This window comes from Trichomycterus rosablanca, chromosome 22 (genome assembly GCF_030014385.1).
Source record: "Trichomycterus rosablanca isolate fTriRos1 chromosome 22, fTriRos1.hap1, whole genome shotgun sequence".
In the NCBI taxonomy this organism is placed as follows: Eukaryota; Metazoa; Chordata; class Actinopteri; order Siluriformes; family Trichomycteridae; genus Trichomycterus; species Trichomycterus rosablanca.
The window spans coordinates 16,279,280-16,341,320 of NC_086009.1; the positions used below are offsets into that span (position 1 = coordinate 16,279,280).

Genomic DNA, 62,041 nt, shown 5'->3' on the forward strand with positions numbered 1-62,041 from the left:
GATACTCTTGTATTAAATGTATCCAAAAGTTTACACTATGCATAATGCACATAAAAAAAAAAAAAGTAATCCATCCAATCCTTATCAACCCTGTAACACATGCTCCAAGCCCTGCCTGCTGAACTGCACGTTAAATAAACCAGCACTGCACCCACACAAACACCCCCTGTACCTTCCCTTGAACCCCTAGACCTCTTACTCCCTGACCTTTTGAGCTCTCGCCTGCTTAACTTACTAGCCACAGCTGCTTCCCAAAGAACAGAGGAGTCAAGACAAAGAGTGGAAGCAGTAACCTTCAACTCCAAGCCTTTAATCATACAACCATAAAAGAACATGAAGTATAATAACAGCAGGAATAAACTGCCAAAAAACTGCATAAATACAAAATGCTTCGTCGCCATTGCCCTTTGTACCTCATAATTGGGCTGGATAAGGAAAATAGAAAGCATAGCAAGAGAGACAATTCAAGAGAGTTTGAAGCTCCAGCTGTGAGGTCAGCTCTTCTTGAGGACAATGTGAGGATATGAGTGTTGACGAGATCTGATAAGACTCTGGAGGTGAAGGGCGGAGGGAAAGAATGAAGGCTAGATTCTTTCAAAGTTCTGTTTTTCTTTTGACATGATCCTACGTCTTCACAGCAATGTGACAAATACTGGAATTAATTATATGTTTGGCCTTGACTGCTGTGAGTCTTTTGTGAATGCCTTTACAGTCACTGATGATCCCATCATGAATCATTTTTACAGTAACATTTGCAGTTAAAAGTTTACAAACACTTGTAATGGGTGTGTCTTGAGATTTTGATGACTTCTACATTTAGTTTCTGTGACCGAGTGATTGTAGCACAGATTTGTCTTCAGTCAACTTGTCTTCCACTGCTGGGGGATCCCTGATTGTAGTTGAGGTGGGTATATTGCTCCTTATGCCTCCTCCGACCAGCATGCAACCCTTTTTCACCTATGCACCCTGCACAGTGCCTCACTATCTGCTAATCAGGGTCCTTATACAGTGTTTGAAGACCCCACCCACATAGTCCAGTCATCCCGCCCTAGCAGAAACATGCCTGCTGCAGGCACTGGCAATTATGCCCGCTAGATGGCGCCCAGCTGACCGGTGGCAATGCCGAGTTTCGAACCGAGGAGTTCTAAATCTAGCAGAATATCCCGCTGCGCCACCTGCGTGCCATTTCAGACTAATTTTAATATAAGATAAAGACAACACAAGTACAGCAGCAGTAAATATTTAGTCAAAACCTATATCACCCATGTGAAAAATTTATGGCTGCCCTTGGCAATAAGGGCAATCAAACTTTTGTAAAAAAAATTAAGGTATTTACATCACTGTGTAGGAATGGCCCACTCTTGGCCCACTTGTCTTTCGAAACTGTGTTATTTTGACTATATTGGAGGGTTTTTAAGAGTAAACTGCCCGATTAAGGTCTTGCCACAGCATCTCCACTGGATTCAAGTCAGGACTTCAACTTGGCCATTCAAAGATGGTGTGACTCCATGTATTTGGAATTTTGGAATAGCGCAGTGGTTAAGGTACTGGACTAGTAATCAGAAGGTTGCTGGTTCAAGCCCTACCACCACCAAATTGTCACTGTTGGGCACTTAACTGCTTCAAATCAGTGTTCATTCATAATTGTAAGTCGCTTTGGATGAAAAAATGTCTGATAAATGCTGAAAATGTGAACAAAAAGCTCATAGGCATGTGTCCACATATACACGTCTCAACAAAGACTTTACTTTAGTCTTTTCTTTCAACTTCTTCAGAGCTGACATGGACCAGTACTTCTTGTTTTTAAATATATGTGTGTCTCTATTATAACGGCAGGTATTTTGAAACTGGTTTATCCGGAAACACAGTAACAATAAAGAGCCACAGTCTTTAGTTAAACTGCAAAGTGGATGACTGAAGAGGTAAAACCTGGCCAATAGTGGCCTGAGGCCAGCGAAAAAAACAATCACCTCTGTTGCACTCTGTTTCCTGAGACAGTACATGCAGTGAGCAAACACACTGCATGGATCCCAGAATTTTTTTTATCAGCTCTTGAATGCCTCATCAATGCCTTTATCTGTTCTATCGGACAATAGGCTCTGGAGTCCTGCTTTGTCTAGTGAGGATTAGCCAGTCATTAAGATAACCATATCTTAGTGTCTAGACACATAGGCAAAGCTCCTGGCCTGACAATGTCAGTTAGTGAAACAGAGCAGCCCTGTTTGGCCGTTGAGTTTTTAGGTAACTAAGGCCAGGATAAATAGTGTGTGATTTTATTGATCTTGTCAGATTTTTAAAGACAGGCTGTGATATCATGTGTAGATTATAAGAGTTTTACAGACAGGCCTGCCACACCAAATACTGTCACACCATCAATTACAAAATATATGGCTGAAATTTGGCAATGTAAAATCTAGACAAAACATGATTTATAAGGCAAAGGTAACAAGGATACTATGCCTTTATAAAAGGCCTATAAGAAGCCTATGCATAATAGTATACACCAATCAGCCATAACATTAAAACCACCTCCTTGTTTCTACACACATTGTCCATTTTATCGACTTCGCTTACCATATAGGAGCACTTTGTAGTTCTACAGTTACTGACTGTAGTCCATCTGTTACTCTGCATGCTTTGTTATCCCCCTTTCATGCAGTTCTTCAATGGTCAGGACTCTCCCAGGACCACTACAGAGAAGGTATTATTTAGGTGGTGGATCATTCTCAGCACTGCAGTGACACTGACATGGTGATGGTGTGTTAGTGTGTGTTGTGCTGGTATGAGTGGATAAGACACAGCAATGCTGATAGAGTTTTTAAACACCTCACTGTCACTGCTGGACTGAGAGTGGACAGTGAGTGGACACGGTATTGAAAAACTCCAGCAGCGCTGCTGAACCTCAAAGAAGTCACAACAAATCCATATGTGGGAGGGAAAAGTGTGGGTAATTTTTTTTACATGGACCCAAGCCAGCAGTTAAGAAAGAAACAGAGTTTCCTGGAAATGAAAATGAAATACGTGAGCAGCACTTTTTGTCATACCCTCATCAGCTTTCCTGCTCTTCACACAGATACTGAGGGTTTCCCCAGCATCACAGCTCAGCAGGGGTGTATTTCTCACCACAGGACACTACGTCCTATAATTACGGGTCTCACTCTACAACTCCCAAACCCACAGGGCTGAGCCAAATGTAAAAAAAACGAGGATGGCGAGGACAAGTCAGATAAATGAGTGGGTGGATATGGTTGGAAGGCTGCACCTTTAACACAACAGTGAGATTTGGGTGGTGGGCTGCATAGGGCTTAATTTTAGGGTGTAACTGAATGTGAGTGAGTGGTGCGTAATTTTGTAAGGGTGTAAACTCTTTTAAATCTGCATTATTTAGCATATAGCCGTAGGCACTTCTATGCTAATACTAGTATGGCATTAATTTTAGCCTATAATATGTTTAGGTGTGATGCAGTGATCTAAGGACAATTGGAAATTATACACTGATCAGCCATAACATTAAAACCACCTCCTGGTTTACACTCACTGTCCATTTTATCAGCTCCACTTACCATATAGAAGCACTTTGTAGTTCTACAATTACTATCTGTTTCACCCTGTTGTGCTGGTATGAGTGGATCAGACACAGCAGCGCTGGTGGAGTTTGTAAATACAGTGTCCACTCACTGTCCACTCTATTAGACTCTCCTACCTAGTTGGTCCACCTTGTAAAGTCCGAAACGATCGCTCATCTATTGCTGCTGTTTGAGTTGGTCATCTTCTAGACCTTCATCAGTGGTCACAGGACACTGCCCACAGGGCGCTGTTGGCTGGATATTTTTGGTTGGTGGACTATTCTCAGTCCAGCAGTGACAGTGAGGTGTTTAAAAACTCTATCAGCATTGCTGTGTCTTATCCACTCATACCAGCACAACACACACTAACACAACGCCACCATGTCAGTGTCACTGCAGTGCTGAGAATGACACCCAAATAACACCTACACTGTCATGGTCCTGGGAGAGTCCTGACCATTGAAGAACAGTATGAAAGAGGGCTAACAAAGCATGCTGAGAAACAGATGGACTACAGTCAGTAATTGTACTGTAGAACTACAAAGTGCTTCTATATGGTAAGTGGAGCTGATAAAATAGACAGTGAGTGTAGAAACAAGGAGGTGGTTTTAATGTTATGGCCGATCGGTGTACCTAAGTATTTAATAATCCAGCAAAACATGATCCATTTATTCATATACACAGAAACAAAAGGCCGCCCTTCTGTACTTTCTGGAAATAATGTTTCTTGTGTTTAATATCAAGTTCAATACCTATATGCAATGATTCAGCAATAAAAAGGAGCATGGAACATGCCATCAATCCACCAATAGGCATCTCGTGCCTCACTGGTTAAAACCCAGTAATGTAGCGTGTCATCCTTCTTGGCAATTTGCACCAACTAGTGAGCTCCAGTGATTGAGTGACATAGGGTAAGCCATGTGGTAAAAGTTTTTTTTTCAATTTATGTAACTAGCTTTGGGTGAAAAAAAAATATCATTCTAAAGAAGTGCATCTATTTACAAGAATAACAACATCCCCCTGCAGAGGTGTGAAAACCAGCAGCATGCTCAAAGATGTAAGTATGCAACCTCATTAACCAAACCAAACACCGTCAGCCCAAACCATACTAAGCAGAATTTCAGTTGCAGATATGTACACTACATGAGTAAAAATGCTAATAAAATAGATTTACATGGTGTGTTAGTGTGTCTTGTGCTGGTATGAGACGATAAGTTCCACCACCTAAATAATACCTGCTCTGTGGTGGTTCTGTGGGGATCCTGACCATTGAAGAACATGAAAGGGGGCTAAAAAAGCATGCAGAGAAACAAATGGACTGCAGTCAGTAATTGTAGAACTACAAAGTGCTACTATATAGTAAGTGGAGCTGATAAAGTGAACAGCAAGTGTAGAAACAAGGAGGTGGTTTTAATGTCGATCGGTGTATACACAGTTATAGAACTGATGTTATGAATTACTTACAGATAGTGGCATATAGTATATTATGAGTGTTCTTAAGTATTGTTAAAACACTCTGTACATTATACATCAGAACCACCATTTCATAACAATAAATTATTGAATACACACATTTCAAATAATGTGTTTCAATAACAGCCAGAACCAGCTGAAACTTTAGGAAACGCGGGGGTGAGAAAACACCCAGTAATGAGAACAGCAGGGTCAAATATCAATCAGGCCAAGATAAAAAAAAGAACCGCTGCAAATACGAAACAAAACATAACAGGAAATTCTGATCTGATAACAGATGTACAGTAGTGCTGGCGATGCTCGGGTTTAGCATTATTATATCAATAGGTTGATGCTATCTAAACCCCCCAGTTTCCTGTTGTTGAATAAGAAAAAATAATGAATTATCCTCTTCTGTTTACCGTCCAGAGAGATGTGCATAAAATTTAAATAAACATATTCTGTACAGTCCTAATTCTAAAGGCTTGCTGTCCTGAACACTAGCTAGTTCACATCTCAACTTCTGTGCAAATGCCATCAAACATAAAGTTCACAGCTGCTCCACCCAAGAAACCACCAGCTTTAAATTGTGTTGCAGGCCTCAGAACTCCACATTCTTACAATGATACTCCTACTTCTGGTCAGCATTTTAGATCAGCCGTCAACTACAAACCAAGTTTCAAAAAAGTTGGGACAGTATGAAAAATGTAAATTAAAACAAAGAGCAATGATTTGCAAATCTATTTTTCAATCTGTGTTCAATTAAAATAGTACAAAGATAAGAGCTCAAATGGCAGTGTCACCATAATAATACTCTCAATTACGCTAGTTCACCACTGAGATATGGGTGAGAATATTAGTGGTATGGGAGATGGGGGTCTGATGCTTCCTGATTAGGATAAACTGGTAGATAAAAATAAAATTAATTTCAACAGTTCTTAATTTGGCTGCAACAAATATCAGCCCACAAATATCACATCAAATATATATATGTATACACGGATCAGCCATAACATTAAAAAGCTGCCCATGGGGCGCTGTTGGCTGGATATTTTTTTCGGTTGGTGGACTATTGTCATTCCAGCAGTGACAGTGAGGTGTTTGAAAACCCCAGTAGCGCTGCTGTGTCTGATCCACTCATACCAGCACAATACACACTAACACCACCACCATGTCAGTGTCACTGCAGTGCTGAGAATGATCCACCACCTAAATAATACCTGCTTTGTAGTGGTCCTGTGGGGGTCCTGACCATTGAAGAACAGGGTGAAAGCAGGTTAAAAAGGTATGTAGAGAAACAGATGGACTACAGTCAGTAATTGTAACTTCAAAGTGCTTCTATTTGGTAAGTGGATTCCAGCCAGCCTTTGTGTTTTTTAAAACATATTTGGGTAAGGTTTACAGTTACTGAGGATGAATAATAAAAATAAATCTCAGTAATTAACAAGCAAATTGCATTGTGGCATATATAGTAAAAAAAAAGTTTGCCTTTAGCTCTTTGCTGTTTCCTTTTTGCAGACAATGGTAACCTGTGACAGTGGTTTGCATAAAGATCCCACTCTAACCGCAAACAGTTCACATTTTAGTACTGTTTAGGGTTCACACACCTGAGATGGTTATAAAGGTCATAAAATGGTAATTACCTGTTGCCAATATGCTGATACCTAAAACAATTAGGGGGGGTCTGGAGGACCTCAGATAACATTTTTGTGGCCTGAAGGCAAAACCTCTGAGACTGAAATAATGGCTTGTAAAAAGATCCTATCATTCAGTTAAAGCTCAGCTGGACTCTAACACAGAAGCTTTGTTAGTGCTCACTGAGCCACATCTCTATACAGAACAGTGTGATACATTGCTGTGAATGGCACTCAGGTGGGAAAGTCAAACCCTGATTGCTTACAGTTTCAGTATAGAAAAAGTAAAAGGTGTGAAATTAATGTGACGTGTATGTGACAGCCACTGACAGTATCAGTCAATCATTTTTTTGAAATACTGCCAAGGGGGTTTTAACCTAGAATTTTAACATGTTTTCCTGAGGGTTGTGGGAATAGTTCTTTAATATTATAGGTTATATAGGCTCAGTGGGTAGCACTGTCGCCTCATAGCAGGAAGGTGCTGGGTTCGATTCCCAGGTGGAGTGATCCAAGTCCTTTCTGTGTGGAGTTTGCATGTTCTCCCTGTGTCTGTGTGGGTTTCCTCCAGGAGCTCCGGGTTCCTCACACAGTCCAAAGACATAAAGTCAGGTTAATTGAAGATACAAAATTGTCCATGACTGTGTTTGACATTAAACCTGTGAACTGATGAACCTTTGTAACAAGTAATTACAGTTTCTGTCACGAATGTAACCAAAGTGTGTAAAACATGACGCGAAAATCCTAATAAAGGACTGAAGTCTCTTGGATGAGTGACCAACGTATCACCACACAAACCCTTGTGTCCAGATGAACTGATTTAACTTTGTGAAATAAATTAAAGAAAATAAAAAACAGCATGATAGGGATGATTAAGACCCCATTTTTATAATCAATGTTTTCAGAACCTAGATACCAGAACAAAAATTAGTAGACTTTACTTAACATAGAAGACAATTTGCAACTCTACACGACCCTGACGCCATGCAGACGCGATGCTCACACGATGTGGATGTGTCCGGTTTATATTTGGAGTCTTACTAAGTAGACTTACTGCGTCTAGAACACTTTTTAATAAGGTCCAACCATGTCATTAAGCGGTTGAGCTAGCAATTTGATGGTTTTTACTAGACCGTAACATTTTTACTAGTGTGCGCGCGCGTGTGTGTGTGTGTGTGTGTTAGGTTTGCATAATGTTTGCACAGTTAAAAAAGGTTTCGAGAAAATGTAACAGCCCCTAGATTAATCTATATCTATCTATCACAAATTGTATTAATTCACACAGCCTTGTAATAGTGTTAAGAGAGTTAAGTGTTGTTTTCATACACTCCTATACCAAAGAATCTGTCAAAAGAGCATGGTTTATTACCAAAGTATGAGGTTTGACGCACAGCCACTTCCCCACGTCTCAGTTAACAGTAAAACAATAAAAACAGAAAATAACCAAAGAAGGAAAGAAAAAATACATATCAAAACAGTTTTTTAGTATTTTTAAAATCTCTCATCAACTGCCTATGTATATTTAAATAGTTTAAAGTGTACAGCTATAAGGGTCTTAAAATGGCATTACGGTTTACCCTATTTAGCTTATGTCTAGTTAAATAGCTATAATAGCAGATGGCCCACCAATGTAGTCATTTCTATGGTGTATCTAAAATAAAGAAGTAGATTTATTTTTTTTTTAGTTGAAAATTGGCTTAGTGGGTAGCACTGTCACCTCACAGCAAGAAGGTCCTGGTTCGATCCCCAGGTGGGGCGGTCCGGGTCCATTCTGTGTGGAGTTGCATGTTCTCCCCTTGTCTGTGTGGGTTTCCTCCGGGAGCTCTGGTTTCCTCCCACAGTCCAAAGACATGCAAGTGAGGTAAATTGGAGACACTGAATTGCCCTATAAGTAAATGTGTGTGTGTGTATGTGTGTCTGCCCTGCAATGGACTGGCGTCCCGTCCAGGGTGTCTGGACACAGGGTTACTGTGTGCCTTGCACCCATTGAAAAGCTGGGATAGGCTCCAGCACCCCCCCCCCCCCCCCCCCCCCACATGACCCTAATTGGACAAGCGGATAATATAATGAATGAATGAATGATCTATTGATCATTTGCCATGTTTTGAGTTTTAGGTTTTTCTCTTTACACTGTTGATTTAATGAGGTGAAAGATTGCAAATAATCTTAGTTACAACAGGCCAAACTATCAATGTGTGAATGATTTCATATTTGAAAATTTTTCAGACTGACTTGGAAAAGGGTAAGAATACCAAGTTAAGAAACCACCAACAATGATATTTAAGAGGAAGGTTTCGTTAACATGTGCTGTGGCTTCTCCTCCTCCCCAAAAGCTGGCACAGTCTCAAGGTTGCACATTCAGTATCAATTACTCTGCATTTCCTCAGGAAAACCTCAAAGGTGAAACGTAGCTGCCCAAGGTAGTGACCAGTGCTGACGAACAGGAAACAAATTCCAGTAACATTACCAGGCTTTTTTTCTTTTCCTAACATGACTAATATGGAATTGTTTGTATACATTTTTGCATGTTAGTGAACAGCACGACAGTACTGAACCTGGGTGTCAAATCAAAGTCAGATGGCATTACTGGTACACTCTTATGTAAAGGCTTGGGCACCATTGTTAAAAAAATTTTTAAAAAAAAAAATTACCAGCACTTTTGAATGTACAATTACTGATTATTTGTTGAATTTAACATTTTGTAGAACATATTTAAACATAAAATGTAGCAAGTCGAAACATTGTTTAATACACAGTATTATTTTAACATGGCAGATTATCTAGCTAAATCAGCTATTATTATGTAATAGTTTGGGTTATGTATTTCAAAAGGAATCAGATATCTCACACCATTGCACCACAAGCAGCATGAACCACCCAGATTCTAAACCTAGTATCTGCAGATTACAACAGAAATTCATCAAATCAGGTGAGTCTGTGCTGAGATGTGGTTTTCTGCGGTTGTAGCTCATCTGTCTTCAAATTTTACTAAACAAGGGGTGCGTCACCACAGTACTCAGGTATTATTAAGTCAACAAGACCTGCTTGTCCTATCTATAGGGTAATGGCAAAGATGGGAAACATTCCAATGTTGTATAAACCTACACTGTAACAAATTTCTGTAGTTTTTACAGTGTTACTACTGTAGAATGATAAAATTCTTACTGTAGAACCTGTACACAGCATTTTACTGTAGATCTGCAAAGGATCATGGTCAAGATTCAGTGGTGGGTGAATTCTACAGTAAGCATATTTCTGCTGTAAATCACAATACGGTAAGTTTAAGCGGGATTTTTCTTTTTCTGTCAGTTTAAACAATAATCCGTCTTTGATAATAGTACAGTTTGCATTATATCTAACACAAATACTAGTTTTTTATCACTCAGACAGAAAGACGTCTTTATATCATCAGTAACAGGTAAGAAATTAGAATTACTTGATATTACTTGATACTCTTTTAAAACGCTATCAAGACAGAAAGCGAGCTAGCTCGCTAAACATAGAACTAATCGGCCACTTGATAAACAACTAGCTAAAGCCAAATGTGATACACTAGAGAGCCAGCGTTCATAACATTACCAAAATAAGCTATTTGTACATGATATTTAGTTATCTGGTGATATTTAGTTGATAACGCCATCAGTTGAATGTATGTAGTAACAACACTGTTTATAATGTTTGTGTGTATATGTGGCTGTGCTGTAGCTCCATGTTCTATGTGGTGAAACTTGTCACTCGTTTTTTTGTAGTTACCGTGAGGCATGTGTAAGTAGCCTACTGAAGTGGACAGAGCCCCAAAACAGGTAAGAATTTTAAACAGCACATTTTTAATAGTAGAATGTGTTTATTAATGTGATATCTCTAATGAGAGGTTAGGAATAAACAAAACTGTCATAGTCTCCAGTCTTGTATATACATTTCTACAGCAGTAACAGTAATTCCTTGTTTTATCTTTACAGTGCAGGGAAGAAAACTTTAGTCCAAGATGTGGATTCCAGCAAATGTAAAACAAAGCACTTGCACATTTTTATGTTTTTGTTCAGAACAGCAGTGTTTACAAAAATATGAATGTATTTATTTATTATCTATGTATTTTGTTTTAAAATGTTGAAATTCAATAAATGATTTTTTTGTTACAAATGCAGTGTCTTAATTTTTACAATGTATAGTTATTTTTCGAATATTATTTTAGTGTTAAATGCTGTAATGCCTTTAAAGTAGTCTGATATTTGCTGTAATTAAAAGGCTGCATTACTGTGATAACAATTACAGTAAAGTGATTACTCCTGTAATAAGTTACAGTAAGGTGAAATTACTATAATAAGAGCTACAGTACTGTGATTATTACTGTAATAAATATTACAGTATTTTAAAATTACTGTAATTAAATTTGCAGTATGCGTACTGTAAAATGTATTACAGCAACTTACCGGCTAATTGCTGCCAGCAAGTTACTGTACATTTCACAGTCTCCTTTTTACAGTGTACAGCATCTGATTATGCTTTATATATATATATATATATATATATATATATATATATATACAGTGTATCACAAAAGTGAGTACACCCCTCACATTTCTGCAGATATTTAAGTATATCTTTTCATGGGACAACACTGACAAAATGACACTTTGACACAATGAAAAGTAGTCTGTGTGCAGCTTATATAACAGTGTAAATTTATTCTTCCCTCAAAATAACTCAATATACAGCCATTAATGTCTAAACCACCGGCAACAAAAGTGAGTACACCCCTTAGTGAAAGTTCCTGAAGTGTCAATATTTTGTGTGGCCACCATTATTTCCCAGAACTGCCTTAACTCTCCTGGGCATGGAGTTTACCAGAGCTTCACAGGTTGCCACTGGAATGCTTTTCCACTCCTCCATGACGACATCACGGAGCTGGCGGATATTCGAGACTTTGCGCTCCTCCACCTTCCGCTTGAGGATGCCCCAAAGATGTTCTATTGGGTTTAGGTCTGGAAACATGCTTGGCCAGTCCATCACCTTTACCCTCAGCCTCTTCAATAAAGCAGTGGTCGTCTTAGAGGTGTGTTTGGGGTCATTATCATGCTGGAACACTGCCCTGCGACCCAGTTTCCGGAGGGAGGGGATCATGCTCTGCTTCAGTATTTCACAGTACATATTGGAGTTCATGTGTCCCTCAATGAAATGTAACTCCCCAACACCTGCTGCACTCATGCAGCCCCAGACCATGGCATTCCCACCACCATGCTTGACTGTAGGCATGACACACTTATCTTTATACTCCTCACCTGATTGCCGCCACACATGCTTGAGACCATCTGAACCAAACAAATTAATCTTGGTCTCATCAGACCATAGGACATGGTTCCAGTAATCCATGTCCTTTGTTGACATGTCTTCAGCAAACTGTTTGCGGGCTTTCTTGTGTAGAGACTTCAGAAGAGGCTTCCTTCTGGGGTGACAGCCATGCAGACCAATTTGATGTAGTGTGCGGCGTATGGTCTGAGCACTGACAGGCTGACCCCCCACCTTTTCAATCTCTGCAGCAATGCTGACAGCACTCCTGCGCCTATCCTTCAAAGACAGCAGTTGGATGTGACGCTGAGCACGTGCACTCAGCTTCTTTGGACGACCAACGCGAGGTCTGTTCTGAGTGGACCCTGCTCTTTTAAAACGCTGGATGATCTTGGCCACTGTGCTGCAGCTCAGTTTCAGGGTGTTGGCAATCTGCTTGTAGCCTTGGCCATCTTCATGTAGTGCAACAATTCGTCTTTTAAGATCCTCAGAGAGTTCTTTGCCATGAGGTGCCATGTTGGAACTTTCAGTGACCAGTATGAGAGAGTGTGAGAGCTGTACTACTAAATTGAACACACCTGCTCCCTATGCACACCTGAGACCTAGTAACACTAACAAATCACATTACATTTTGGAGGGAAAATGACAAGCAGTGCTCAATTTGGACATTTAGGGGTGTAGTCTCTTAGGGGTGTACTCACTTTTGTTGCCGGTGGTTTAGACATTAATGGCTGTATATTGAGTTATTTTAAGGGAAGAATAAATTTACACTGTTATATAAGCTGCACACAGACTACTTTTCATTGTGTCAAAGTGTCATTTTGTCAGTGTTGTCCCATGAAAAGATATACTTAAATATCTGCAGAAATGTGAGGGGTGTACTCACTTTTGTGATACACTGTATATACAGTGTATCACAAAAGTGAGTACACCCCTCACATTTCTGCAAATATTTCATTATATCTTTTCATGGGACAACACTATAGACATGAAACTTGGATATAACTTAGAGTAGTCAGTGTACAACTTGTATAGCAGTGTAGATTTACTGTCTTCTGAAAATAACTCAACACACAGCCATTAATGTCTAAATAGCTGGCAACATAAGTGAGTACACCCCACAGTGAACATGTCCAAATTGTGCCCAAATGTGTCGTTGTCCCTCCCTGGTGTCATGTGTCAAGGTCCCAGGTGTAAATGGGGAGCAGGGCTGTTAAATTTGGTGTTTTGGGTACAATTCTCTCATACTGGCCACTGGATATTCAACATGGCACCTCATGGCAAAGAACTCTCTGAGGATGTGAGAAATAGAATTGTTGCTCTCCACAAAGATGGCCTGGGCTATAAGAAGATTGCTAACACCCTGAAACTGAGCTACAGCATGGTGGCCAAGGTCATACAGCGGTTTTCCAGGACAGGTTCCACTCGGAACAGGCTTCGCCAGGGTCGACCAAAGAAGTTGAGTCCACATGTTCGGCGTCATATCCAGAGGTTGGCTTTAAAAAATAGACACATGAGTGCTGCCAGCATTGCTGCAGAGGTTGAAGACGTGGGAGGTCAGCCTGTCAGTGCTCAGACCATACGCCGCACACTGCATCAACTCGGTCTGCATGGTCGTCATCCCAGAAGGAAGCTGACGCACAAGAAAGCCCGCAAACAGTTTGCTGAAGACAAGCAGTCCAAGAACATGGATTACTGGAATGCCCTGTGGTCTGACGAGACCAAGATAAACTTGTTTGGCTCAGATGGTGTCCAGCATGTGTGGCGGCGCCCTGGTGAGAAGTACCAAGACAACTGTATCTTGCCTACAGTCAAGCATGGTGGTGGTAGCATCATGGTCTTGGGCTGCATGAGTGTTGCTGGCACTGGGGAGCTGCAGTTCATTGAGGGAAACATGAATTCCAACATGTACTGTGACATTCTGAAACAGAGCATGATCCCCTCCCTTCGAAAACTGGGCCTCATGGCAGTTTTCCAACAGGATAATGACCCCAAACACATCCTCCAAGATGACAACTGCCTTGCTGAGGAAGCTGAAGGTAAAGGTGATGGACTAAACCCAATTGAGCACCTGTGGCGCATCCTCAAGTGGAAGGTGGAGGAGTTCAAGGTGTCTAACATCCACCAGCTCCGTGATGTCATCATGGAGGAGTGGAAGAGGATTCCAGTAGCAACCTGTGCAGCTCTGGTGAATTCCATGCCCAGGAGGGTTAAGGCAGTGCTGGATAATAATGGTGGTCACACAAAATATTGACACTTTGGGCACAATTTGGACATGTTCACTGTGGGGTGTACTCACTTATGTTGCCAGCCATTTAGACATTAATGGCTGTGTGTTGAGTTATTTTCAGAAGACAGTAAATCTACACTGCTATACAAGTTGTACACTGACTACTCTAAGTTATATCCAAGTTTCATGTCTATAGTGTTGTCCCATGAAAAGATATAATGAAATATTTGCAGAAATGTGAGGGGTGTACTCACTTTTGTGATACACTGTATATATATATATATATATATATATATATATATATTGTGATTACATTAATTACATGATAGACCAAATTACCTGACATATTTACTTTAATATTTAATATTACTACTAGTCATTTAACATCTACATTTAAATATGCTAAGACCACTGTAAATTATGTCTAAAAATATTAGAATTAATGTCCTTAAATAAATATATGCTGGGCAGCACGGTGGCTCGCTGGGTAGCACTGTTTCCTCACAGCAGGAAGGTCCTGGGTTTGATTCCCAGATAGAGTAATCTGGGTCATTCTGTGTGGAGTTTGCATCTTCTCCCCATGTCCATGTGGGTTTCCTCTAGTTGCTCTGGTTTCCTCCCACAGTTCAAAGACATGCAGTCTGGTTAACTGGAGATACTAAATTGCCTCTAGGTATGAGTGTTTTGGTGTGTTTGCCCTGTGATGGACTGGCGACTTGTCCGGGGTGTTTCCTGCCTTTCGCCCAGTGGATTGGACCCACTGCAGTCCTGAATAGGAGGTAGTAAAACAGACAATAAATGAATAAATGTATGCTTGTCGATCTCTTACTAGCAGATTATTAAACAAAAAATTATTATATAATGGAACTAATAAAGTGTACTCGTCCACTAAATTAAAGGTACTATTTAAAGCAAATATCACACAAAGGTCTGGAATTTATTTCTGTAGAACATAAAAAATCTGAGAACGTCTTCTGACATGCTTCAACCATGTGAAATCTCCCACTGAGACGTGTGGCTCTTTTCCAGGAATTAAGTGCAGAAGTTCAGACAGAAGTATGGAAAGAATATACATCTTGTCTCTACAGTGTATTTTACACTGAAATGCTTTAAATAGCTCAGTTTTTTTAGTTCTCCTATAGGGATTGTGGGTGACAGGGAGTTAAGTCTTAAGGCCATATGTTGAGACATGTCAACATTAAACTATTCAGATTTATATAATGGACCCTCACTCTCTGCCATGCTAGATCTACACAGCTGTTTAACTTTGAAACTTGCCTATGTTGAGCTTTTGTATGTGTTGACACCAAATATGATTGACATCCATATGCTGCCCAGTGCTGGGGTTGTCTAGATGTCTAGTTAAGGGACTATAAATAACTATTCTAAGACATTTTAAGTTTTAAGGAAACAACAGATGTCAATTTTTCTAACTCTAAGAGATCTGTGTCATGTTTTGGAATTTAATGATTTCTGTGATTGTTCTTTTTTTATTTAACCCTCAGATTTGACTCTTTTAGACTTTTTTTGTAATATTATTGTGGGTTTTCTGAAAATACGAACTCACCTGGGTCAAAAATATACTTAAAGCAAATTAAAACATGTGTGACTATAGACGGTTCACTACAACCCCCATTCCAAAATGGTTTGGAAAGTAAGCAGCTAGTTGTAAACTGTTTTTTACATTGATTTATATGTTATATTGGTTTTTAAAGTTGATTTTTGTTTTGATGTTTATGGACTTCACAATCTACAGTCATACAATCTAGCTCTGCATTTGAAATGTACATGTTTTAGTAATGAAAACAACCATGTGAGTTTGATTTGGTAATTGGAAAGGCCCAAGACATTAAGCCACAGTTTGTCACTGCATCTACAAACGCAAGTAAATACCCTACTACACCATGGCAAGATGGAAACTTGGGTTGTGGTCTGCCTTTTTTAATCATCTTGGAAACAGTGAATGATGTTCTCTGGGCCAAAGAGCAGTCTGTCATGGTACTGGAGTGTATTAGTGCTGATAGCATTTCTATAAGGCATTAATCACCATTATGCATATGCATTTTGGAGTAACGTATACTAGCATCTAGAGAAAATGTTTGCGGGATATCCCAGCTTGTTTCCAGCTTGTTTGAGGGACATCCCGGGACAATGCCAAGCCATGCCATGCCATGCCAGCATAGTTAAAACCATAATGTGCAGAAGCAAACCCTTCTACCATCTTAGAACAAACTCATTATAGTCAGTAAGGCAGTAAAAAAAGTGAAGGTGTAACATGTATCTGCTTGGATGTTATGGATATACAGTTTTCTTTTTTAAAACCTCTGTGCATTAGTGTTAATAATGCTACATTTAAAGTCAATTAGGAATGAGACAGGATAAGTACATATTATGAGTGTAAAATTGTGTTTTTTATTGAAATAAATACCACCTGCTATGTCATAAATGCCAATACACTGATCAGCTATAACATTAAAACCACCACATTGTTCCTACACTCACTGTCCATTTTATCAGCTCCACTTACCATATAGGAGCACTTTGTAGTTCTACAGTTACTGACTGTAGTCCATCTATTTCTCTACATACTTTTTTAGCCTGCTTTCACTCTGTTCTTTAATGATCAGGACCCCCACAGGACCACCACAGAGCAGGTATTATTTAGGTGGTGGATCATTCTCAGCACTGCAGTGACAATGACATGGTGGTGTGTTAGTGTGTGTGTTGTGCTGGTATGAGTAGATCAGACACAGCAGCGCTGCTGGAGTTTTTAAATACCGTGTCCACTCACTGTCCACTCTATTAGACACTTCTACCTAGTTGGTCCACCTTGTAGATGTAAAGTCAGAGACGATTGCTCATCTATTGCTGCTGTTTGAGTTGGTCATCTTCTAGACCTTCATCAGTGGTCACCGGATGCTGCCCACATGGCGCTGTTGGCTGGATATTTTTGGTTGGTGGACTATTCTGTCCAGCAGTGACATTGAGGTGTTTAAAAACTCCAGCAGCGCTGCTGTGTCTTATCCACTCATACCAGCACAACACACACTAACACACCACCACCATGTCAGTGTCACTGCAGCGCTGAGAATGATCCACCACCTAAATAATACCTGCTCTGTAGTGGTCCTGGGAGAGTCCTGACCATTGAAGAACAGCATGAAAGGGGGCTAACAAAGCATGCAGAGAAACAGATGGACTACAGTCAGTAATTGTAGAACTACAAAGTGCTTCTATATAGTAAGTGGAGCTGATAAAATGAACAGTGTGTGTAGAAACAAGGAGGTGGTTTTAATGTTGTGACTGATCGGTGTATGTATTGCTAATAAACATATGGTTGAACCAACTGTTTTGTGGTGGAAAGGTGCAGAATTGTTTAAAGATTTAGCAACAGCACTCAAACCAGCACCGGATGTGTCTGTGGAAAATACTTTTAAGGGAAAATGCAAGTCTCTGGTCGAACATGAAGCTTGAATATTCTGACTATGGAGGATAACATTTTTCTATGTTAAAGCTAAGTTGTTTCCAGACTGGTCCGGCTTTAATGAGTTCCAGAGACAAGAGACTCTGCCAAAAACAACAAAGCCACAAAAGGCAGAATGGTTCAGTTCCTGTCACAGCAGTCTGCCCCGACCACAGAAAGCTTTCATATAGTCTGATTTAGCTCTATAGAACAAGTCCTATTTATAGATTATACACTATCATAATAAAAGTTTTGATTTCTTTAGTTTTTACATATTTGGTTTTAGAAATATTTTTGGATCCTCATACAAAATGCAAGAAGGAGAACACAGAAACACAGCACATATTTTAAAAGATTGTATTTATTAAAGTATAAAGGTTATGCCAACACCTATACTAACTAATAAAAGTGAAGTAATTTGCTTCCTAAAATGAATGACTGGTTGTGCCACCTTTAGCAGCAACAACTACAATGAAATGCTGCCAGTAAACAGAGAACAGTCTTTCACATCTCTGTGCAAGAATTCCGGCCCATTTTTCTTTTATATTAAAGGGCTTTAAAGACAAAGAATTGTGTGTTTTATTTATTCAGTCACATAAAAAGTAGTGGAAACAATTAATATCCTAAAACTAACATGATGTATTAATTTCCCTGGAGCCCGATTTGTGCACCCCATGCCTTAGAGGACACAGAGCTTGGTGTTCATGGTTATACAGAGCAGTGATTTACAAACTCCACTTCTGGAAAAAAAAAGCTCTGCCATGCTGCTACTGTTGGGCCCTTGAGCAAGGCCCTTAACCCTCTCTGCTTCAGGGGCGCCGTTCAATGGCTGACCCTGTGCTCTGACCCCAGCTTCCAAACAAGCTGGGATATGCAAAGAAAGAATTTCATTGTACTGTACACCTGCATACACCGATCAGCCATAACGTTAAAACCACCTCCTTGTTTTTACACTCACTGTCCATTTTATCAGCTCCACTTACCATATAGAATCACTTTGTAGTTCTGCAATTACTGACTGTTGTCCATCTGTTTCTCTTCATGCTTTGTTAGCCCCCCTTTTATGCTGTTCTTCAATGGTCAGGACCCCCAGAGAGAAGGTATTATTTAGGTGGTGGATCATTCTCAGCACTGCAGTGACACTGACATGGTGGTGGTGTGTTAGTGTGTGTTGTGCTGGTATAAGTGGATCAGACACAGCAGCACTGCTGGAGTTTTTAAATACCGTGTCCACTTACTGTCCACTCTATTAGACACTCCTACCTAGTTCGTTCACCTTGTAGATAAAAAGTCAGAGACGATCGCTCATCTATTGCTGCTGTTTGAGTTGGTCATCTTCTAGACCTTCATCAGTGGTCACAGGATGCTGCCCATGGGGCGCTGTTGGCTGGATATTTTTGGTTGGTGGACTATTCTCAGTCCAGCAGTGACTGAGGTGTTTAAAAACTCCATCAGCATTGCTGTGTCTGATCCACTCATACCAGCACAACACACACTAACACACCACCACCATGTCAGTGTGACTGCAGTGCTGAGAATGATCCACCACCTAAATAATACCTGCTCTGTGGTGGTCCTGTGGGGGTCCTGACCATTAAAGAACAGGGTGAAAGCAGACTAAAAAGGTATGTAGAGAAACAAATGAACTACATTTAGTAATTGTAGAACTACAAAGTGCTTCTATTTGGTAAGTGGAGACTTCTGAGAAGTCTTCTCAGAGGAGTGGCTGTGGTTATAGTGGAAAAAATCATATAGAGGTCATTCTATGTTAATACCATTTCTTTTTGTAATGGGAAATCCAAAAAGCTCATGGTCAGGTGTCACTTACTTAAAAATACTTTTGACCATGCTGTGTTTTTCTATGTGGATTGGCTTGTTATACCATGTTCCAATTTTTTGCTCACATGAAAGAAATAGTAACCGCTACAAGTGTATGTATTTTACTTCAACTGTGTCCAATACAAAGCACATGAAAATGCAAATGTGTCTTCAGAGCTGAAATGTTTTGATATGAGCGTTTTAAAATCTGATACGCAGCTATATTTTCTTACTAAACAACGTGCGTGAACTCATTGAACAAGAGTTCGTGTGTTGATATGGGAATACAAAAATAGTCTAGTGTGAAAAGTCAACATTTATCATGCAGCATTAGCTTTGACTTGGCTAGATCATGGTTTTGATTTCTTGATACAACTGCATCCAAAAACAATAGCGTGAGAGCCAGTGAGAACTCTGGTCTCTCTGTCACTTTGTGGAACATTAGCTAGAGATAAACTATCAGTAATAGAGGCAAAACATTTTTGGTTAGCACATGGATTCATGACCGAGGTACGTGTTCAGCATCTACGGTGGTGTACGCAAGACTATATGCATAACATTCAACCCCTTCCATTAGGAAAAAATTCCCAGTAAGGCCACACTCACAAAACTTAAGTGGTGTTACGCACATTGCAGTTTGACTCACAAATCCTTATTTGACGAATCAAAGTCTGATGAGCAAATCTTGGTTTGGCAGCTGCCAGGAGAATGATTTGTTGGCTTCCATCATGGAAAGTTTGGTTAAGAATAATAATGGTCCAGGGCTGTTTTTTATGGTTTGGGTTGAGCCTCCTATGGCACAGAGTATATTGAACTAGACTGGCCTGGACAGAGCCCTGACCCCAATCCTATCACACTACCACACTAATGCTCTTGTGGCTGTAAGTCTGTCATACAATCTGCTTACTATTATTATTACTATTGAACCCAACTGGTGATCATACAGATAATAATTCTCAGAGCATCCTGTCCTTTGTTTAGGTCTTTATATTTTTTATGGCACATTCAATATTCCTTAAATTGTATCCATTCATCTTGTTGATTTTACCTTCAACCCTTTTAAATATAAATGTCTTTTTAAATGTATTTGTTCTTCTTATAATGTGTCCAAAATAACCAGCATCAGTTTGGTTATCTGGGCTTTAAGTGAGAGGTTAGGTTCGATTTGATTTAGTTTAGATTTATTTGTTGTCTTCTTCGCCACTCCAATTCCAACAACCCATTCTGATCTTCATCTGAAAAGCCTAATCATTACACCTGAAGATCTTTTTCAGGTCCTTCATTCTTGTTCTGCCAAGTGCCGTATTTGCTGACAGCTGGATCCTTTGCTTTTAATAACTGTCCACCACATTGACATCTTCTCCATCAATGGAAAACCCTGGCTTATAGACTGAAGAAACATAAAGTGCATATATTTATAGAAAGATGCATGGCATGACACAACTCAGCAATTGACTTCCTACCATGCTTTGTGGCAACGATAAAAATTCTAAGCAAGCCCAGCCGACCCCTATTCTGAATCTAGAATATCAACTAAAAATATATGAGTGGCTTTAATGGTGGAGCACCAAAGGCTCGTCTACAAACAAAAAACAAGGTCATATGATGTGATTAGATGAATCATCTTTAATTATATTCTTCACAAATGGGCAAATGCATACAACAGGTTCCTTCTTTGTAATACAGCTCAAAAAAGTCTATGCCAAGATGCATCATAGCTGTTGGTGATCAGTGGTGAGATCATTTATAATAAACCGCATTTGTACATGTTACAACTGGGTTACCTGTACTGCTAATTAAACAACTTGAAATTGTCATTCACTCATCCCAGCTTCACGTGGCAATTTAGCAAGTGGCAAACCTTCACACATGACCAACTCAGAACACATGTTGTGACATATACCAATGAGCAATACACTGGATTTTTTTTTTCCCTTTGTGATGCATATCAAAGTGATTAACTGCATATCAACTCAAATGCTTCAACACTGTGACTCATGTCTGGGTTATAACCAGCACTTTCATTTCTCTGTCCAAATGTGCAGACTCTAAATTCAACATAACGAATTAATTAAACATAAAATGACATTTAAGAAGCCAGATCAGATACGTGGATACTGTGTTTCTACATATGTACATTCTAGCCTATGCATCATAAACATACAGTGGTACCTTGTAACTCGACGTCCCCTAAACCATTCGATGAGAAATCTGTACCCTTAAACTCGATGTGTGTGCGACTGCCACTTTGTTCAGCGCTTGGCTTGATCGGTGCGGTAAAACGTCATCAAAGTGCGAATATGAGACAAATCTGCAAATACACTCTGAAAGCTCCACATGTAGATGATGTGTTTAGTGGATTTTCCTCACTGTTTCACTTTTAAACTTGTGTTATAGCTCAGGTTGCTGAGAAATTGTAAGAATCAGCTTTTCCGAGAGAGTCTAAAATGCTTAACGTGACTTAATGTGTTAAAAGAACAACACAGAAACACTAAACCTGTCTTAATTATTACTGCTCATAAGTTCTCTCCACTAATGACATTTCTCGCTTGTTGTTTTAGTACAATGAGTCATGTTAGGTTTTGTGCACTGCCACACTCCATAGGAAATAACGACATAGCCAGCGCAAAAGCGGTTTTGCTGTATCTCATGTGAATGCACCTTTACTGAACGAAATACACTAATCCAAGATCAAACAAAAATAAAAAATCCATGATTAAGAAGCATAAGGAAACAATAAAGAAGTAAAGTTAAAGTGAAGTTTTATTGTATTTTTTATTTATTTTTAACTGTTTATCAGTTGTATTTCAGTGTTTTATATTATATTTGTTATTTTCAGTGTATAAGTGTCATTAACAGGTTTCCCAAAAAATGCCTTTTAAACTCGACTTCACTCCCAGAACCAATTGACGTTGAGTTTCAAGGTACCACTGTATTATACATTTTTTATATTATTTTATTATTAATATAAACATGTTATTATCAAGCTTATCTGACATATTATAATCATTACATGCTTCCTTCTGTAACATTATTGTACAGAGACTAAGCAGATACGTGTCTACAAAACTTGACCCTCCAAACAGTTGAGTTAAATGTTCCTTCCTATTGTTTCTTTGCTGTTTTAATGTTTTAAATCACTCACTTGTGTATTACTTATATTGTGTAATAAATCTGTTTTGTTACACATAACAAAACCCTGAACGTACTTGGCAATTGTACTAAGACTCAACCCAAAGTATTGCTTTGTCTGTTTACTCTTGGATGTTTTCACAAAAGTAAAATACAGTATATGAGCATGTGTGAAAGGGGCTTTTTCCATTGTCACAACCACATACAGAAAATCATGCCAGGCTCTCAGTATTTTCATGCCAGCACCCCTAGACAGTGAGAGTCACAGCTGCAGCGGCAACAAGGTAATTCTGTATTACATTTCTCCCTTCCTCAAACACAGCCAATTGGGTATTGAGACTAGAATCCTGGCAGTGGTGGGTATTTTTTTGGTGATTAATAAATTAAGTTCAGTTACAAAAAGCACATCCATCAAAGACTAATTATACATGGGAAATTTAAAACAAAAATGTGAAAAACTACCTTTAATTTCAAGAACACTTTCATTAAAAATTTTCTCACACACAAGACCTTAATGCAGTTTCTCATTCTGAAAGCTTACATGCACCACATGCACCCCCTCTCTGGTCCAGCGACTGTGGGACTTTTTCAGTGTAATTATTCAGAGAGGTTGAAGCTATTTCTTCTCATGATTCATGACCAGCCCACTCTACACCCCCTTGCTTCCCCCTGTCTTCTCCTTTAATGTGGGAATGCAAAGTTTTTATCATTCATCCTTCACACAGATTAATATACAGTTTATCCCAAACCAGAATCTGTGTCATTACTTACAATGTGTCTGGAAGTCATCTGTGGTTATTATATTAAAAAAAAGTAAAAAATTACAGACACTACAGCATATTAAAGTGATTATGTGTGTGTAATGCAAAATGAGTAGACGGATATATAAAAGAAGATGCCAGGATACTTAACGAGAATACTTCTAATAAGTAAATCTGCTGGTGTGGTGATACTACGGGAAGAAATGTCTTTTTATTGCCACTGACCTCCACAAGCCTGAGGGCTTATCAGCAAAAATGTGGGTGGAGAAACATGGCAAAGACTATTACCAGAGACGAGAGCATGAGTGAGTCAAAGGGAAAGGGGTTAAATGTAGGGGCATGAGACTCTAAATAGTGGGAAAATAACGCTTACAAAGTGACTGGGATGCTTTAGAAGTTAGCTAAGTAACAATGACAGGAACAGCACAAGATACTGCAACATGAAGCAGATACTGGCCAGAAAAAAGGTTTAAAGCTTTAAAGTGTGTCTACAAGTAAATAAAAAGGGAGGAAAAAAAGAAAGAAAAACACAGATTCTTCATTTACTGCATTTTACAAAATGTCCCAACTTTTTAGAAAAGTGAGAGAGATTGGAGAGAGATTCAAAACAGCACATGGATGCTGTAACAAAGACCCGCAGGGAGCTGTTAGGATGCAAGTTCAAGTTTTCATTAATAGTCTCAGGCAAACAGTCCAAAAGCAGAATCCAAAATTATAGTCACAAACAAAGCTATGGTCAGTCAATTAGCAAACAGGCTTATCCAGACAAGACTGTGGTCAACTTACGAGACAGAAGAGTCAGAAAACCAGAGCGGTACAGGCTCTGGTGACACTCTAAAACTTCACACTGCTCTGCAAACTCAAAACAGGTGCAACCAATCTAGATTATTAATAGAACCCAAAATGAGTGTGAAAACCAAGCCTAAAACTCTGGGGACTGAGAACAGGTGGGAAGTGTACAAGTGTACACCAGTGACTGAGACATTTACATTTTCGGCATTTAGCAGACGCTTTTATCCAAAGCGACTTACAGTTGTGACAGTATACAGTCTAAGCAATTGAGGGCCTTGCTCAAGGGCCCAACAGTGGCAACCTGGTAGTGGTGAGGCTTGAACCGGCAACCTTCTGAATACTGGACCAGTACCTTAACCACTAGGCTACACTGCCGAGTAGTTCCCTTGTTCAAAAAATCAACAGACGTAAATTTAATTGATCCAATAAATGTTAGAGGACAGTTAACATTGTAGGAAGGAACGTTCTCCAGGCTGACAATGGCTTCATCAATCAAATTAATTGTTTGTTGTGGTGATTACAGGCACCGTGATTAAAAAGTGGCAGTCTGCCCGAAGGTTGCTGCTGACTTAATGCTCACCAGACAGAGACAGAACTTGGTATGAAAGTACAACATGTCCTGCAAGCTGAAGACAAATAAGAGCTTTTCCTCAGCAGGCCGTGGCATAAGGAAAAGAAAATGTCCATGATTTTTCAGAAGTTCCAATCCTTTCATGTAATGTGTTGAGATCATTGCTTGGTGTCAAAGGCAAATGTCAAAATGCTTAATTTGACCAGTACCAAGATTCTTTTAACAAACACTCCATTGCCAAAAGTTCTTAGACACTGCTGCCAACAAGGGTGTACAAAACCACCTTTGTTTCTGTTATTTAATATATGTTTATGGCATAAAATCACTTTCAAATTAACAAACTAATGTAAACCATACAATCATTAGGGTAATTATTGTAATTACAAGAAATTGGATCCCAAGTAATGAAATTAAAAAGTATGAATATTTGCAGCTTTGCAATGTGTTTTAAAACAATCTTTTATTTTCTAAGACTAAAGCTAATTAGTTTCTGTAATGGACAGGAAATGTTAAATTTTCTATCTCTTTTAATATGTTTCAGTTTTTTTGGTAATAATTCAGCTTGGGCTGCACATACAGTCCGACCCTACCAAATACTTTGCGTTACATATGACAGTTTTTTGATTTGTCTAAATAGTTTTGTCAAGATTTTATTATCACAGACATTTAATATGAAATGTGAAACTGTAACTGTTGTACCTGCTGTTTACAGGCTACCCTGCAACATTTTAAGTGACTGCTAGATTCTCTCTTAGCTTAGCTTTCAAGTATTGTTCAGAAGGCTTTTTCACCTTCACCATATACATGGTGCTATCTATAAAGTTTGGTATAGTGGAGTAATAGTCAGGGGCTGTTTTTGATTGTTTGGGACAAGCCACAATGACGTCTAACTTTTAATCAACAAGACAAGACGATAAAACAGGACAGGGCACAAACTGAGATCTCTAAAGGAAATAATTGGATGAGTGAATGAAACAAAGTAGGACTAACACAATATTAATGCCCATGGTTTTAAACTGTCCTAATAAAATGTACCTTCTACTTTCTCAGCACAATTATTAGCACACAATGGGGCACTCAAACACATCCACACTTGAGTGTCGCATGTGATCTTTCCCCACTTCAATCGGTTTCCTCTCATGACCTGAATTTGCCTTTAAGGTCACACTGTAAACAATGACTTACGAGAATAAGTGAAAATGTCACCTGGGAGTCGAGTCAACGTGCGAGTCCTCTCGTTTATAGTAGGTAGCTGAGGGCTTCCGACAGGCAGCCAGGGTCACGGCCAGTCACATACATGGATGAGGAAATCCCATGACCTCAAGGTCTAGCCTTTCCACCAAGCTAAAGAAGAACAGCCAGGAATATGAGTGTAAACTCTTTTTAAAGTCATGGATACGACTCTCTCACAGACTGACCACCTGAAATAACATAGCATCATTTCTGGAAAAAATTTGTAACATGACTGTGACAAAACGTGGGTTTTAAAACATGCTGTGTATTTTACAACTAGGTACATTTTGGTACAAAAAGAGACTGAAAGCAAGATCAACATATTGTAAAGTCAGAACCACACCTAGTCGTGACACACTGTTTATTGTACAGGTATAACCTGAAAACCCAAAAACTAGAGTGTCATTAACTACATATTGGGATATGATAGATCTAAAATAGAAGAAGCGCTGAATTAAAGTGTGTCTAATGACATTTTGTACAATGTTACCAAACTCTACTATAATGTCAATTTAAAAAATGTGGTAAATTGCTTTTTAGCCAGATTAGAGACTGTAGTACAAGGTATAAATGCATTTTACGGTTTGAGTTTTGAGATTGGAGCCACAATTAATACCCACGGTACTAATTATTTATTTAACAAAATAAATAGAGGCGCTCAGGTGGTGAAGTGGTCTTTTATGCTGGCCCACTATCTGTGTTCGAATCTCAGCCGTGCTATCCGCCAACTGGGCATCAACACAGACATGATTGTCTGGGGTTTTGGGATGAATTGATACCCAATCCAGAGTATTCCTGCATTGTGTCTAAGGTTTCCCAATGAAACTGTACCGCTGCGACTCTGACCAGCATAAAGCAATTAATGAAAATAAGAATTGTCATTCTAAATCTGTTCCTAAGCTGCACTCTACATCATTTTGACAAGGTAAACAAATGATGAGAATGTTGCATTACAAGTGGATTACCGCTGTGAGAGGTCTACCAGGTCATGCCTGAAGGGCCTCTCCCACTTTTACATTCTCCACACAATAAAGATCATATTATTAGTTATTCAGAGTCATTATGTTGTTGCTTGTGTTCACATGCTGTGTCATTGAGTCAAATCTAATTCATCCAGGACAGAATAAAGGGCTGGGCCGTTCACAGCCCATGAAAATGAATAGGTGATCAGAGAAAGAGAAAAGAAAGCGACACCTAAGGTCTGATCTAAGATCTGATTAATCAGTGAGACTATACAAACCATTAACAGCACCAACCAAGTGGTGACAGAGTGTCTGCTCTTAAAAGGTTTACTTGGTTGCAGTTTTTAAATACTGTATTTAATATTACAGACTTCCCACGGTAAATATGACATAAAATAAGTGACATAAATGCACCATCATATAACCATAGTAAAATTATGTTTTAACTACTCTTAAATACTGTCCATGTTTAACATGCTTTACCAGAATGCATGAATCAAAGTGCTGACATACTAAACAAAGAATAAATATCTTAATATACATATAAAATGCACCAATATTCATTTAAAACAGTTCTACTCAGGCACAGATTAAAATAAATGATCACAGACCTGATAAATGTATTGGCTTAATTACTATCACAAAAGAAGGTGACGGGAAAATTCTGACCTCAGATTTTATCAGTGAGCCTCGACAAACAAACCATTTTAACACCAGGGTAGCATTTTCTGTGCATGTCTGTTAACAACAAAACTAACATCTTTAACATTGTAATATCATGGTTAAGAATATTACTACTATAGTTGCTATGCCATACCAGAGTTGAACTAGTAATTAAACAAGTAAAAAACTAGACTAAAATAGACTAAAATAGTAAAAAACTAGACTATTATAGCAGTAACATTTACATTTTTGGCATTTAGCAGACACCTTTACCTAAAGCGACTTGTAGTACTGTGACAGTATACTGTCTAAGCAATTGATGGTTAAGGGCCTTGCTCAAGGGCCCAACAGCAGCAACCTGGCAGTGGTGGGGCTTGAATCAGCGACCTTCTGATTACCAGTCCAGTACCTTAACCACTAGGCAACAATAAACAGCTTTTCATCAACTCTTTCAGATATTATAGTAATACTAAACAATACCTTCATACCTTTTAAGTAACTGGGATGGGAACCTCAAGGGTACATATGTTGTACCTTTATTTTGGAAAATCTTTACTTGATAATTAAAAGTACATGATTTTTACATGACTGAAGTCCAAATATTCAAAATATTAGCCTAAATGTGATGAAATGTCTGCCCTAATGGCAATAATACCTGCAAATACCTTAAGAAGTATAATTGTTTACGATCTTCATAGCCAATTACCATACAGTCACTGTTGGGCACTTGAACAAGGTTGTTAACCCTCCCGGTTCCAGGGGCGCTGAACAATGGCTACCCCTGTGCTCTGATTCCAGTTTCCAAACAAGCTGAATTATGTGGAAAGGGAATTTCATTGTACTGTACGTGTGTATATGAATATTTGAAAAATAAATGCATTCCATCTGACCTAGAATACCTTTGTCCTTATTACATATTAATAATACTTAATAACTGCAATAATTCTAACATTTTTCTATTGATTTATAATAATTTGCTCAACCAGAGTTAGGCAAAGTGAGCAGCTTCAATCAGGTGAAGTTCTACACCTGCAAGAGATGCAATTATTCCACTGGAAATACACAACTGTAATGGAAGTATTTCACATCTAATGTATTTTCTTCTTTACAAGAAAACCAACATAAACTGCTGTTTATTACTGCCTAAATATAATTGGAGATTTAACAATCAAAATAAGCATGGATGTGTGTGTAGGAGTCAGACTGGCCAGAGCTGTCAGGCTGTTTTGTGTGCTAATGCAGGCACCATGCTGAGCCTGGGACACTCACACGCTGAGGGGATCGTCCGTTGACTGCGAGTCAGTGGGTGGGCCCGGGGGCTGGGAAGTGACAGAACAGTGGGGCATATCTCAGCCTACATTTGGCAGCTAGACTTCCAACTGAAAATTACTGGAATGTCCAGGCTGTTTTAAAATGTGTGACCTTTTAAGGACAGGTGAACAGGACACAATAAAGTATTTTTGATTTAAGGAAAACTAGTCAATTGTTCTGATCTTTATATTGTAAACAATGTATGTTTTACTTTGACATCGGTGTGTATTTCTTGTGGTCTTGAGGACTGAACTGATGGTCAGTCAGAATAAGAGGACAGTCTGTACAATTTCTGACCCAACCCAATATGACCTCATAGGTGTTTCTAAAGGAAATCCCTCTCCCTCTCGGGCACAATGAAAAAGGTTCCTGTTTAAAGAAAGACGTCCACCTACTGAACGCTGTAGTCTAGCCCATTTACGTAATCCCCAGTGTCACGAGTATCTACGTTCTTGTTTTTCCATTTTTTCTAGAACCTTATATTTCCAGAAGCTGAGAATTATTCATAGTACAGAAATACTGGGGCGTGTTTTCTGCTATGGTGGCACATTTTGCTAATTTTACTTACCATGAGCTAATGCAACACTGTCTGTCTTGACACCATCATTCACAGATTAAAAACATATGTCTCTTAAAGGTAGACTCTTTGACCATATAGGAGTCTTACAATGCACATTATACAATATGATACCTACTGTCATTTTTACACCACAGTCCAAGACATTTTCAAGACCTTTTCATCATTTTGAAACTACTTTGCAAGACAAATTAAAAAATAATAGAAAACTGTTTCAAATGTATCAGTCTACTTTATCTTAACCTTTTAACTAGGTTATTCAAATATATGGTGGGGACGGTTACCCTGCCTGAAGTTTATGTACTTAGAATGCAAATATGCCTAGAATTTATTGTAGAAAACACATGTTTACATAAAGAGTCTTGTAAACTAATGTAATTAATGTACCTATGTTTACCTACATTTGAAGAAAAACACCATAATGTATGACTATGCACTCACAAAGCACTGTATTAGGTACACCTATCCAGTACATACGTTAATTGCACATTGGACATTGTTGGTATACAATAAATATGTATACTATATTAATCAATAGATGGGGACCCCCACTGACCAGATAGATAGTGTTTTGGTGGTGGATCATTCTCAGCACTGCAATGACTATAACATGGTAATTACATGGTATATCAGTGAAGAATTTGTTACAGCTACTCCATCATAAGACCTTGATAAAAGTGTCCACAAAACTTAGTAGTTAAAAACCTGCACTGGATTCCTTCAAATAAGGGCTGGAAAAAACACCAGTTACACAGCCCTGTGTGTGACTTTGAGCCCTGGTCAGATGCAGAAAATGTAGAAAATGTAAACTGAGCACTGCAGCCCTGCAGGGTTTTACATTCTTCCCACACCAATCACACATAATTACTGAAGTAAAGCACAGCACAGACAGAGCTGATTCAAATAATAAAGCCAGAACTTTGCTAAAGTCTGCAGGGATTTAGTCCTAATGAAATTTAACTGGATGTTTATGGGTTAATGAAAAATACGAGTTTAGTTTTATTATTAATAACAAATTTCATTAAAACATATCTACATCTACAATATACAGTTAGACTAGGTGGGTATACAATTACAGACTGTAACCTGTACACTTTGTCATCCCCTGCACCCTGTTTACCAATGAAATGAGACCCCATAGAGTGGCTACTCACCACAACTGTCCATGAGCTTTAATTGCTGTTTCATAGATACTTCAACCCAGTTGTCTGGCCATAACAACTTTGCCCTTAAAGTCATTTAGCCACATTTTAAGGTATATACAGCAATCAGCCTAAACAGTAGGACCACCAACAAAAATGTATACGGCAATGCAAATATTGTAGCAATTGTGCCTGTCGTGATAAGGGATATATTACATGTTGGGCTCAAGGTAGATATATATAGTTAATTTTTAAACCCAGCAGGCATAAAGACACAAATGCCTTTATCAAGGGCCAGATTGTTATGACCAAATGACAAGGTGTCCAAATACTTTTTGCTGTATACACATATGGATGCAGTGATAAGGACGCACAAATAAGGTATTGGTGAAAGGTGTAATTTAAGTCATAATTATTATTATAAGTTGCATTAAAGTTAAATAATGTATTCTTTACATAGAAATGCATGTCGTCTCATTAACCCAGTTACATGCCTATGTAATCTAGCTATAAAAATAATCAAAGCAAAAACTGTAAAATAAGGTCTGTTGTAGACAGGTCGCATTTGAAGGTTTCTAATCAAAACACTTTCATCAACACTACCATCAAAAGAAAGTTCAAGCTTGGTACTTCATTTTAGATCAATAATTAACCATCCTGTCAACTAATTTGCATACAAAGCTCTGTCTTTTTCCTTTTTCTTGTTGTGATCATTACCTTCGAGGGCTATTTAACCCCAGCACTCAAGAGTAAATCATTTTCACCCTATAGGGCAGAAGGAAAGAAAGAAAAGGGGGTTAGAGCTGATAGAAGGGAGTATAAAATTTTGGAGGAGGAAAGGAGGAGCAGTCTGGTGCGAGTCTAGTCCTGTCCTATATTCCCCTTTCACTTCAGCTTCAGGCTGCTCAGTTCGTTCATGGGAGACAGAGGAGCAGCACATCTGGCCGGTGTAAGGGGTGCGTATATGTTTAATTATATTTAATACTTCTAGTGTTTTTATTTAGGTTTATGAGGTAAATAGGATACATAAAGTAGTACTAGTAGTGTTCTAGTAGTACATATGAGCAAGTTTAGGCTTTGTGATTACATGTAAAATTAAGTTTAATCAGTGCACTTTACATGTATCGACTTTATTTATCGAGTTTTGTTCAATATTAGATAAATGATGCTTATTATTTAAGACTTATATCTTATTTCTAGTATTTTAAGTGTGCGCAGATGCGACTGGTATGATTGTAAATTCAAGGATGTGTCAGGTTTGGTCAGTACAACGTATTCAACCGTCGATTTTAATTGTCATTACAGACTAACTTACTCCAAATGTATGTTCCACATCCATTATTGTTAACTTTTTGAACATATTGTCAAAGTTTTTTAATAGGATGTGTTATGTTTCACTCATACACGACGTGTGTAAGAGCCGTTTGCATTTTCCGAGCCGATTTGAACACTCACTTAGGGTCTTTAACGGTATTCCGTCCAGTGCCTCGAGCGTTCCGTTAAACAGTAAACATTTATTACTACATTTATATAGAAAATATATTAAAAACCACTGTAAAATATATTTCTGTTTTCTTATTCACCACTCAAAAGGAAATTCACGCCCTTTTGTCTTCGCTTTGTGAGTAATTACAAAAGAAACCTCAAATCAGCCGGTAGGTAAAGTAGGTTACCTGACGCTGTATGGCTCCATGCTAACACTATCAGTGTTCCATACAACCAAACATTTGAACAAATGTACAACTTAAATTGAAGCTAAAAGTCTACTCTGGTGACCATGACTATTATTTCAACTCATTTATCGTCAAACATAATTCTTTCTGCAAAAACAATTGTCCAAATTAGTTTTTAAAATGTATGTGCGGAACACCGTGAGTTGCAACAGGAATCCATCCTTAAAATGCATTAGCACTCATAGCAGTCTTAGGATATTTGTATTGTTTTTATTCAGCTGTTCTTTTTCTGTAGCTGAATGACTGGAATAGATTTCTTGGACTGCTAGGAATGCTTTTTATTAATGCTTTTAGTACATTTAAATGTTTATTGTAGGTTAGTTCTAAATATACATACAGCATCTTAAATAATTAGATTTGGTGGTGTAGAAAACTCCTCAGTGTAACTTTGTTGAATAGCCTCTTTAAATTGCATCTTCATGGTATGGTGATTATGATTAAACAAACGTGGTGACTTCATTGTGCTCATAAATAAAAATACTAGTAAAATTAATATAAATAAAAATACATTAAAACATTATTGGAAGCACCAATAAAATATAAAGAACAGTGGCCTCTTGACAGTCAGCAACAAAACTCAAACTCAAACAAAACACTACGATGAGTAAAAATTTTTCGGATGCTCAGATGTAATTCAAGAATCATCAGAAAACAGGAGAGCTAAAAACAGAAGCCCTTGTGACATGGGTGACCCTGTTAACAGTCAAACAAGCACCTTAAAGCTTGACTGTTGCTGTTTACATGGACAAAAAAGCAGAAGCGCTTCGTCTACTGCTTGACCGCTTATGGCAAGATTTTATTTTTATTTTTTTTGGCCATAGCAAAATAATAGTTTGAGAACTTAATGCATTTGTACATCAATACTTTCATATATACACAAAAGTGTTAAGGAAGCTATTAGAAACATGACCAGTGCTTTAGCATTTAGAACCTTTCTGTAAACATTTGTAAAGTTTTGCTTTAGGTTTTTGCATGCTAAAGTGCAAGTCACACACCTGCCTTCTTAATTATTTGGAGTTAATACTGGTCCAGTAGCAGTTGTCCTATGTTTGCTCTTCTTTTTTCCCCTGTTCGAATTTTTACCGCGTTCGAATATCATTAAAAATATTCCTTGTTCAAGAATAAAAATTTGTCCTGTGATTAGGTGATCAGGTAGGGCAGTGATGTTGGGATTTTTAAATACTGTTCGTTTAACTTTACTGGCCTCTTTATTAGGAATATGTACACGTTCAGTACTACATTATAAACAGGTATGAAACTATGGTAGATGCTTACACTCATTATGATTTCGCATGTGGAAAGATTGCAAAAGTCAGCAATAGAACTTTGCATGACATTTCTGGTCCTTGCTCTGCACGAGAGTTCACCACTTCTTCTTCTGGTATAAAAATAAGTTTAGTTGCATACGAATATACAACAAAACCAAAGGTTTAAAAGCTCTGCAGTCTAAGATGTACGACCATGTAGTTTGCTATTTAGGACAATAAATACTTATAGATTTAAAAGAGAAAAAAATGCAAACCTTTTAAACATCTAGGGGTCATATCGTGTTAACTTTTTGTGGTTTGTGGTAGGGCAAATTACCTTGTAAGTGCATGTTAATGGGAACACAACAACTTAAGTCTTTATTGTCTGTTATTGGGTCACAGAATATACAGACATTTAATTAATTTAAGAAAAATGAATACATTTTAAAGGTGTCCTGTTTTGAAACATGTTCTTTTAAAATCTGCAGTCATACAATAATGCTAGTTTATTTTATTTTGAATTTTATATAAACAAAATTACAATTTGCATATGCTTATTTGCATATCAGACAATTGTACCCCATGACTTTTAAAATACAATGACTTTTAATGCATTGAAAGTTGCTCATAGATTGTGATAAATTTGTGTGTATTAAGCAGTTTTAAGAAAAATATTGGAATTGAACCAAAAATGCATGCCATGTAATAAAATCTCATTTTCCCAATAAAGACTATAGCTATAGTATATTTACTACCTCACTAGAATACTAGATTACACCAGTATTGAAGACCAAATTTTGCTGGATATTTCAGTGTGGATGATGTTCACATGTGGTGAAAATATCCCATTTAATTTATTGTGGTCCAATCAGGTTTTTATTCAGACTAAGCGTGAGCTGCACCTAATTCCTCTTTAATCAGGTCTTTAAATAATTGAGCTGTAACAGGCCAAGTTGTGATTAAAACCTGCATAAGATGTGTGTAAAACACTGTTAAATGTGTCCAGGTAATTTGTTAATTCAGAATTAATAATCAAATAAGCTAGGGTGTAAAAATAGATGCATCATTATTATTAATAGCTTATTGGACACTCTATTCCAAATTTGCCAATCTTGGAAAAAATTTTTTTTTTAATTATAATTCTATACACACACTTAAATAAAATTAACCTAATACCTTTTTTTTCTTCTTCAGGTTTGTCCGAATTCCTTTAAACATCGATTGGAGTTCTGAACAAGCTGGAAAAGGCATAATCAAGTGGAGCACCTACAGAAGATCTGACAAGTAAATTGTCAGTTTTTTTTTCTGGTGGAATTATGGGACATAAACAGGACTAATTTATGATAAAAGAGGATTGGAGCAATGGACGCAACACCTGCTGCTTATTTTGCTTTACATCCTTCAGTTTTTACCACCACCGCTGCAACAGGATACCTGCAGAAAATGTTTCAGGAGTATCAAAACAACTCGGTCATCGTAGTTCACTACAACTACACTGGAAAGATAAGCGGGGACAAGTACAAGGACGGTCTAAAGCCTGAAGCTATTGTGTTCCTTATTATCTGTTTGCTTATTGTTCTGGAGAATGCTGTGGTTCTCGTAGCAATATGGAGGAATAAAAAATTCCACCAGCCCATGTACTACCTGTTGGGTAACTTGACTTTATCAGACCTGCTGGCGGGCTTCACTTACATGGTGAACATCTTAACATCAGGAGCCAAAACGCTCAACTTGACACCTCTACAGTGGTTTATACGAGAAGGTGGCGTCTTCATCACACTAGCCGCCTCCATCATCAGCCTCCTGGCCATTGCTATCGAACGACATGTTACCATGGTGCGAATGAAGCCCTACCAGGGGGCTAAACGTGGACGCATGTTCGCTCTGATCGGTGTTAGCTGGCTGCTCTCGATCCTTCTGGGTGTTCTTCCTATTATGGGCTGGAACTGCATAGGTAATCTGGACTACTGCTCCACCGTCCTGCCGCTCTATTCCAAGAGCTACATTTTGTGCTGCATTACAGTCTTCTCTGCAATACTGCTGTCTATTGTTGTGCTTTACATCCGCATCTTCCGCATAGTGAAGTCAAACACACCGCTGATGGGCTGCGGTCCACAGCGCAAGGGGTTGTCCAGGAAGTCCCAAAAGTACATGGCTCTTCTGAAGACAGTCACAATAGTACTTGGTGTCTTCATCGTCTGCTGGCTGCCGCTGTTTTTTCTTCTCTTGCTGGACTTCTGCTGTCCAACGCAAGGCTGCACGGTGCTTTTTAAAGCAGATTACTTTCTGGGAATTGCTATGTTTAATTCATTGCTCAACCCTATAATCTACACATTAACCAGCAAAGACATGCGTAGGGCAATACTGAGACTGCTATGCTGCTACTGTTTGATCAACAAGGAAGGACAGTTGAGGAAGTTTGGAATAACCTTCCTGGAATTCAGCACAAGTAAGACAGAGAAGCCGTCACACAGGCTGGAGGGTCTGGAGACGACGGTCTCCACTGGGAACTTCACCCCATCTCCTATTAAAGCTATGTTTCCCAGAATTACAAAGATTTAAGCTTCGGTTTATTGAAATGTATCTTGACAAGGGAAGAAGTCTGGGAACGCCAGTTATCCAGGCCAGACTGAACTCTAAGTGCTTCCTTCTAACAGAACCATTATAGTTTCTACATAATATCCAACAAAGTGACAAAGCATTACAAATATTATCATGAGCAAATAAAACGTCTGTGGAATTTCTCGTCGACCATTCACTGTGAGAGCTGACGACAATCAAGAGGAGTCATCACAGAAAACAGACCTAGATCAGATGAAACTTGATGCAACACGCACTTGAGACCAAACAGAATGAAGCTGAGATGGTGGTAGACATTACAATGCAGGATTTTAGAATTGTCGGTTATGCTTTTCAGACTTGCTTTTCAAGCATGAGACATTGTGTAAACAAAGGCGTTTATGCGTCCGGAAATGCTCTGAGTTCCTGCACCATATAATGTTCACCCACCCAGTCGCTTCTCAAAATGCACCAATTGAAACAGTTCAATAAAAGCAAAACAGACAGACAAAACAGGATGATAGTAGCTATTGTTATGTGGACAATGGACACAAAGCAAACCGTTTGGAATGATGAGCTTTTGTAGCAGTGATTACTTCAGTGTTAATGTAGCCTGTGCATATTGGAGCATAGAAAATAATATTTATGCCTTGTGAATGAAATAAGCAGTATTCCACTGTTAAGAACCTTTTTGACTGTTTCTAATTTATGTGTAATGTATATATGTACATTTAAAATAAATATATCGTTTATATGAATTCATATTTCTTTTGCATTTTGTTTGACTTTAACTTTTCCAAAGACAAGGCAATGTGAAATTAAATGAAAGCTAGGATTCTGTTTTCTGCTTGGGAGAGAGGTCACTGTGCCTTTATTTATTACATAGCAAACAATCATTTATACACTATCACATGATCTACACACGTAAATGGTAATGTTCAAGCCTTGTTTGCATTCTCTTGCCTCCAACTAACAGTAAATTAGGGGACTTTTGACATTAATGTTATGATCATGCAAATACTGTGCTTGGTGTTCTGTTAGACACATACCTTATTCTCCTTCTTTGTACAAAGTATAATCCAGAGCATTGTGTGTGAATAAATACTTGCGAGTTTATTTATTCAATTCATTCTTTCACAAGTGCATTCAGATCACTTATCAGCTTTACAGTAATCGCCAAGCCTACCCGGAGAAGTAACCTCCCATGGCAGCACTTCAGTATGCCACCGCTTCATCTGGCATATCAGAAAGTTGCACAAGTCAATGCGGTTTAACCTCAACACTTGACGTGTGCCCACCTCCCGCTGCATCGGCAGGAAACACTGAAACAAGGTCAATGTCTCGTGCCAGGGTAGAAGCTGCCCTAAGTGCAAACGCTTGATGCCTGTTTTCAAGCCCACTTCACCACAGAAAGTGCAGATATGCACCCTGAGTCATTTGTTAAGTGTCGATGAGCAACCAAAACATAAAACAGTCACGCAAGTGCAATCGTGCACCACCGTGTGAAAATTTCTCTTTAGAATCACCGTTAACACATTACAGACACTGGCAAAACAAACAGAAAATTGAGATGTGTTTATTTACAAAGAAATGCCAATTTAGGAGGCATTGCCATCTGTGTATTTGGTATGTTCTACATAACTGGCTTTATGATTGGTGGCTGATGTTCCTACAGAGTTTTACAAAACAAACCATGGAACTTAAATTCTATAAAGGTCTATAGACCCCCTACTAGGAAAAGTGTCTTGTAAAACTGTAATGGTTCATCAAGATTAGCTGTTTATTGCTGGGAGCCTTATTTATATGGACAAAGAAGTCATCAGCTGTGGTCAATCATGAATCCTGTTATTATAAACTATTAAAAAAACTTATCTGTTATTTGCCATATACATATACAGTTGTACAGTACAACGAAATTCTTTCTTCGCATATCCCAGTTTGGAAGCTGGGGTCCAGAGTGCAGCGTCAGCCATTGTACAGCCCCCCTGAAGCAGAGAACCCAACAAGGGCTGGATGGCAGAGCTGTGTTCAAACTCTCAACTTTCCAATTGATAGTCCAAAGCTCTACCAACTAGGTGACCACTGTTCCACTGTTTCTGACTTGTATTTATGGTAGCTGTATTTGTTTTTAACAAGTATGTAGGGCAAGCTGGATGAGAAGCTATACAAACTAGAACATCAAACAACTTTGCATTCCAAACCACAAGTAACTGTAATATACAGTACATGTCAATTAGTGCACTGTCTGCGGTGTCATTTGCATTAGAGTGTATGCAGTCTGAGATGCAGACAAGTTAGCAACCAGGTGTGTTAAGTGCTAGTAAACAAGCACACATTGGTAATGACTAAAAACGTGGGGTTTTAGAATCTCAGTTAGAGTCTCAGTATAACTTAATATTATTGCCATTCGATGTAAAGTCTTCAATTCACCTTAAGACACCAATAAATACTTTTTTTTTTTAAATAAAGAAAAACAGTAACATAGCTAAATATCTTCAAAAGGTTAACAAAGCTAAGAAAACCACAAGCAGATAGGCTAGTTAGGCAAGAAACACTTTTTCTGAGAATTCTGTCAGCTTCTTATAATATAAATATTAAATGTCATTAATTCAGAAAGTGTAATAAGCTCACATCTCACATCCTAATACTTATTTTAGTGGTGATCCACTAAATAAATGATTCACTTTAAATGCATATAATAGTTCTTTCTGTTTATTATCAGGCATCCAAGAATTATTTGTTTTTTAATGAATCATAAATCAGTGTTAAACTGTTGCTATAAGAAAAACAGAGACTGAGCAATGCTTTGCTTATTCATAGATTAGATTATCTTTAGTGTAGTGATGAGATCTCAGCACCATAAAAATAATAATGCAAACACAGCTCCAGTCATTTGCATTTGATCTTCATAACAGCAGCAGTGTGAGCAGAAATAAAAGCATCAATTAGATAACCTTGGGTTTTTTTTTTTTTCATTTCAATAATCTGTATCACCTTTAGTTTTTACCCTAAAAATACCCAAACCTAATATTTTAGCATGGTTAGTCTATGAAAAAGAAAAATTAGTTTTTCTCAGCCTTACACAAATGTTCAGGAAGAAAGGGGGGGGGGTATTATTATAGCACATGCATTTTAAATACGTGATGGCTTTAAGTTTACTAGTTCCTGAACTGTGTATATAGACGTCATTGATCCATTTTTGGTACATATTTTATACCACATTTACTGCAGACAATACCAAGCACTTGTTTAAAAATGTATGGCAATATGGGAGTTCAGTTTTTTTTTATTAATTTCATTATTTACAGATGTGCAGGAACTTACCAAAGACTGATGTTCTTTAATTCTTTATTGTGCCAGACAAACTTCTCATCTACAGCCTGGCAGGTTTGGAACATCCGGACAATTCTCCCAGTAGTGTCTCTCGGAATGTTCAAGGTCTTGGAAATCTGCTTCTACCTTTTGCCTTTAGGTGCAATTAAATGATTTCCTCTCAGCTTCGGAACAGCTACTTTGTTTTTACCATGGTTGCAACACACCTTGAACACTTGAATTTTTGGGTAAGAGTAATTATTTATCTCAATAGTTTAATCTTGTAAAACAAATAGGTCATACAGACTAGCAGCAGGTTTAAAGAGCAGTAGTAGTGTATAGGTGTTGAATAATTGTCTGCTACTCCAAAATACTTCATTCATTTTCTTTGTTCACTTGCTCTATTATTAGTTTAAAGCAAACTTGAAAACAATGCTGCTGTACACGACTGCTTTATATAATCTATTAATTGTGAAAGGAAGAAAAAGAGCTAAAACATGCATTATTTTCTGACTTTTTTATATAAAGGACTTTATTATGTACTGTAATACAATACAATATAAAGTGAATTATTCTGTAATAAAGAATTCTGGCTAACTCACCCACCTCTAAATGTTATTAACTACACAGATGAGTGCTGAGGTCACTAAAAGGCCTTTCATTTACTGCATTACAAACATTTGCATGAATAATGTTGACCAAAGGAGAACACAAGTCTAAATAAGCTTATTACATAAGCCCTAATGCACACAATTAAATGTTATGTATGTCAAGTGACGTGGAATGAACACAATCCTCATAGTGTACATAGTACAGCAGATTTCTTTTCATTCTGTATGATTTATTTAAAGAAACAGACAGGATAGATAAAATGGGACGACACACAAAACACATATAAGACGGAAGCGTGGCAAGTAAAAACTGCCTCCCCAAAGCAAGACAGATCTCTACCAGTCCGTGCTGACCAGATTCCAGAGCTCATCACTGACCTCACAGGGAGAGCGGGTAGATGTGTCTATGTTGATTGGGGTTGCCAGATCTTTACCATAATGAACTGGGGAGGAAACACCCATTATTAAAATATGTTTTTTAAACACAGCCAGACATCAGACACATTCCAATACAAGCACAACTGGCAGGACTTAGTGGTACCATAGTAGCACTGAAAATCAGTTTCCTAAAAGATTTTGTAACTGTGGTATGTTGGGACTGTTAGTGCGGGGTTTTTCAAACCCTGGGTCGCGACCCTTAAGTAGGTCGAGAGCCGAAAAAATGGGTCGCAAAGAAAAACACCAATAATTAAATAAACTTGTATGCGAACGCCCCCTTGTGGAGGCTTTATGCTACATCTTTTAAACCACAGAGAAAGTAAGATGCACTGCTTGTGTTGATTCTGATCGTTCTCTAGTGCATTAATGGATGTTTATTCTTAGCAAGTGAACGTGGTGCTACAATAATGCATCTCTTATGGCACAAATTAAAATATAATGTTAATCAAATACATATGAATGTACCTAAACATTTAACCCTTATGTCTGATATAAATAATAAGCAGCTTTACTGGATCAAAACCAGGCATGTTTAGTGTTTGGAATATGATTTGATACAGCAATCAATTCCCTTTATTCTGTACTGTCATAAGAACAGAACACAAAAAATGTGATTAAGTGGTTTACCTCCACGTAAGATGTGAGGCTCTGTATCCAACTCCAGTTTTATTCTCGTGACCTTAAAGTACAGCTGTGCTAAATATCTGAGACACACATACAGCATGGTTAGTAAAACGAAATTGCATTAGATACAAACATAAGTGTTTTCCAGCTCCAACCGATGACAATGTTTGGGTTTTTTTGCTGTCAAAGCTCCTCAACCTTTCTTTGGCCCATGAGGCTATTTATTTATGCTTTTTGCCTAATGCAGTCATTTCCAATTCGCTGCTACAATTCCTCGCTCTGTCCGAGGAGAGCAGCAGACTAACACTCGCCCTCTCCAGGAGCTGTGAAGCTAGCAGTGGAATCTCACAGAGTCTCACGTACCCTGAACATAAAGTCCCACTATGCGTTATTTCTATCTACGCTACTCAGGCTGGCACCTAAGCCAGAGAGCCCGAGTCATTCTTGCAGCAGCATTGAGGAGAACCTGTATCTGACCTTCCCTCCCATAGACACAGTCGACACCACTGAGATGAGTTGTGCAAGGCGGAAAGAAATCTGGACAGTGCACTGAACCAATCCACCATAGGGCAACAGACACATTTCCTTTCTCATAGACGAAGGCAATAAAGCATAGTTTGGAGGTTGGAAGCAACAAGAGTGTCAGGAGGATGTCATGCAGGCACAGTTGCTAAAGCTAAAAGGTGTCTGACAGTAAATCAGTACTAAAGACTACTGAACTAATTTGATATCAGATTTGCTAAATGTGGATGCTGTCATAAGCAACACATAGGGCTGCCTGGGTATTTTAAAACAGAGAGACATGGGTTTTTTTACAAAAGTGAAAAAAAAATATTCTACAGAGATAATAGCTTACATGACTGGGCTCAGGAAAACTTTAAATCGAATGTTAGTCAGTAGCAGCTTTCCTTACATGGCTGAGGGAATTACTTCAGTTGTGTCCTCATCCACTTCCTGTTGCATTGCCTGAATTTCTTTCTCGCCCTCTTTGAGTCTTTTCAGCTCTCTCTGTAAGAATCTGACACAGGAAGTCAAAGAAATCACACCAGAAAAAGCCAGACTAAACATAAACCTAAAATAAGGTTTCAAGTGCCTCAGCCCAGGTCCTGATTTGATTTATATTAAGATGCTAAGGCAGGACCTTAAACACACAGTGCAGGCTTATAAGCCCTTAATGAGTGATAAATGACGAGCAAGTCAAATGTTTTCCAAGACTGCTTTTAAAACACTGCTCTTGACGTATCAGAAGTCTTGGGTTGCCATTGCTGCTAAAAGTGAAACAACCAGTTATCAAGTTTTGGGAAGAAAAAACAGTAATGATACAGGTTTCATATTTATATCCCAAGATTTTGAGTAGAACATTCCCAGAATACTTTAAACTCCATATTTGTGCCCAAATACTATATATGGCCAAAAGCATGCAGATAACAAACTAGGAGCTTGTAGTATATCCTATTCCACAATCATGGGCATTAGTATAGCACCTTTAACAACCTCCACTCTTCTGGCAAGATTTTAGAGTGTGAATGTAAAATAAATCAAGCCTATTTAGTCAAAAGAACATTTGTGAGGTCAGGGACTGATGTTAGACATGAAGGTCAGGCTGACAATGTTCCAATTTACGCAAAATAATAAAGTGTCCATATAATTCTGCCCATATAGTGTATTAAACAAAATTATCTGACCTAAAAGTGAATAAAAATAAAGTCTGCAAATGCTTAACAGTTGTAATTATTTATCAATAATAAAGAAATGTACAGGTTTGTGCATCTAAATGTATTAGAGCAACTAGTTTTGGTCACTTTCAAAATGATTTCACACATGCTTTCACTATAAACAATTTAAATTTATACAAGTACAAAACTTTGTCAGTTAAATCGCTACTGCAGTATGTTTATATTAAATTAAATTAATAAAAAAGATCACTGAGCCTCAAACTGTACATATCTGCATAAAAATAAATTGCTCTGGACATAATGAATGCATGCAAATTCCAATACAACACTTACTCACATAAACATACACACAACAAAACACACCCTGTAACAAGAAACCTGATGACCTTAAATAGATAATTTCCCAAAATAAGATTTTAGGTTCCCTCTGAAAAAAATACAATTAAAATATCAAAATTATTGGACTGGCCACTTGCTATCTAGACCCTGGCAGGTCCGGGTCTGCAAAAAACTCTTAAGCAGTATCGCTTACAAATAACTAAATAACCAACTAAATAACCAAGAAATAAAATTGGCCCTAGTTTCTGAAATACAAAATTTCTGGTATTCACATGACAAGGTAAACATGCTAGCTGTGCTTGGAATTGCACTGCTAAGCTGCGGTGTAAAGGATACTGTATCTCTGAATCCAGAGTGTGGCTCTTGGCCAGACTATGCTGCACCTCCTGTTCCATGTCCTCCAGCTCCCGCATCATCTGGCTCTTCTGCCCCTCCAGATCCAAAAGCTTCTGGCCAACAACTTCTTCATACTGTATCAAGCCTGTGTGGCAAAGTTGAGAGTTCATAAACAATTTAAAGTTTTCAAGGACCCGTTGACATATTCTACATTTCCCATGGCATCAAGCTTATTACTTACTGTTTAAGAGCTGGGTAACTGTTTTCTTGGCATCTGTATGGTGGTCAAAGAGCATCTGCTGTTTTTTTCTCGCTGCTCTCAGGGCATCTTCAGCTTTACTGCTCTCGATGAGCTCGATAAGTGCCTCGCCAGTGTTCTCCAGATCATTGTAATGCAGTGCATCATTCTGTAACATCTTTCTGCCCAGCTGAAATTACCTGAAGGAACAATGTAGTAAACAGACATGTACCTGAAATTAATATAGACGTCTTTATTTATTAAAGAAGAGGACAACAGGCAGGATGACAGCATGGGGGGGTTGGATTGGTAATTTCATGTAACTGGTGGCACCATGGCACTGTGTATAAGTAGGGCTTTATTGATCTTAAATAAATAAACAGATACTTTTTAACAGGACAACTAACAAATGCATTTATGGCAAGATAATCTTTCAGTTCAGCGTTTAGTCCTTAACAATAATAATAACAAATAAATTAGTCCATCAGTAGAGCTATTTTAACAGAATGCAATGCTATCACAGTGTTGACAATAACCTCTATCTTAGTACGTGCATTTGGAAATGTTTACACTGTTTCAAAATCGGGGACTTTTTAACAAGGTAGGCGCGCAGTCCATTGATCTGTAGCTGTTTTGATGCTTCGTTTGTTTGTTTATTAGGATTTTAACGTCATGTTTTACACTTTGGTTACATTCATGACAGGAATGGGAGTTACTCATTACACAAGATTCATCAGTTCACAAGGTTATATCGAACACAGTCATGTACAATTTAGTGTCTCCAATTCACCTCACTTGCATGTCTTTGGACTGTGGGAGGAAACCGGAGCACCCGGAGGAAACCCACGCGGACACGGGGAGAACATGCAAACTCCACACAGAAAGGACCCGGACTGCTCCAACTGGGGATCGAACCCAGGACGTTCTTGCTGTGAGGCGACAGTGCCACCCACTGAGCCACCGTGCCGCCCCTTGATGCTTCGTGGTGTGAAATGCAAAAACTCCCTCTGCAGCAGTAACAGCATCTTCTGTGTAACCCGGTCTTTACCTGACAAACTATCTCCTTAGTTTTGTGTTTTGCTGAACTGGGACCCTTTTTAAAATCCCGGCCGGACGCATTATTAGGTCTAAAAAAAGAGGACATATCCGGGGAAAAGAGGACTTATGGTCACCTTACTTTTATTGATATGAAGCATTACTAACACAGAAACCCAGTTTTCTTTTTCCTCTTTACAGTGATGTAACACAGTCTGGGCTGAAAATTAAAGTAAATAAAACACTGTTTTCTCTTTTTTTGTGCATTTTCCACACTGTCCCAACTTTTTCTGATTTGGGGTTGTAGATGATGGTGAGTTACATAGAAAAGTCAAGTAAAAACACAATAACAAGGCCAAGAACGAACGACTTTTACATACAGAAAGTCAATAAAGCACTTTTATTTAAAAATATACAATTTATCCTGTTATAGTAAGTAGCTCGCAACTCGATCATTTGCATCATGTTTTGCTTTTAGCAACGATATCATGTTTTTCTAGATGGCAATGCAGCCCAACATCGCATCCTAGCATACTAAATAGTATATAAAACTAGTATACCACTAATAATGTTGCTTCTGTATTGCCATACTACTTAGTACAGAAGTATGCAGTTCGGATAGTAACCAAGCTAAGCTAACTAGCTCACCGTCTTATTTGGTTCGAAAATAACGAAATATTGCAATACATGTCACCAACACACCCTAAACTATAATAAAACAGTATAAATTTCCATCACTTGTGTTTATAATTGTAATATAATTAAACAGTAAAAGCGTTAGACCAACCTTAAGCTCTGGTTTGTTTTCAAACTGACCCGCTCGTTGGCGCGCTATAAGCTGTATTGTTCGAGCTGAGAGTATGTTATAATAAATAGCATATTAACCTGTTTTCACTTAAATTAAGTTCGTGAATGCTTACACAGAAGAAAAAGAATATGTATATGACGGAATATATCCAACAAACACACAATTTATTTAGTAATTATTTGTCATTCGGTATTTACAGTCAGGCAAATGAAAAAGACAGCTTACTACTGAAGCTGCGGTAGCGACAAAACAGCACACCGCATACTACCGTACTAGATAGTATATAAGTGACAAAATGCTTCACTACTTACAATGAAGTAGGAAACGTACTAATACTACATACTATTTAATGCAGCAGTATGTATTTTTAACATGCTCGTTTAAACGGAACATGCATGCTATTAAAGTTTTTGCATTGCCATTGGTATAAAGTCTGCCATTCAAGAATGACACCACATGCCTAAATGTAATTTACCTTTAGGGTGTTAATCTTCAAGCAGGGGTTTCTTTTATTTACAGCAGCCCCTAAACATAGTGTGTTATAAAGCTCGCTTGGCTGTAAACAGCTTCCAATACATGGTGGTTGTTGAACTAATTTCCACTAGACTTTCCCCAAGATGACAGTTTGGGATTTTGTGTAGCCTTTTTACTGTGTGCAGTCAAACATGCCCTATTTATATGGGAACTGTGATGATCATAAACACCTAACAATGAGTAAACAGAGTCTGCTTTAAATAATGTAAAATAAAAATAATAATTAGAATAATTGCATTCTGCCTTTAATGTATTAATACTATAAATACATTGATTATTGTATTAGTAAATAAGTGTGTACACTTTGATGTAGCTGTTTTTGTTTGTAGCTACTGTTATATCTTGAGAGAATCAGAAAACATCAAGTAATACCATTAATATAGTAACTAAAAGTAATATTGTATATAGTGGCCAATGATGCATTGCTATCTAGAAGTCATTTAAATTGTATATCTTACTTTAAACAATTAGTATATGTATAAAGTGTATTAATATTTCAAAAGGGGCCCTGGTCAACTCTGGACAAAATAACCAGAGACGAGTGGTAAGTGGTACGTACACTCAAAGTTAGATACTCATTGTTAAACAAATCTTTATGTGTAATATGCATAAGACATTGTAAATAATTTATACATATGGTCATGTTTTATATCTTTTAATAGTCCTGGGGTTAATACACTATGAAGTGTTTTTTATGTATTTGCAGACAAGCTGCTGGCCTCATCATTACAACAGTGATCACTGCCACGTCTTCTTTACAATGCGATACAACCCACATGCCTAACGCCAAAATATACCTTTTTTCCTAGGTTGTACTGCACATTGTCAGACATTAGGATGAAAAGTTTTACAATATAGAGTATATGATTTCATAATTCATGATTTTTCAAAAATGGTTCATTTAATATGGTCAGGTGCACTGATCTTATTCTTTCCTAAGATTGTACTGTAAAATAATTTGACAATAAATCAGTAAATATGTATTTATAAACAGATTTTGGAAAAAATGAATTAAATGCCCATGGATTCAGAATGGAGATGTTCAACAAGCTCAAGCCACTATTTTAAAATGTAGCCTACTGGAGATTCCAGTCACATTTGGCTAATCTAAATCTTACTCAATAATCATGATCAACTTTTAGGTCAAACACAACACACATTACACTAAAGCCAAGTGAGCTTGAAATCACACAGAGTAAACATTTATTTATAAAAATGTGTAATTAAAGTCATCAGGTTTCAAACTGAATTAAAGCAGGTTGGATAAAATGTATTTTAATATTTTAAACCCAGGAGGAGCAGATGAGCAATGTTAAGTATTTTAAATGTCCATCAAAAAGTGTACGGTCCAATTCCTACCACTACCAAGCTGCCATTGTTGGACCCCGGAGCACGGCTTGGATGAACTGTATTTAGTCTAAACCATATTTGGTCTAAACCATATTTGTTTAAATAAAATGGAAAACTGTTATTGTAGAACCACATTAATTAATCTCAGCCACTGTTCAATGATGTTTCCTTTTATATTTAAAAACGGGTCAAGCCAGGATTTCAACTGATTGTGTTAAAGACAAATGTTCACTGTTTCAGCCCAAAACTAAGAACATACAACACATTCAGTTAAACTCATCCAGCTAAGCAAGATCAATATCACGAACTGAAGAGGATACATCTCTTCTTCCAAGTCAATGTTGTGTTCATGTATAAAAATGTTCCAGAATCTGAGCTAGTTGAGCAAGATAAACACATACATACATACATACATATACTCTAACAGGGAAACTTAACATAACAACAGGTCACACTCATGATCGTACTGATGCTAACCTCCACAGTATCATATATTAACACATAAGTTATGTCCAACAGGATACACACTCATTTGTGTACTTGTGTCAAGGATGTTCCCAGCCTAAAATACTACATTAGCCTAATCACTAATCACTCTTTGCCTTTGTTTTTTAGCTTCTCTTTCCTTTCTCTGTCTTTTCGTTTCTGCCTGTAGAATTCCCTGAAATGTATTCTCTTAGGGTTCAGCCCATAAGCTTTCAGTCTCTGCCGACTGAACTCTCGGCCACCCATCTTCACCTTTAGAGCCCCAGTGAGTAGCCGTCCACCCGGCCGTCTGTTTATCTTCTTCGGCCATTTAGGCTTTTCAGTCCTCGGTTTGACTTTCGGGGATTCCGTGCTTTTCTCAGTTTTTATCTTTTTCTTGGGCACCAGGAAGTCTGTATCGTCCTCTTCAGCCTCCACAGCCGTGTCTATTAAAGCTTGGGCTGGTGTATTGTCTGCATGGTTGGATGTTACAGCATCCTGATCAGACACTGCTTCCTCTTTCTTTTCTTCTTGCTCCTCCTTTGCCAGCTCTGCCTTCTTCATCCGATCTCTTCTCTTCTTGCCCACTTTCACCTTGGCGTTTGTCTCCCCTTGTAGCTCATCGTTTCTACGACAATACAACATAGCATTAAAATAATATTATATCCTATTACATACTAACAGAACAGTCACCCACTCAAGGATTGTTATTGCAGACCTTTCTTTTTTGCAGGAAGAAATAAATAAGTCATTAAACTATATTCTCTGCCCACTTGCAGTCCAGACAGTGCTCGAAATGCGGTCAGTGCTCTGCAGAATAAGGAAAAGTGTTCCCCACTGTTTGTGCTGGCACCTCAGTCAGCAGAGGTCACATTCCTGTAGTGGCAATAAAATGAAACCCTGTCGAGCTTCCCTCCTTCAGGCACGGGCAACTGTGCCTGTGCTTGAGTGTTCTAATCACTCTGTAGTGGGCTAGCATATTAAATAGCTGCATCAGATTTTGAGGGCACTTGGGTGGCTTAGTGTTCTAATTACTGACATCAAACTCTAACAGTTCTAACTCTAATTACTGACATCAAAGTATGGTTGCTCAAGAAACCTGACTAAAGAAACAGGATATTAACTTAGTAATCAGGTAATTCAGAACATTTGAAACTATATCAAATTCTAACTGCATTATTAGTTGCCTTTTCACTTTATAACAAATACCAGTTTCATTATCTATCCAACAACTCCTAATAATCTGTAAAACTCACTCTGCATAAAGTGACACCAACACTTGTTTCTTTTTCCCAACGTTTTGAGCTTTGATCTGATAATTCTTCACATCACAGAGCTCCTCTCTTTCAGTCCTGTAACAGACAACCAACAGAAAGACTGAAGGTAAATGCCAAGACCTACGTAGTCTTCCATACCACTTTATTCTTCACATTTCAACTCAGTGCAAACATGTGAACCTTTACCTGAACATGCAGGTTTTTTTCAGAGAGCACCAGCGATTCAGATCTTTCTCATCTGCTCCTAGAACCTACAAAGATTAAAATATTGGTAAAAAATCTAACATGATGAGCTTCAGATTTATCAGTGTTGTAACTAAACAGCTGCTCAGAGAGAAGATTAAGTCCTCAGGCCCTGGTCAGAGTTATTCCCTGAGGAATAGCAATACCAGGTCAGACAGAATCAAACTCATCAATGCACGATCAGTCTATCCAATCAAAGTACATACACCTACATAACTGTTAAAGAGGACTTAAACTGTAAGATTTAAGATTTATTATAGTGTATGGATATACAGATAAGCAATAAAGTTTATTTCATGAATGCCTCACCTCATCAGTGGTCAGGCCGAAGTCATTAGGCACCACCTGTCTGTAGCGAAACCTGCAGGGCAGGTCATCTATAATGTCCTCATAGTCTAATTTGTAGTATTCATCCAGATACTGCTCGAATGACTTTTCCTCTGAAATACAGAACAGACACAACCAAAAACAGTCAAAACAAATATTCTATGTAAAATCCTGCTCAAATCAGAGGAGTCTGTGATTCCTCTATAATAGAAAAAGTTACCCAATATCTTCTAGACCCAGGCAACACAAACAATGCATCTTTCTCTCGCTGCTCAGTACAATCCGGTCCCACTGTGGTTTACAAGATGTAAAAAAGCCTCCACAGGTGGGGCGTTCGCTTACAAGTTTATTTAATTGTTATTATTTTACTTTGCGACCCATTTTTTTGGCTCGTGACCCACAAGGTTTGAAAAACCCTGCTCTAGACTGTACTGAGTTGGGAGTGCACCATCAACAATCTGATGTAATTTACTTTGAACTCAAGGTTCATAATCCTTTTTTTGCCATGCAAGCAGTAAATGTATCTCACTGTCCGTATATTTTTGACATACACTGGAACAAGCTACAATAGTTGACTGGAAGGTTAAACACTTACTGTAATCAGTATAGCTCTATTTAATCAATATTTTAGTGAGCGTTATGTTGGCACAACTGATAGAGTGGGTGCAACACAGCAACATGGGTACTGAAAGTCTGGGTTTATTCCTCAGCTTCAGTCACTGTAAATAATCTTGCATGTTCTTAATGTGTATGTGTGGGTTTTATCTGGGTTCCCTCCCACCTGGTGGACTGGGTGCTCCAAATTGCCTCTAGGTGAAGGCAATGAGTAAATGTATGACTGGGTGGTCCCTATGAAAGATTGGTGCTCTGTCCGAGGTGAACTCCCACCTTGTGCCAAGTGTCTTTGGGCAGCACCAGAGCTAATGTTGGCAGTGACACTTTGGTGACTTAGTGAAAGCATCAAGTAACATTCTCTATGGTATATGTAAATGATTTTTTTGGATCAGACTTCACCATGCAGGGGTGATTGGGTGAATTCTGTTATTAATTATTATCACTTTAGACTAATATGCAGATCCAGGTTGTACTAAAATGACACAGACATATAACAGTTAGCTTACGTGGATTAAAGACTGGTTTGTCTTGGGTAATAACTTCGGCAAAATGAGATTTTTTCCTCTTTTTGCCCATAAGAGGAGCATCATCCTTGACGTTTTTCTTTCTTTGTTCCTTCTGCTTCTTCTTTTTCTTCTTCGACAGGGCCTGCTGACTGGGATCATAATCAGCATCCATCTGTTAAAACAGAAAGCACTGAGTTGTAAAACATCAACACTTAAGTTCCAAAGTAAAAAAAATAAAAATAATAAAGATCAGAAGAAGCGACAGGGTTCTTACAATAAAGTCAGGATCATCGCAGTTCAGCTCATAGCTCATATCTTCACCTTCATACTCCGATTTCACTTCTCCGATTTCTTCCTCGTCCTCACCTGTCCACGTGTCCCAATTCCAATGTCCTGTAAGAAAAACACGTAGTATGAACTGAACGTCATAATCATCTGTTAGTAAACCATTTTAGTAGAAATTAAATCATACCTTCCAACTCATCTTCATCATCAAACTGGGGTTTCTCCTCCTCATCCTGTCCATAGTACTCATCACCAAAAAACTTCTACAGGTCCAAAAGAAAAAAATCTTAGCTTAGTGGTGCCACTGGCAAGTCAGGTGTCTACACAGACATGATTAGCTACATCTTGAGGGGGAAAGAAAAGGGCCAAAGAACTGCAATGAATGGTCACCCTGTACTGTGGGTTTCATGCTGAAAGTGTAGCAGCCGTGACTCTGACCAGGATAAAATGACTAACAAAAACGAACTGAAAAAAAAGGTATTTAAATTTCGAATCGAACCCAGGACCTTCTTGCTGTGAGACGACAGTGCTACCCACAGAGCCAAAACTATTTATTCATTTTAGGTAATAATAATAATCTGTATTAAGTGTAATAACAATAGTAATATAACAGTAGTAATAATTTATAATATATTTATACAGTATTAAAATAGCAGTGATAAGAATAAGTCACATTTAACAATCTCTAACCTGCATGAGCTGGTCATGTTGCTGAGGGTTGAAATCTCCCTCCAGGTCCATCTCACTGAAGGCCAGCTGTTCATTCCCTGTCAGCTCCTGTAGTTTCTTCAGCTTGTCCATGATCTCAGCTCGCTTTAGGTTCTTCAGCTCCTTTAGCTGCTGCTGCTTTTGCTCCTTCTCCTACTTACACCAGAGAAGATAATGTAGGTGGTCAAAGATTTGCAGAGATCTGACACCTTGCATCCAAAACCATGGGCATTAATAGTTTTTTATTTGCTGCTGTAATATTCTTAAGGCTCATAAGCTGATAGTTTCCTTTTAAGAACAAGAGCAGAGAACAAAGTGTAGCACTAATGTTGAGTAACAGGCTTAAGAGTGTATTGACAGTCCGATTTATGTCATAAAAAGGTTGATTTTAAGCTCTTTGACAACAATCTTCAGCTTTAAAGACACGGTCATGCTTGAACAGGAAAACAGTCTTAAACTATCAGTGGAATCTTTGTATCTTGGCTACCCCAGTGCCAAATTCCTGCCAGATTCCAGCTAGATAATTTATCACTTGAGAGAATCATGTGTCTCATAAACTCTGGCTTCATACACAGAGTTCTATGTAAATGTAATGTAAATATTCCATTATGTAGGACTATTTGGTGTATTCAATTTTAGTGTGAGAAAAATGTATTTATTTATTTAGATGTGTTACACCATGCTTACACAATGGTTATATTTACAGCAGGAAGGGCAGGTAATTCTTATATCAGTCCGTTGCCCTTGTCAAGTGTTGGTTTAGTTTGGTGTATTTTTTTTTTTTTCATGTGTACTTTTAGACCAATTTTTAAGAAATTGAGGATTGGATCTATTTTGGCTTGGTTAACATTTTTTCTCATAGTCTTAGGTATTGCTGTAAGTACTTAGGACATTTAGTCAGTGTATGTTTATTAGAAACAGGTATTTGCCAGGTATCACAGAGTGGGATTTAGTGTGAGAAAACAATGGAGGAGGATCCTCACCTTTTTCTTTCTCTCCTTCACTTCCTCCCTTTTTCTCTTCCTGCTGTCATCTTTGGTTCGAACGGAAGTAGCGATGCTACGAGGATACGTTTTAATCTGTGGATTAACAGACAGTGTAATTAGAGTTTTTAACTAGTACACGTACAACTTTAAAATCCTGTTTAACATTACAGTGCCATGCCAAAAGCTAATAGGTGAATTGTTACTATTGATCTGTATAGGCATAATAAACTACTCCTGCTAATATGGGCAACAAGGAGTTTCAGGCTTTAAAAAAAAAAAAGAAGAAAATGTACAAATGTTCGCATAATCTTTACACACAACTGCCACAGAAGATGTAGATAAAAGCATACCTTGTAAGCGTCGGGCTCTTCAAATCGAAAATTGTAGTGCCTTTCAAAATCCTCTTGTTTCTGCAGGAATGATTCTCCTTCCTCCTCAGAGTCTTCCACATCGTCCTGCATGAGCTCATCGTAGCTGGGAATCCTTAATGCCAAACACACAAAAAACATGAATTTTAATGCAATGCAATATAATATGATGTAACAGAAGTCATTGGGCCAATTTAGGTTCTTTACACCTACCTTATTTTTTCATTTTAAAGTAAATAAATAAATAAATAAATAAGTGGGACGAGGTTAGAAGATATCAGATTCACCTCTTCTCCTCATCTTCATCCAGGTAACCTTTGTTAAGAATGTAGTCTCTTAAAAAAGACTCTCTCTCATCCAGTTTTGGGTCATTCCAGTAGTCCCTCAGGTATTTCTGCAAAAAAAATATTAGGTTTATTAATCTGAAAAGACACCTGGACAAGTAAACCATAAACTTACTGAACACAATTGATATTATTTGACCAAACTTGCCCATCAGCACAAACCTAACAAACTATCACGTAAAAAACTCAACTTTGTAAACTTCAAAGCAACAAATTGTAAACTTACCATGTCCTGAACTTCCTCCTTTCCTTCCAGCTCAGCCTGGCCTTTAAGCCACTCCACATAATCAGCCTCCTCCTTATCCTAGAATGAGAGGTGCAGAACTGAGCCCGTTTCATATCTGTACAAATAAATGACAGGCTAATGGATTTATTCACTGGTCATAGCTTGACATACCTGCTCTTCTTGAGTTTTGTTTCTGCGTTTTAGCAGCGCTTCATCCTCACTGGCTTCATCACCACTGTCCTGCACGAACCTTCGAAAACTGAAGAAAAGCACAGCAGAAAATCAGTTCAGATCCAACTGCTTTGAAAACAGTAAAGTCTTCATTATGATTATCTGGTTCCTCTCAAGGTTTCTTATTGTAATTTTAGGTGAGTTTTACCTTTCTTTCAGTTCCTTCTGCTCTTGAACGTAGCTGGGAGATGCAGCTCTCTGAAAGGAGAAAAAAGTCAGCAAAGCAAAGTCTTGCAGCAGGTATTTTGGCAGAAAATATACTGACAGTGAGTTTACAAACCTGCTGCATCTGCCTGGTCACCTCATCATCAGCACTATCACTCTCATCATCATATTTTCTAAAGAGAGCAGATGTGACAAAAGACATCAGATACATGTCATTTTACAAAAAAACACTTAGGTATTTTGCTATAATTGCATAACCCTTTTTTCTAGGGAAAAGTTTAACTACATATAGATTTAGACATGAGGTTTGTTCATAACAGATGATGAAGCCTAATTACACATCACACTCATTAATATTTAACACAGCCTTACAGCTCTAAATAAAATTCATTTTCAACAAATGTTTGCTTACCCTCCCTTTTCCAAAATGACTTTGCGTTCATAATCCTTTAGGAACATTGGTTTTTCAGCTTTTTTAGAAGTGGAGGGTTTCTCATCGCTGCCTGAGCTGGATGCTGCAAGTTAGAAGAAGTAAACAAATCTAGCATGAATTTACAAAAGCCGAGTCACCTGGAACTGCCATGTTTTTACAGGGTTAAGAAAAAACCCAACATGCACACTTCCTGATGCACCACAATGCCACCCGTCTCTTTCTTAGACATATTACATTGCATACCTTCTTCTGTATAGAACTTTGCATCTTGCTGATAAATCTTTGGGTCTTTTTTCTTTAACAAAGACAGGGTCCGGTAAAAATCTCTCTCAAGTTTGGGATCTAACTCCTAAAAATAAAAGGAAATACTTTCAGCAATGTTTGAAGAACAACAGGATCGAATGGTACCACAAATTGTAACTGACTAATTTGTATTTTCACAAGCGGTACTTACCACTTCACTCTCATCATCAGATTCTGAGTCGGAGGAGCCAGAGGAACTACCATCATCCCGGTCCCCAAAGCGATCCTTCACTGTAAAGGTTCAAGCAAAAATACATGCATTTTTTGTTACTTACTTAAATACCAATTTCTAATCTGAATTAGAATTTGTTTTAGTGATACACATAATACACATGTATGACATGTTGGGAAATGGGGAAAAGCTATTAGTATGTCTGGTTGTGTTCGTTTTGATTGCACTGATGAAAGTGTTTGAAAAAGGTGATGTCCAGGATGATACCAACAATACCAACTCTCTTAGCAACCAAGTTTTCTTACTACTGTGCTTGTACATTGTGTTCACACACATTTAAAGACTCAATTTTATCAGTGGATTAGGTTGGAAAATGTACAAATCCAACACAACAGCCAGAACGTACACTTAAACTAAAGAAACACTGCCTGCGCCCACCCCAGAGATGGTTGTTGTATTTGTCAAAAGGTCAGGACACCAAATTCCCAAAAAAAAAAAAAAAAAAAGATAGTCTGAAAGAACTGTCTACATTTAAATACAACAACTGTACATTGAATAAATCAAGATACAGAGACACAGTAGTTGTCTGGATCTATAATGTGTGGATTATAAATGCATTTATGAACTGGTGTTTAAACAGACCAAACACAAGCTTTAGTTGAGGCTTCCATATTTTCCCAATTTCAAGGTCCATAATCTTAATTTTGTAAATGTGGTGCTGGTTGACGAAGGTCAAAACATGAATATGAGTTTGTTTGTTTGTTTATTAGGATTTTAACGTCATGTTTTACACTTTTGGTTACATTCATGACAGGAACGGTAGTTATTTATTACACAAGATCTATCAGTTCACAAGGTTAGATCGAACACAGTCATGGACAATTTCGTGTCTTTAATTCACCTCACCTGCATGTCTTTGGACTGTGGGAGAAAACCGGAGCACCCGGAGGAAACCCACGCAGACACGGGGAGAACATGCAAACTCCACACAGAAAGGACCTGGGACCTTCTTGCTGTGAGGCGACAGTGCTACCCACTTAGTTAAATAAACTTACTGACTCAGTGGAAACATAACTAACTAGAAAAGTTATATTTGATCAATGTAAAGTGACTTTAGATAAAAAGTGATTATTAATGATTATAAAAGTATCACAGTTGCTGATGTATTAAATGTATTACAACCTGGAGATGCTTGTGACAGTATTCAAAATAAACCTTAAACGAACACCTCAGCCATTACCTAAATACTTAAAGACTTGTAGATAAAGATAAAGAACTAGTTTATTTATTTACATTTATTTAAAATAAAAAAAGCACGTGGAAGCCGGTAAAAGCAGCAGCACCCGGCCAAGCAAGCAAGGCTGTATCATGTAAACATGTGGACATTAGCTTAAACTTAGTAAACCGCTATTCTCTGTTAAAATGCAGAATATTGTCACAAATAAAAACAGCTTCGTCATAGTTATATTTATTAAAAAATGAAGTCCGGGCACATTAACGAGCTCGTTAAACACTTTAGCTTACTGTTAGTTAGCAAGCAACAAGCTAACGCACTAGCTTAGTAAACCTAAGTTTAAGCACTTACATTTCTGCAGCTCTTCCTTCTGTCTGTACTTGTCGTACTTTTCGGCGAATTTCTGGTTAATCTTAAGTGACGACATGATAAATTTGGTATCATATATCACTGCTTAATGAAGTTGCAGTAATTTGGTTATTGAACTGTGCTAGCCACAAGCATGGTCCTGTAACCAGCTCGAGCTCAACCAGCGTCACGTGATCACTACGTCACATAATTCCAGCTATAGAAGAGTTGTATAGTATAGTACAAGGGTTTTAAACTATTTTTCAAGCGACACACATTTTGTCCATGGATTTAACCACGATCAGGCAACACAAATAATGAATAAAAACAAAATATACTTAATTAATGGAATTGGTGGCGATCTGGCCGCACTGTGGTTTACAAGGTGTAACCTAAAGCATACACAAGGGGGCGTTCGTGAACAAGTTCATTTTGTATGCCTTTTCTGCTTTTGGAAAATATCTAAATAAGTTTTAAAAAAGTAGTAGCTATATGCAGTTGCATAGATAGATAGATAGATAGATAGATAGATAGATAGATAGATAGATAGATAGATAGATAGATAGACAGACAGACAGACAGACAGACAGACAGACAGACAGACAGACATTTATTACAGCAGCTCAAGATACATTAAATCAAAAAGTATTAAAGTACACAAGTATTGTTGTACGACTTATTTAATTCAATAAATAGAAAATATAAGTAAGTATTATCAGATGAGATATGTATATGTAATATACTAAACTGTTGTAAAGTGTTCTTTGCATTACATATTAACAGGAGTGTAATGTAGGCTTCATAAACATATTATGGCTACATAATCCCTCATTGATAAAGTGCAGGTTTTTCTTGTTAGACAAAAACCCCTAAATTCCTGTTCTGCCTCATACGAACCTGGGTGAATGCATTATGGTCCTGATAAGGTGGTACACTTGGTGGTGCTACAGCACAGCAATAACTGTGCATGTTGTGTGTAGGGGTGTTTTTGAAAGTAAGTCAATGTGTGTACATGGCCGTTGACTTATTTCAATATACACTATATGGCCAAAAGTTTGTGGAAACCCCTACTAATTGATAAGAAGTGTACAAAATTAATTATATAAAACCTTATCCTTTAACTTAGTGGCAACCAGTCATGTTCCAGCATGTGTGGCCCATGAAGACATGGTTTAATGTGTTTGGTGTTGTGAAAGCCTTCTGGTCAAGTGTGCGCATACTTTTGGGTAAATAAAGAATATGCAAACCTTTGACCCTGACTGTATGAATTGACTGTCTTTCTCTCTGTGTTCTCTCTGTTATAACCACTATATGCCGTTCCTATAATTATACCCCTCCCAAAAAGTCCACATTCTGATGTATGTTTTGTATTTGAGGGACTAAAAGGGACTAAAATTCCTCAGTGTGTGCTGTGTACCTGTATCTACAAGTAGTTCACCACAACATCCCTGTTCCCACATACACACACCGTGACCTCCTCTGGCCTTTGTTGCTCTTGTTGTTTTATAGCCATTCACTGTAATCTCTCTTGTGGAAGTTGGAATTATTGTGTGCCCTCTCAGCGCCTCTGGTTCAAGCTAGAGGTAGGATGGGCGTCAAGGAACTTCTCTACATTCTTTATTTGGAAGTACTGCCCGTCCTTGCTTTGCTTACTTTTACTAGCTGTGCTGTAGCACCATGAGGTCTTCTACAGGAAGCTGAGGCTTTGCTGAAAGTGGGGTAAAATAGCTCCTGTAAGCATTTCTGTTAACAGTAATTGAAAAAAGAAAGAAGAAAATATACAGTTAACAATTTCTATTTATTTATTTTTCTGTTTTATCGTCCTCTCTAGAAATGTGTGTCAAGGACTGATCATTTCTGCAGACATACCCTTGTTTCCTGGAAAATAGGGCTGACGACATGTGAGAGACTTTTCTTTCTCACGTTTTGGATTTCCCTGTCTATCAGCCATTCCACAACGTGCTGAAAATGTAAATATTTTCCATCCCGCCATATAACCCTGGCAGTTTGCCAAGATACATATAAACCATAAAGATCTGTTTCAGAGTTCAAAGTCCAGCCACTAGTCTACCATACAGTTTGGCCAGGATATGCGTTAAAAGTATTTTTGAAAGTATGGGGCCTGCAAAGGGAGTGCACAGTCATCATAACCTACCACAGCTGCTTTATTATGTATGTGTACTGTGGATATAAACAGACTTAACAGACCAACTGTAGTCATTTCACTAAAATAGCTTGGCTCACTCCTTACAAAAGAAGAAAAGTGTTAGTCATGTTTAGTTAAAAGTTCATCATTGTTTTAATCTCGGCAGGTTTTGCAGGTCCTGTGGCTGCTAAACAAGTCCAAATCATTGTCCATCTACCATCATGCTTAAAAGTTGATACAAGGTGTTTCCCAAGCATAGCACAATGCATGATGCCCAAACTTGTCCACCTTGGTCTCATCAGTCCAAAGTATACTGCTGCAGCACTTTAGTGCTTTGTTCAGATTCAGTGTTGTTATATTCTTTTTGGACAGAAGGCAAGTCACTGACCTTGGACTAAATTTGCTGGGACACCCACTTCTGTGAAGATCTTGAAGGCTTCTCCATGTTGAATAGTAAATTTTGAATGGTTTGGAATAGCATTACAATCCTTTTAGTTTAAGGATCTGCAACAATTGCTTCTTTTTTTTATTAATTTGATTAGAAACACTTTTGGGGTTTTTTCCACCTGGTGCTAAACTGGCCTGTCTGCAGTCCTGATCTGTCTCTTATTGAAAATTTGGTGCATTTCTAAGACTGTTTAGCAGCTGTAATATCAAGCAAGAGCAGAAAATTATTTCATAACTACAACATTTGGTATCTTTAGGTCTCAATTAATTACAGTTAGGAATGATGATGTGCCCTTACTTTTTGAAACTATTTTTTTTTGGCATTGACAATGTAAATTAAAGCTGTACTGGTCAATATTTTATTGTTTTACTACTATAAATAAGATAGAACCAGTACTGAAATCTGGGTTATTATGTACAAACCTGCCTACACTGTCCACCTGGCACTTACAAAAGAACAGAGATTTGTCATTTTGTTATCAGACTCTTACTCAATGATTGATTTTGGCTCCGTTTAAATAAATGTACTAGAACAGAGAGTGAATAAAGAGTGTGTTATTCCTTTGAAAGGATCAGGATTCACTTAAAGTGTGCTGAATATTAAAAATAAGATCATGCTGTGCTGAATAATGAGTATAACATTAAGTTTACAATGTCCAGTAATTGAGAAAAACAACTTGCTGTGTTAATCTTTAACTGTGACTTTCTGGATAAAAAGCTTCTTTTAATTTTCAGAAGAAAAAAAACCCAAATTGTTCTTGACTTACATTCCATATTTGCAAATGCCCCAGTTTGTTCAGATGCACTTAACAAGTGTAGGAATTAAGTTTACATATAATAAAATGAGAGTCAAGCTAAATTGCCTATATATAGAAATTACTTTATAACTCTTGATAGCTGAATTTAGTTACAATAAAGTTGGACAAAGCAAGAACAAGAAACAGTCCAGTCCAGTCTGGAAACACATATTGCTAACAAAAGAGAATCCAGAAAAGAGTGCAAACTGTTCCCCTTTCATGGACTTTATTTTTGTGGAATCCCTGTAGCGCTAATCAAACATATATGTGGGTCGAACAGAAGAGGCAGTGATCCCTGTCCCATCTGAGGTGGAGCTGCCTGTCCAATCATACTGGACAATAACACAAGTGGCTTGAGATGTTCTCTTCTCTCATTGGCCAACTCATCTCTCTCCATAGCGGCTGGATCATGTGCTGATCTGGTGAGCTGACATTAAAAATATGGTATAAACAATGAGGTCTGAGATTTCACACACTGACCTTCAGCTTTTGAACTCTAGCCCCGTTTTATGTGTACTGTGCTCTACGCATGTTGATTCTTCATAATAAGTCATACAGTAATTGAGATAGTAACTCAAACTATGAAAAACTTATTGGTCAAGGCACCCAGGTGGTGCAGTGGGATATTCCGCTAGCATACCAGTGCCGAAATTTTGAACTCCTCGGTTCAAAACTTGGCATTGCCACCGGTTGGCTGTGTGCCATCTGGCAGGCATAATTAGCAGTGCCTGCAGCAGATACTAATTATTCACTGTATATGCAGGATGGAGACCTGACTATATGTGGGTGGGATCTTCATAATATATATCTTAATATATATTAGGCCAGCAGTTGAAGGTGTGCTGACTGGAAGATTAACAAAACAAAAATAGCTCTAGTCTCTTACTACACATAACTACAACTACACAAGTGCTAAGAGGGTATTTGTAATAAAGATACTAGTAAGTTTAAACAGTATTTAAAAAACCCAACAACACTGCTGCACCTGATACCCTCATACCAGAACATCACACAGAATAGTCCTCAACTCAAAACATCATCTGGTCATTTCTAATTGAGAAATGGGGTACAAGGGAGCGTGTACAGAGTGACAGATGGCCTACAGTCAGTAATTGTATACCCACAAAAGTAAGTGTAAGGTCATATGATAGATATAGCTTAAAAACAATCAATAAATGGACATACCAGATAGACTTTTACAACAAATTATTTTATTCCATTTCAATTTAATTTCAAAACATCACAGAACATAACGGCACATTTCGTCCAACCACATCAGCTTATCGTAACATAAAGCTTCATACACATTAGCACAATATTCTCTGACGTTTTCTTCAGATTAGACCCGAGGGTATTCTCACAATCAAAGATAAAATACAAAACATCGAATTTCAGTCAACACTATACAATAAATAAAGGCATTTATTTATATACAGCAGAGGGCCGAGTGGTCTGCGACAGGTCAAGAAATTGTACTTAAATATAAAAATATTTACACATCCACATGAAGAATGCTGTCTGATAAAAAAGTGGTGGAACAAATGCAGTGACGTAACACTGCTTCTTATCTATTAAACCAGTAAACCTGATCTGATCAGTGATGAGTAACTATACAAACAGCCTTCTTTAAGCAAAGACATAGTACAATGTACATGATTTATTCAGGGCAGGCATGAAACAAACTACTACATTTTAAAAGCTTACATACACTTATAAGGTAGAAGTGCAGTTTGGGATTGCAATGATTTCTCATGCTGTTCTTTTTCTGTGGCTTAAAACATAGAACAAATACTTCTTCATCCCTCAAAAAAGTGTGTTGCTGGTCAAATGGACAAAGCAAAAGCATTCTCTATTGAGTGGTGGGCCTTTAAACCTACTACAATGTAAAGCTTTATATTTGAAACCGTTTTTAGCACAGAAGTGTGTCCCAGAAAAAAGAAACCGATGCATCATTAAAATCATTCAAATCCACTGACATGACATAC

General features: G+C 38.0%; 3 protein-coding genes, 2 long non-coding RNA genes and 1 other non-coding gene across 6 annotated transcripts; 2 read left to right on the forward strand and 4 right to left on the reverse strand.

Moving 5' to 3' along the window:
• Positions 1–9,962: 9,962 nt before the first annotated feature.
• LOC134300184 (uncharacterized) lies at positions 9,963–10,780 on the forward strand. Its single transcript, XR_010007327.1, has 3 exons — positions 9,963–10,067; positions 10,399–10,452; positions 10,609–10,780. It is a non-coding gene; the product is annotated as an uncharacterized LOC134300184 (long non-coding RNA).
• A 3,777-nt stretch (positions 10,781–14,557) lies between these two features.
• On the reverse strand, positions 14,558–32,083 carry LOC134336067 (uncharacterized). Its single transcript, XR_010015684.1, has 3 exons — positions 32,046–32,083; positions 25,909–26,046; positions 14,558–14,933 (listed from the first exon to the last, which is right to left on the reverse strand). It is a non-coding gene; the product is annotated as an uncharacterized LOC134336067 (long non-coding RNA).
• s1pr5a (sphingosine-1-phosphate receptor 5a) lies at positions 31,509–36,838 on the forward strand. The gene is made up of 2 exons (XM_063018738.1): positions 31,509–31,546; positions 34,765–36,838. The coding sequence occupies exon 2, from the start codon at positions 34,933–34,935 to the stop codon at positions 36,130–36,132; it is 1,200 nt and encodes a 399-aa protein (XP_062874808.1). The 5' UTR covers positions 31,509–31,546; positions 34,765–34,932; the 3' UTR covers positions 36,133–36,838.
• Positions 36,839–39,943: 3,105 nt separating this feature from the next.
• spc24 (SPC24 component of NDC80 kinetochore complex) lies at positions 39,944–45,625 on the reverse strand. The gene is made up of 6 exons (XM_063019057.1): positions 45,526–45,625; positions 43,707–43,903; positions 43,466–43,610; positions 42,028–42,132; positions 41,118–41,194; positions 39,944–40,495 (listed from the first exon to the last, which is right to left on the reverse strand). The coding sequence occupies exons 2-6, from the start codon at positions 43,879–43,881 to the stop codon at positions 40,389–40,391; spliced, it is 609 nt and encodes a 202-aa protein (XP_062875127.1). The 5' UTR covers positions 43,882–43,903; positions 45,526–45,625; the 3' UTR covers positions 39,944–40,388.
• Positions 45,626–46,719: 1,094 nt separating this feature from the next.
• On the reverse strand, positions 46,720–56,823 carry kri1 (KRI1 homolog). The gene is made up of 19 exons (XM_063019107.1): positions 56,670–56,823; positions 55,064–55,143; positions 54,853–54,958; positions 54,589–54,691; positions 54,292–54,349; positions 54,160–54,209; positions 53,952–54,039; positions 53,781–53,858; positions 53,498–53,604; positions 53,193–53,325; positions 52,840–52,935; positions 51,839–52,009; positions 51,336–51,411; positions 51,138–51,256; positions 50,864–51,035; positions 49,725–49,855; positions 49,359–49,423; positions 49,152–49,247; positions 46,720–48,523 (listed from the first exon to the last, which is right to left on the reverse strand). Exons 1-19 carry the CDS (start codon positions 56,743–56,745, stop codon positions 48,022–48,024), a joined length of 2,307 nt encoding a protein of 768 aa, XP_062875177.1. The 5' UTR covers positions 56,746–56,823; the 3' UTR covers positions 46,720–48,021.
• Positions 49,497–49,593, reverse strand: LOC134300435 (Z30 small nucleolar RNA). The gene has a single exon (XR_010007357.1). It is a non-coding gene; the product is annotated as a Z30 small nucleolar RNA (small nucleolar RNA).
• Positions 56,824–62,041: the final 5,218 nt, after the last annotated feature.

Bases quoted from the DNA above. Each gene is read 5' to 3' on its own strand.
- s1pr5a (XM_063018738.1), top strand. From the start codon at position 34,933: ATGGACGCAACACCTGCTGCTTATTTTGCTTTACATCCTTCAGTTTTT.
- spc24 (XM_063019057.1), bottom strand. From the start codon at position 43,881: ATGTTACAGAATGATGCACTGCATTACAATGATCTGGAGAACACTGGC. The intron at 41,195-42,027 runs GTAAGGAAAGCT...TGTGTGTCTCAG, and splicing joins GAAGTAATTCCCTCAGCCAT to ATATTTAGCACAGCTGTACT. The intron at 40,496-41,117 runs GTAAACCACTTA...TTTCCTCCCCAG, and splicing joins GCCTCACATCTTACGTGGAG to TTCATTATGGTAAAGATCTG.
- kri1 (XM_063019107.1), bottom strand. From the start codon at position 56,745: ATGTCGTCACTTAAGATTAACCAGAAATTCGCCGAAAAGTACGACAAG. The intron at 49,856-50,863 runs GTAAGCTAACTG...TCTGTATTTCAG, and splicing joins CAAACCAGTCTTTAATCCAC to AGGAAAAGTCATTCGAGCAG. The intron at 49,424-49,724 runs GTGAGGCATTCA...TAATCTTTGTAG, and splicing joins TCGGCCTGACCACTGATGAG to GTTCTAGGAGCAGATGAGAA.